The 66,530-nt window shown below is 37.1% G+C and overlaps 2 protein-coding genes and 1 long non-coding RNA gene across 4 annotated transcripts; all 3 read left to right on the plus strand.

Annotated features, from left to right (window-relative positions):
- Nucleotides 1-27,762: 27,762 nt before the first annotated feature.
- Nucleotides 27,763-51,227, plus strand: LOC311278183 (adhesion G-protein coupled receptor F1-like). Its single transcript, XM_084388822.1, has 44 exons — nt 27,763-27,884; nt 29,188-29,271; nt 29,734-29,829; nt 29,985-30,077; nt 30,217-30,309; nt 30,509-30,598; nt 30,743-30,832; nt 30,983-31,072; nt 31,274-31,363; nt 31,669-31,758; nt 31,951-32,043; nt 32,174-32,266; nt 32,466-32,555; nt 32,700-32,789; nt 32,940-33,029; nt 33,230-33,319; nt 33,524-33,613; nt 33,909-33,998; nt 34,199-34,291; nt 34,491-34,580; nt 34,725-34,814; nt 34,965-35,054; nt 35,255-35,344; nt 35,708-35,797; nt 35,998-36,090; nt 36,290-36,334; nt 36,479-36,568; nt 36,719-36,799; nt 37,006-37,095; nt 39,022-39,108; nt 43,859-44,101; nt 44,727-44,830; nt 45,089-45,147; nt 45,237-45,373; nt 45,569-45,760; nt 46,167-46,367; nt 46,517-46,687; nt 46,922-47,103; nt 47,748-47,918; nt 48,163-49,548; nt 50,442-50,483; nt 50,573-50,629; nt 50,716-50,800; nt 50,887-51,227. Exons 30-44 carry the CDS (start codon nt 39,084-39,086, stop codon nt 50,940-50,942), a joined length of 3,111 nt encoding a protein of 1,036 aa, XP_084244948.1. The 5' UTR covers nt 27,763-27,884; nt 29,188-29,271; nt 29,734-29,829; nt 29,985-30,077; nt 30,217-30,309; nt 30,509-30,598; nt 30,743-30,832; nt 30,983-31,072; nt 31,274-31,363; nt 31,669-31,758; nt 31,951-32,043; nt 32,174-32,266; nt 32,466-32,555; nt 32,700-32,789; nt 32,940-33,029; nt 33,230-33,319; nt 33,524-33,613; nt 33,909-33,998; nt 34,199-34,291; nt 34,491-34,580; nt 34,725-34,814; nt 34,965-35,054; nt 35,255-35,344; nt 35,708-35,797; nt 35,998-36,090; nt 36,290-36,334; nt 36,479-36,568; nt 36,719-36,799; nt 37,006-37,095; nt 39,022-39,083; the 3' UTR covers nt 50,943-51,227.
- Nucleotides 51,228-52,681: 1,454 nt separating this feature from the next.
- Nucleotides 52,682-58,754, plus strand: LOC311279047 (RWD domain-containing protein 2B-like; the record flags this gene model as incomplete). The annotated part of the gene is given in 6 exon segments (XM_084390277.1): nt 52,682-52,689; nt 53,631-53,830; nt 53,833-53,995; nt 58,515-58,546; nt 58,549-58,724; nt 58,728-58,754. Coding segments are annotated over 6 exon segments (606 nt in total).
- Nucleotides 54,829-57,653, plus strand: LOC311278929. 2 transcript variants are annotated; one of them, XR_014625501.1, is made up of 5 exons: nt 54,829-54,867; nt 57,001-57,094; nt 57,193-57,283; nt 57,391-57,481; nt 57,590-57,653. It is a non-coding gene; the product is annotated as an uncharacterized lncRNA (long non-coding RNA). The 2 variants fall into 2 exon arrangements; XR_014625502.1 differs by lacking the exon at nt 54,829-54,867 and adding an exon at nt 55,357-55,741 and having other exon boundaries at nt 55,971-57,094.
- Nucleotides 58,755-66,530: the final 7,776 nt, after the last annotated feature.

Genomic DNA, 66,530 nt, shown 5'->3' on the forward strand with positions numbered 1-66,530 from the left:
CTAGTAGAATACTAACACTAAATACAGTTACTCTAAAAATGACATACATTGTACAAATATACCATATACTGTACAGTATACCAGAAAAAAAAACAAAAACAAAAACAGACGTTTAAATGTGTGCTATTCCATAATACTGGATAATAAATACTGATCTATATTTCACAGCTCCTCCTCTAAAACTGTTCAAATACACAACTGACATAAAAATCAATGCTTCAAGAGAAGGAGTGATAGAACAATTGAGGGACCTGATGCGTGAACAGAAATTCCCTATGTGCATCAAGAAAAGCATGAAAATCTCCAGTGCAAATATCTCTACAGGTAAGTCAATAATATGTGGACTGATACCGTTCTCTCTACATTAATCTGATACGGTATACCTACATATACCTAATTCATTTTCAGTGTGTCTCTCAAAATCTCTCTAACCGTTTTGTCCACATTAATCAGTTATTCAACATTAATCAACATTAATAAATTATTCAATTATTATTATTATTAATTATTCATATGGGTGTACTCCAAAATCTTAAGTATTTCTTTAATTTTCAGTGTGTATGTCAAATTCGAGCAAAACCGAGTGCAAGTGTGAGAATCAATACGCTTGGCCCTCTGAACAATGTTCTAAACATGGCGTTTGCGGCCACAGTCAAAATGGTACGTGTGGATGCATCGCTTCTCTTCCAGCTGAAGGAGCGTTCTGCCGGCCACCACCTGGTAAAGAGTCTCTCTTTATTTCAAATCCAAGTTGACAATTGGTGTGATTGTAAAGTCTAATGCAGTTTATGACTGGTCAAATATTTTCGTCTTTTCTTAATGTTTGCAGCTCCACTAAAGTCGTTCAAATACACCATTGACATTAAAATCAATGCTTCAGAAGAAGCTGTGATAGAGCGCTTGAGAGCGTTTATTCGTGGACAGAAATTCCCCATGTGTGTCAAGAAAGGCATGAAAATCTCCATTGCCAACATCACTACAGGTAAGAGAAGTATAAGCCGAATAATGCTGTTCTGTCCACATTCACCAGAAAAATTCTTTATTAAAATCATTCACCAGAAAAATAATTTATATTTTAATTATTTGTTTAATTTTCAGTGTGTCTCTCAAATTCGAGCAAAACTGAGTGCAAGTGTGAGAATCAATACGCTTGGCCCTCTGAACAATGTTCTAAACATGGCGTTTGCGGCCACAGTCAAAATGGTACGTGTGGATGCATCGCTTCTCTTCCAACTGACGGGGCGTTCTGCCGGCCACCACCTGGTAAAGAGTCTCCCTATATTTTGAAATCCAAGTTGACGATTAGTGTGATCTTAAATTCTGATGCAGTTTATGACCAGTATATCATTTTTGTCTTCTCTTAATGTTTGCAGCTCCACTAAAGTCATTCAAATACACCATTGACATTAAAATCAATGCTTCAGAAGAAGCCGTGATAGAGCGCTTGAGGACGTTGATTCGTGGACAGGAATTCCCCATGTGTGTCAAGAGAGGCATGAAAATCTCCAGTGCAAACATCACTACAGGTAAGAGAAGTATAAGCAGAGTAATGCTGTTCTGTCCACATTCACCAGAAAAATATTTGTTTACGTGTCTCCTCTAAAATCTTAATTATTTGTTAAATTTTCAGTGTGTCTGTCAAATTCGAGCAAAACTGAATGCAAGTGTGAGAATCAATATGCTTGGCCCTCTGAACAATGCTCTAAACATGGCGTTTGCGGCCACAGTCAAAATGGTACGTGTGGATGCATCACTTCTCTTCCAACTGACGGGGCGTTCTGCCGGCCACCATTTGGTAAAGAGTCTCTTTTTATTTCAAAGCTAAGTTGGAGAATGGTGTGATCATAAAGTCTGATTTAGTTTATGACCGATGTATTATTTTCGTCTTTTCTTAATGTTTGCAGCTCCACTAAAGTCATTCAAATACACCATTGACATTAAAATCAATGCTTCAGAAGAAGCCGTGATAGAGCGCTTGAGGGCGTTGATTCGTGGACAGAAATTCCCCATGTGTGTCAAGAAAGGCATGAAAATCTCCAGTGCAAACATCACTACAGGTAAGAGAAGTATAAATGGAGTAATACCGTTTTGTCCACATTAATCAGTTATTCAACATTAATCAACATTAATAAATTATTCAATTATTATTATAAATTATTCCTATTTGTGTACTCCAAAATCTTAATTATTTCTTTAATTTTCAGTGTGTATGTCAAATTCGAGCAAAACCGAGTGCAAGTGTGAGAATCAATACGCTTGGCCCTCTGAACAATGCTCTAAACATGGCGTTTGTGGCCACAGTCAAAATGGTACGTATGGATGCATCACTTCTCTTCCAACTGACGGGGCGTTCTGCCGGCCACCATTTGGTAAAGAGTCTCTCTTTATTTCAAATCTAAGTTGGAGATTGGTGTGATCGTAAAGTCTGATTTAGTTTATGACCGATGTATTATTTTCATCTTTTCTTAATGTTTGCAGCTCCACTAAAGTCATTCAAATACACCATTGACATAAAAATCAATGCTTCAGAAGAAGCCGTGATAGAGCGCTTGAGGGCGTTGATTCGTGGACAGGAATTCCCCATATGTGTCAAGAAAGGCATGAAAATCTCCAGTACAAACATCACTACAGGTAAGAGAAGTATAAGCTGAGTAATACCTTTTTGTTCACATTAATCCTATCAATTTTTCCTCTGTGTTTCCTCCAAAATTTTAATAATTTGTTCAATTTTCAGTGTGTCTCTCAAATTCGAGCATAACTGAGTGCAAGTGTGAGAATCAATACTCTTGGCCCTCTGAACAATGCTCTAAACATGGCGTTTGCGGCCACAGTCAAAATGGTACGTGTGGATGCATCACTTCTCTTCCAACTGACGGGGCGTTCTGCCGACCACCACCTGGTAAAGAGTCTCCCTTTATTTTGAAATCCAAGTTGACGATTAGTGTGATCTTAAAGTCTGATGCAGTTTATGACTAGTATATAATTTTTGTCTTTTCTTAATGTTTGCAGCTCTACTAAAGTCATTCAAATACACCATTGACATAAAAATTAATGCTTCAGAAGAAGCCGTGATAGAGCGCTTGAGGGCGTTGATTCGTGGACAGAAATTCCCCATGTGTGTCAAGAGAGGCATGAAAATCTCCAGTGCAAACATCACTACAGGTAAGAGAAGTATAAATGAAGTAATTCCATTCTGTCTACATTAATCTGATGAATTATACAAAATCGTAATTATTTGTTTAATTTTCAGTGTGTTTGTCAAATTTGAGCAAAACTGAGTGCAAGTGTGAGAATCAATACGCTTGGCCCTCTGAACAATGCTCTAAACATGGCGTTTGCGGCCACAGTCAAAATGGTACGTGTGGATGCATCACTTCTCTTCCAATAGACGGGGCGTTCTGCCGGCCACCATTTGGTAAAGAGTCTCTCTTTATTTCAAAGCTAAGTTGGAGAATGGTGTGATGATCATAAAGTCTGATTTAGTTTATGACCGATGTATTATTTTCGTCTTTTCTTAATGTTTGCAGCTCCACTAAAGCCGTTCAAATACACCATTGACATTAAAATCAATGCTTCAGAAGAAGCCGTGATAGAGCGCTTGAGGGCATTGATTCGTGGACAGGAATTCCCCATGTGTGTCAAGAAAGGCATGAAAATCTCCAGTGCAAACATCACTACAGGTAAGAGAAGTATAAGCCGAATAATGCCGTTCTGTCCACATTCACCAGAAAAATTCTTTATTAAATCATTCACCAGAAAAATAAATTATATTTTAATTATTTTTTTAATTTTCAGTGTGTCTCTCAAATTCGAACAAAACTGAATGCAAGTGTGAGAATCAATACGCTTGGCCCTCTGAACAATGCTCTAAACATGGCGTTTGCGGCCACAGTCAAAATGGTACGTGTGGATGCATCACTTCTCTTCCAACTGACGGGTCATTCTGCCGGCCACCACCTGGTAAAGAGTCTCTCTTTATTTTGAAATCCAAGTTGACGATTAGTGTGATCTTAAATTCTGATGCAGTTTATGACCAGTATATAATTTTTGTCTTTTCTTAATGTTTGCAGCTCCACTAAAGTCATTCAAATACACCATTGACATAAAAATCAATGCTTCAAGAGAAGCCGTGATAGAGCGCTTGAGGGCGTTGATTCGTGGACAGAAATTCCCCATGTGTGTCAAGAAAGGCATGAAAATCTCCAGTACAAACATCACTACAGGTAAGAGAAGTATAAGCGGAATAATGCTGTTCTGTCCACATTCACCAGAAAAATTCTTTATTAAAATCATTCACCAGAAAAATAATTTATATTTTAATTATTTGTTTAATTTTCAGTGTGTCTCTCAAATTCGAGTAAAACTGAATGCAAGTGTGAGAATCAATATGCTTGGCCCTCTGAACAATGCTCTAAACATGGCGTTTGCGGCCACAGTCAAAATGGTACGTGTGGATGCATCACTTCTCTTCCAACTGACGGGGCGTTCTGCCGGCCACCATTTGGTAAAGAGTCTCTCTTTATTTCAAATCTAAGTTGGAGATTGGTGTGATCGTAAAGTCTGATTTAGTTTATGACCGATGTATTATTTTTGTCTTTTCTTAATGTTTGCAGCTCCACTAAAGTCATTCAAATACACCATTGACATAAAAATCAATGCTTCAGAAGAAGCCGTGATAGAGCGCTTGAGGGCGTTGATTCGTGGACAGGAATTCCCCATGTGTGTCAAGAAAGGCATGAAAATCTCCAGTGCAAACATCACTACAGGTAAGAGAAGTATAAGCTGAGTAATACCTTTGTGTTCACATTAATCCTATCAATTTTTCCTCTGTGTTTTCTCCAAAATTGTAATAATTTGTTCAATTTTCAGTGTGTCTCTCAAATTCGAGCAAAACTGAATGCAAGTGTGAGAATCAATACTCTTGGCCCTTTAACCAATGCTCTAAACATGGCATTTGCGGCCACAGTCAAAATGGTACGTGTGGATGCATCACTTCTCTTCCAACTGACGGGTCATTCTGCCGGCCACCACCTGGTAAAGAGTCTCCCTTTATTTTGAAATCCAAGTTGACGATCAGTGTGATCTTAAAGTCTGATGCAGTTTATGACTAGTATATAATTTTTGTCTTTTCTTAATGTTTGCAGCTCTACTAAAGTCATTCAAATACACCATTGACATAAAAATCAATGCTTCAGAAGAAGCCGTGATAGAGCGCTTGAGGGCGTTGATTCGTGGACAGGAATTCCCCATGTGTGTCAAGAAAGGCATGAAAATCTCCAGTGCAAACGTCACTACAGGTAAGAGAAGTATAAATGAAGTAATTCCATTCTGTCCACATTAATCTGATGAATAATACAAAATCTTAATTATTTGTTTAATTTTCAGTGTGTCTGTCAAATTTGAGCAAAACCGAGTGCAAGTGTGAGAATCGATACGCTTGGTCCTCTGAACAATGCTCTAAACATGGCGTTTGCGGCCACAGTCAAAATGGTACGTGTGGATGCATCACTTCTCTTCCAACTGACGGGGCGTTCTGCCGGCCACCATTTGGTAAAGAGTCTCTCTTTATTTCAAAGCTAAGTTGGAGAATGGTGTGATCATAAAGTCTGATTTAGTTTATGACCGATGTATTATTTTCGTCTTTTCTTAATGTTTGCAGCTCCACTAAAGCCGTTCAAATACACCATTGACATAAAAATCAATGCTTCAAGAGAAGCCGTGACAGAGCGCTTGAGGGCGTTGATTCGTGGACAGGAATTCCCCATGTGTGTCAAGAAAGGCATGAAAATCTCCACTGCAAACATCACTACAGGTAAGAGAAGTATAAGCGGAATAATGCTGTTCTGTCCACATTCACCAGAAAAATATTTGTTTACGTGTCTCCTCTAAAATCGTAATTATTTGTTTAATTTTCAGTGTGTCTGTCAAATTCGAGCAAAACTGAATGCAAGTGTGAGAATCAATACGCTTGGCCCTCTGAACAATGCTCTAAACATGGCGTTTGCGGCCACAGTCAAAATGGTACGTGTGGATGCATCACTTCTCTTCCAACTGACGGGGCGTTCTGCCGGCCACCATTTGGTAAAGAGTCTCTCTTTATTTCAAATCTAAGTTGGAGATTGGTGTGATCGTAAAGTCTGATTTAGTTTATGACCGATGTATTATTTTCGTCTTTTCTTAATGTTTGCAGCTCCACTAAAGTCATTCAAATACACCATTGACATAAAAATCAATGCTTCAAGAGAAGCCGTGATAGAGCGCTTGAGGGCGTTGATTCGTGGACAGAAATTCCCCATATGTGTCAAGAAAGGCATAAAAATCTCCAGTGCAAACATCACTACAGGTAAGAGAAGTATAAGCTGAGTAATACCTTTGTGTTCACATTAATCCTATCAATTTTTCCTCTGTGTTTTCTCCAAAATTGTAATAATTTGTTCAATTTTCAGTGTGTCTCTCAAATTCGAGCAAAACTGAATGCAAGTGTGAGAATCAATACTCTTGGCCCTTTAACCAATGCTCTAAACATGGCATTTGCGGCCACAGTCAAAATAGTACGTGTGGATGCATCACTTCTCTTCCAACTGACGGGTCATTCTGCCGGCCACCACCTGGTAAAGAGTCTCCCTTTATTTTGAAATCCAAGTTGACGATCAGTGTGATCTTAAAGTCTGATGCAGTTTATGACTAGTATATAATTTTTGTCTTTTCTTAATGTTTGCAGCTCTACTAAAGTCATTCAAATACACCATTGACATAAAAATCAATGCTTCAGAAGAAGCCGTGATAGAGCGCTTGAGGGCGTTGATTCGTGGACAGGAATTCCCCATGTGTGTCAAGAAAGGCATGAAAATCTCCAGTGCAAACGTCACTACAGGTAAGAGAAGTATAAATGAAGTAATTCCATTCTGTCCACATTAATCTGATGAATAATACAAAATCTTAATTATTTGTTTAATTTTCAGTGTGTCTGTCAAATTTGAGCAAAACCGAGTGCAAGTGTGAGAATCGATACGCTTGGTCCTCTGAACAATGCTCTAAACATGGCGTTTGCGGCCACAGTCAAAATGGTACGTGTGGATGCATCACTTCTCTTCCAACTGACGGGGCGTTCTGCCGGCCACCATTTGGTAAAGAGTCTCTCTTTATTTCAAAGCTAAGTTGGAGAATGGTGTGATCATAAAGTCTGATTTAGTTTATGACCGATGTATTATTTTCGTCTTTTCTTAATGTTTGCAGCTCCACTAAAGCCGTTCAAATACACCATTGACATAAAAATCAATGCTTCAAGAGAAGCCGTGATAGAGCGCTTGAGGGCGTTGATTCGTGGACAGGAATTCCCCATGTGTGTCAAGAAAGGCATGAAAATCTCCACTGCAAACATCACTACAGGTAAGAGAAGTATAAGCGGAATAATGCTGTTCTGTCCACATTCACCAGAAAAATATTTGTTTACGTGTCTCCTCTAAAATCGTAATTATTTGTTTAATTTTCAGTGTGTCTGTCAAATTCGAGCAAAACTGAATGCAAGTGTGAGAATCAATACGCTTGGCCCTCTGAACAATGCTCTAAACATGGCGTTTGTGGCCACAGTCAAAATGGTACGTGTGGATGCATCACTTCTCTTCCAACTGACGCGGCGTTCTGCCGACCACCACCTGGTAAAGAGTCTCTCTTTATTTCAAATCCAAGTTGACGATTAGTGTGATCTTAAAGTCTGATTCAGTTTATGACTAGTATATAATTTTTGTCTTTTCTTAATGTTTGCAGCTCCACTAAAGTCATTCAAATACACCATTGACATTAAAATCAATGCTTCTAAAGAAGCCGTGATAGAGCGCTTGAGGGCGTTGATTCGTGGACAGAAATTCCCCATATGTGTCAAGAAAGGCATGAAAATCTCCAGTGCAAACATCACTACAGGTAAGAGAAGAATAAACAGAGTAATACCGTTTTGTCCACATTAATCAGTTATTCAACATTAATCAACATTAATAAATTATTCAATTATTATTATAAATTATTCCTATTTGTGTACTCCAAAATCGTAATTATTTGTTTAATTTTCAGTGTGTCTGTCAAATTCGAGCAAAACCGAGTGCAAGTGTGAGAATCAATACGCTTGGTCCTCTGAACAATGCTCTAAACATGGCGTTTGCGGCCACAGTCAAAATGGTACGTGTGGATGCATCGCTTCTCTTCCAACTGACGGGTCATTCTGCCGGCCACCACCTGGTAAAGAGTCTCTCTTTATTTCAAATCTAAGTTGGAGATTGGTGTGATCTTAAAGTCTGATTTAGTTTATGACCGATGTATTATTTTCGTCTTTTCTTAATGTTTGCAGCTCCACTAAAGCCGTTCAAATACACCATTGACATTAAAATCAATGCTTCAGAAGAAGCCGTGATAGAGCGCTTGAGGGCGTTGATTCGTGGACAGGAATTCCCCATGTGTGTCAAGAAAGGCATGAAAATCTCCAGTGCCAACATCACTACAGGTAAGAGAAGTATAAGCCGAATAATGCCGTTCTTTCCACATTCACCAGAAAAATTCTTTATTAAATCATTCACCAGAAAAATAATTTATATTTTAATTATTTGTTTAATTTTCAGTGTGTCTCTCAAATTCGAGCAAAACTGAGTGCAAGTGTGAGAATCAATATGCTTGGTCCTCTGAACAATGCTCTAAACATGGCGTTTGCGGCCACAGTGAAAATGGTACGTGTGGATGCATCGCTTCTCTTCCAACTGACGGGGCGTTCTGCCGACCACCACCTGGTAAAGAGTCTCTCTTTATTTCAAATCCAAGTTGACGATTAGTGTGATCTTAAAGTCTGATTCAGTTTATGACTGTTCGGATATTTTTGTATTTTCTTAATGTTTGCAGCTCCACTAAAGTCATTCAAATACACCATTGACATTAAAATCAATGCTTCAAGAGAAGCCGTGATAGAGCGCTTGAGGGCGTTGATTCGTGGACAGAAATTCCCCATGTGTGTCAAGAAAGGCATGAAAATCTCCAATGCAAACGTCACTACAGGTAAGAGAAGTATAAATGAAGTAATTCCATTCTGTCCACATTAATCTGATGAATTATACAAAATCGTAATTATTTGTTTAATTTTCAGTGTGTCTATCAAATTTGAGCAAAACTGAGTGCAAGTGTGAGAATCAATACGCTTGGCCCTCTGACCAATGCTCTAAACATGGCGTTTGTGGCCACAGTCAAAATGGTACGTGTGGATGCATCGCTTCTCTTCCAACTGAAGGAGCGTTCTGCCGACCACCACCTGGTAAAGAGTCTCTCTTTATTTGAATTCCAAGTTGACGATTAGTGTGATCTTAAATTCTGATGCAGTTTATGACCCGTATATAATTTTTGTCTTTTCTTAATGTTTGCAGCTCCACTAAAGTCATTCAAATACACCATTGACATAAAAATCAATGCTTCAGAAGAAGCCGTGATAGAGCGCTTGAGGGCGTTGATTCGTGGACAGGAATTCCCCATATGTGTCAAGAAAGGCATGAAAATCTCCAGTGCCAACATCACTACAGGTAAGAGAAGTATAAGCTGAGTAATACCTTTGTGTTCACATTAATCCTATCAATTTTTCCTCTGTGTTTCCTCCAAAATTGTAATAATTTGTTCAATTTTCAGTGTGTCTCTCAAATTCGAGCAAAACTGAGTGCAAGTGTGAGAATCAATACTCTTGGCCCTTTAACCAATGCTCTAAACATGGCGTTTGCGGCCACAGTCAAAATGGTACGTGTGGATGCATCGCTTCTCTTCCAACTGACGGGTCATTCTGCCGGCCACCATCTGGTAAAGAGTCTCCCTTTATTTTGAAATCCAAGTTGACGATTAGTGTGATCTTAAAGTCTGATGCAGTTTATGACTAGTATATAATTTTTGTCTTTTCTTAATGTTTGCAGCTCTACTAAAGTCATTCAAATACACCATTGACATAAAAATCAATGCTTCAGAAGAAGCCGTGATAGAGCGCTTGAGGGCGTTGGTTCGTGGACAGAAATTCCCCATGTGTGTCAAGAAAGGCATGAAAATCTCCAATGCAAACGTCACTACAGGTAAGAGAAGTATAAATGAAGTAATTCCATTCTGTCTACATTAATCTGATGAATTATACAAAATCTTAAATATTTCTAATTTTCAGTGTGTCTGTCAAATTTGAGCAAAACCGAGTGCAAGTGTGAGAATCAATATGCTTGGCCCTCTGAACAATGCTCTAAACATGGCGTTTGTGGTCACAGTCAAAATGGTACGTGTGGATGCATCACTTCTCTTCCAACTGACGGGGCGTTCTGTCGGCCACCATTTGGTAAAGAGTCTCTCTTTATTTCAAAGCTAAGTTGGAGAATGGTGTGATCATAAAGTCTGATTTAGTTTATGACCGATGTATTATTTTCGTCTTTTCTTAATGTTTGCAGCTCCACTAAAGTCGTTCAAATACACCATTGACATTAAAATCAATGCTTCAGAAGAAGCAGTGATAGAGCGCTTGAGAGCGTTGATTCGTGGACAGGAATTCCCCATGTGTGTCAAGAAAGGCATGAAAATCTCCAGTACAAACATCACTACAGGTAAGAGAAGTATAAGCGGAATAATGCTGTTCTGTCCACATTCACCAGAAAAATTCTTTATTAAAATCATTCACCAGAAAAATAATTGATATTTTAATTATTTGTTTAATTTTCAGTGTGTCTCTCAAATTCGAGCAAAACTGAATGCAAGTGTGAGAATCAATATGCTTGGCACTCTGAACAATGCTCTAAACATGGCGTTTGCGGCCACAGTCAAAATGGTACGTGTGGATGCATCGCTTCTCTTCCAACTGACGGGTCATTCTGCCGGCCACCACCTGGTAAAGAGTCTCTCTTTATTTTGAAATCCAAGTTGACGATAAGTGTGATCTTAAATTCTGATGCAGTTTATGACCAGTATATAATTTTTGTCTTTTCTTAATGTTTGCAGCTCCACTAAAGTCATTCAAATACACCATTGACATTAAAATCAATGCTTCAGAAGAAGCCGTGATAGAGCGCTTGAGAGCGTTGATTCGTGGACAGAAATTCCCCATGTGTGTCAAGAAAGGCATGAAAATCTCCAGTGCAGACCTCACTACAGGTAAGAGAAGTATAAATGAAGTAATTCCATTCTGTCCACATTAATCTGATGAATTATACAAAATCGTAATTATTTGTTTAATTTTCAGTGTGTCTATCAAATTTGAGCAAAACTGAGTGCAAGTGTGAGAATCAATACACTTGGCCCTCTGAACAATGCTCTAAACATGGCGTTTGCGGCCACAGTCAAAATGGTACGTGTGGATGCATCACTTCTCTTCCAACTGACGGGTCATTCTGCCGGCCACCACCTGGTAAAGAGTCTCTCTTTATTTTGAAATCCAAGTTGACGATTAGTGTGATCTTAAATTCTGATGCAGTTTATGACCAGTATATAATTTTTGTCTTTTCTTAATGTTTGCAGCTCCACTAAAGTCATTCAAATACACCATTGACATAAAAATCAATGCTTCAGAAGAAGCCGTGATAGAGCGCTTGAGGGCGTTGATTCGTGGACAGAAATTCCCCATGTGTGTCAAGAAAGGCATGAAAATCTCCAGTGCAAACATCACTACAGGTAAGAGAAGTATAAATGGAGTAATACCGTTTTGTCCACATTAATCAGTTATTCAACATTAATCAACATTAATAAATTATTCAATTATTATTATAAATTATTCCTATTTGTGTACTCCAAAATCTTAATTATTTCTTTAATTTTCAGTGTGTATGTCAAATTCGAGCAAAACCGAATGCAAGTGTGAGAATCAATACGCTTGGCCCTCTGAACAATGCTCTAAACATGGCGTTTGTGGCCACAGTCAAAATGGTACGTGTGGATGCATCACTTCTCTTCCAACTGACGGGGCGTTCTGCCGACCACCACCTGGTAAAGAGTCTCTCTTTATTTTAAATCCAAGTTGACGATCAGTGTGATCTTAAAGTCTGATTCAGTTTATGACTGTTCGGATATTTTTGTATTTTCTTAATGTTTGCAGCTCCACTAAAGTCATTCAAATACACCATTGACATTAAAATCAATGCTTCAGAAGAAGCCGTGATAGAGCGCTTGAGAGCGTTGATTCGTGGACAGAAATTCCCCATATGTGTCAAGAAAGGCATGAAAATCTCCAGTGCAAACGTCACTACAGGTAAGAGAAGTAAAAGCAGAGTAATACCTTTGTGTTCACATTAATCCTATCAGTTATTCCTCTGTGTTTCCTCCTAAATTTTAATAATTTGTTTAATTTTCAGTGTGTCTGTCAAATTTGAGCAAAACTGAATGCAAGTGTGAGAATCAATATGCTTGGCCCTCTGACCAATGCTCTAAACATGGCGTTTGCGGCCACAGTCAAAATGGTACGTGTGGATGCATCACTTCTCTTCCAACTGACGGGGCGTTCTGCCGGCCACCATTTGGTAAAGAGTCTCTCTTTATTTCAAATCTAAGTTGGAGAATGGTGTGATGATCATAAAGTCTGATTTAGTTTATGACCGATGTATTATTTTCGTCTTTTCTTAATGTTTGCAGCTCCACTAAAGTCATTCAAATACACCATTGACATAAAAATCAATGCTTCAGAAGAAGCCGTGATAGGGCGCTTGAGGGCGTTGATTCGTGGACAGAAATTCCCCATGTGTGTCAAGAGAGGCATGAAAATCTCCAGTGCAAACATCACTACAGGTAAGAGAAGTATAAACCGAATAATGCTGTTCTGTCCACATTCACCAGAAAAATTCTTTATTAAATCATTCACCAGAAAAATAATTTATATTTTAATTATTTGTTTAATTTTCAGTGTGTCTCTCAAATTCGAGCAAAACTGAGTGCAAGTGTGAGAATCAATATGCTTGGCCCTCTAACCAATGCTCTAAACATGGCGTTTGCGGCCACAGTCAAAATGGTACGTGTGGATGCATCGCTTCTCTTCCAACTGACGGGTCATTCTGCCGGCCACCACCTGGTAAGGAGTCTCTCTTTATTTTGAAATCCAAGTTGACGATTAGTGTGATCTTAAATTCTGATGCAGTTTATGACCAGTATATAATTTTTGTCTTTTCTTAATGTTTGCAGCTCCACTAAAGTCATTCAAATACACCATTGACATAAAAATCAATGCTTCAAGAGAAGCCGTGATAGAGCGCTTGAGGGCGTTGATTCGTGGACAGAAATTCCCCATGTGTGTCAAGAAAGGCATGAAAATCTCCAGTGCAAACATCACTACAGGTAAGAGAAGTATAAATGGAGTAATACCGTTTTGTCCACATTAATCAGTTATTCAACATTAATCAACATTAATAAATTATTCAATGATTATTATAAATTATTCCTATTTGTGTACTCCAAAATCTTAATTATTTCTTTCATTGTCAGTGTGTATGTCAAATTCGAGCAAAACCGAGTGCAAGTGTGAGAATCAATACGCTTGGTCCTCTGAACAATGCTCTAAACATGGCGTTTGCGGCCACAGTCAAAATGGTACGTGTGGATGCATCGCTTCTCTTCCAACTGAAGGAGCGTTCTGCCGACCACCACCTGGTAAAGAGTCTCTCTTTATTTCAAATCCAAGTTGACAATCAATGTGATCTTAAAGTCTGATTCAGTTTATGACAAGTATATAATTTTTGTCTTTTCTTAATGTTTGCAGCTCCACTAAAGTCATTCAAATACACCATTGACATAAAAATCAATGCTTCAGGAGAAGCCGTGATAGAGCGCTTGAGGGCGTTGATTCGTGGACAGAAATTCCCCATATGTGTCAAGAAAGGCATGAAAATCTCCAGTACAAACATCACTACAGGTAAGAGAAGTAAAAGCAGAGTAATACCTTCGTTTTCACATTAATCCTATCAATTATTCCTCTGTGTTTCCTCCTAAATTTTAATAATTTGTTTAATTTTCAGTGTGTCTGTCAAATTTGAGCAAAACTGAGTGCAAGTGTGAGAATCAATATGCTTGGTCCTCTGAACAATGCTCTAAACATGGCGTTTGCGGCCACAGTCAAAATGGTACGTGTGGATGCATCACTTCTCTTCCAACTGAAGGAGCGTTCTGCCGGCCACCACCTGGTAAAGAGTCTCTCTTTATTTCAAATCCAAGTTGACGATTAGTGTGGTCTTAAAGTCTGATTCAGTTTATGACTGTTCTGATATTTTTGTCTTTTCTTAATGTTTGCAGCTCTACTAAAGTCATTCAAATACACCATTGACATAAAAATCAATGCTTCAAAAGAAGCCGTGATAGAGCGCTTGAGGACGTTGATTCGTGGACAGAAATTCCCCATGTGTGTCAAGAAAGGCATGAAAATCTCCAGTGCAAACGTCACTACAGGTAAGAGAAGTATTAGCAGAGTAATACCTTTGTGTTCACATTAATCCTATCAGTTATTCCTCTGTTTCCTCCTAAATTTTAATAATTTGTTTAATTTTCAGTGTGTCTGTCAAATTTGAGCAAAACTGAATGCAAGTGTGAGAATCAATATGCTTGGCCCTCTGAACAATGCTCTAAACATGGCGTTTGCGGCCACAGTCAAAATGGTACGTGTGGATGCATCGCTTCTCTTCCAACTGACGGGGCGTTCTGCCGGCCACCATTTGGTAAAGAGTCTCTCTTTATTTCAAATCTAAGTTGGAGAATGGTGTGATCATAAAGTCTGATTTAGTTTATGACCGATGTATTATTTTCGTCTTTTCTTAATGTTTGCAGCTCCACTAAAGTCATTCAAATACACCATTGACATAAAAATCAATGCTTCAAAAGAAGCCGTGATAGAGCGCTTGAGGGCGTTGATTCGTGGACAGAAATTCCCCATGTGTGTCAAGAAAGGCATGAAAATCTCCAGTGCAAACATCACTACAGGTAAGAGAAGTATAAATGGAGTAATACCGTTTTGTCCACATTAATCAGTTATTCAACATTAATCAACATTAATAAATTATTCAATTATTATTATAAATTATTCCTATTTGTGTACTCCAAAATCTTAATTATTTCTTTCATTTTCAGTGTGTCTCTCAAATTCGAGCAAAACTGAGTGCAAGTGTGAGAATCAATATGCTTGGTCCTCTGAACAATGCTCTAAACATGGCGTTTGCGGCCACAGTCAAAATGGTACGTGTGGATGCATCGCTTCTCTTCCAACTGACGGGTCATTCTGCCGGCCACCACCTGGTAAAGAGTCTCTCTTTATTTTGAAATCCAAGTTGACGATTAGTGTGATCTTAAATTCTGATGCAGTTTATGACAAGTATATAATTTTTGTCTTTTCTTAATGTTTGCAGCTCCACTAAAGTCATTCAAATACACCATTGACATAAAAATCAATGCTTCAAGAGAAGCCGTGATAGAGCGCTTGAGAGCGTTGATTCGTGGACAGAAATTCCCCATGTGTGTCAAGAAAGGCATGAAAATCTCCAGTGCAAACATCACTACAGGTAAGAGAAGTATAAATGGAGTAACACCGTTTTGTCCACATTAATCAGTTATTCAACATTAATCAACATTAATAAATGATTCAATTATTATTATAAATTATTCCTATTTGTGTACTCCAAAATCTTAATTATTTCTTTAATTTTCAGTGTGTATGTCAAATTCGAGCAAAACCGAGTGCAAGTGTGAGAATCAATACGCTTGGTCCTCTGAACAATGCTCTAAACATGGCGTTTGTGGCCACAGTCAAAATGGTACGTGTGGATGCATCGCTTCTCTTCCAACTGAAGGAGCGTTCTGCCGACCACCACCTGGTAAAGAGTCTCTCTTTATTTCAAATCCAAGTTGACGATTACTGTGGTCTTAAAGTCTGATTCAGTTTATGACTGTTCTGATATTTTTGTCTTTTCTTAATGTTTGCAGCTCTACTAAAGTCATTCAAATACACCATTGACATAAAAATCAATGCTTCAGAAGAAGCCGTGATAGAGCGCTTGAGAGCGTTGATTCGTGGACAGAAATTCCCCATATGTGTCAAGAAAGGCATGAAAATCTCCAGTGCAAACGTCACTACAGGTAAGAGAAGTAAAAGCAGAGTAATACCTTTGTGTTCACATTAATCCTATCAGTTATTCCTCTGTGTTTCCTCCTAAATTTTAATAATTTGTTTAATTTTCAGTGTGTCTGTCAAATTTGAGCAAAACTGAATGCAAGTGTGAGAATCAATATGCTTGGCCCTCTGACCAATGCTCTAAACATGGCGTTTGTGGCCACAGTCAAAATGGTACGTGTGGATGCATCGCTTCTCTTCCAACTGACGGGGCGTTCTGCCGGCCACCATTTGGTAAAGAGTCTCTCTTTATTTCAAATCTAAGTTGGAGAATGGTGTGATGATCATAAAGTCTGATTTAGTTTATGACCGATGTATTATTTTCGTCTTTTCTTAATGTTTGCAGCTCCACTAAAGTCATTCAAATACACCATTGACATAAAAATCAATGCTTCAAAAGAAGCCGTGATAGAGCGCTTGAGAGCGTTGATTCGTGGACAGGAATTCCCCATGTGTGTAAAGAAAGGCATGAAAATCTCCAGTGCAAACATCACTACAGGTAAGAGAAGTATAAACCGAATAATGCTGTTCTGTCCACATTCACCAGAAAAATGCTTTATTATATCATTCACCAGAAAAATAATTTATATTTTAATTATTTGTTTAATTTTCAGTGTGTCTCTCAAATTCGAGCAAAACTGAGTGCAAGTGTGAGAATCAATATGCTTGGCCCTCTGAACAATGCTCTAAACATGGCGTTTGCGGCCACAGTCAAAATGGTACGTGTGGATGCATCACTTCTCTTCCAACTGACGGGTCATTCTGCCGGCCACCACCTGGTAAAGAGTCTCTCTTTATTTTGAAATCCAAGTTGACGATTAGTGTGATCTTAAATTCTGATGCAGTTTATGACCAGTATATAATTTTTGTCTTTTCTTAATGTTTGCAGCTCCACTAAAGTCATTCAAATACACCATTGACATAAAAATCAATGCTTCAAGAGAAGCCGTGATAGAGCGCTTGAGGGCGTTGATTCGTGGACAGAAATTCCCCATGTGTGTCAAGAGAGGCATGAAAATCTCCAGTGCAAACATCACTACAGGTAAGAGAAGTATAAATGGAGTAATACCGTTTTGTCCACATTAATCAGTTATTCAACATTAATCAACATTAATAAATTATTCAATTATTATTATAAATTATTCCTATTTGTGTACTCCAAAATCTTAATTATTTCTTTCATTTTCAGTGTGTCTCTCAAATTCGAGCAAAACTGAGTGCAAGTGTGAGAATCAATATGCTTGGTCCTCTGAACAATGCTCTAAACATGGCGTTTGCGGCCACAGTCAAAATGGTACGTGTGGATGCATCGCTTCTCTTCCAACTGAAGGAGCGTTCTGCCGACCACCACCTGGTAAAGAGTCTCTCTTTATTTCAAATCCAAGTTGACGATTACTGTGGTCTTAAAGTCTGATTCAGTTTATGACTCTTCTGATATTTTTGTCTTTTCTTAATGTTTGCAGCTCTACTAAAGTCATTCAAATACACCATTGACATAAAAATCAATGCTTCAGAAGAAGCCGTGATAGAGCGCTTGAGAGCGTTGATTCGTGGACAGAAATTCCCCATATGTGTCAAGAAAGGCATGAAAATCTCCAGTGCAAACGTCACTACAGGTAAGAGAAGTAAAAGCAGAGTAATACCTTTGTGTTCACATTAATCCTATCAGTTATTCCTCTGTGTTTCCTCCTAAATTTTAATAATTTGTTTAATTTTCAGTGTGTCTGTCAAATTTGAGCAAAACTGAATGCAAGTGTGAGAATCAATATGCTTGGCCCTCTGAACAATGCTCTAAACATGGCGTTTGCGGCCACAGTCAAAATGGTACGTGTGGATGCATCACTTCTCTTCCAACTGACGGGGCGTTCTGTCGGCCACCATTTGGTAAAGAGTCTCTCTTTATTTCAAATCTAAGTTGGAGAATGGTGTGATGATCATAAAGTCTGATTTAGTTTATGACCGATGTATTATTTTCGTCTTTTCTTAATGTTTGCAGCTCCACTAAAGTCATTCAAATACACCATTGACATAAAAATCAATGCTTCAAAAGAAGCCGTGATAGAGCGCTTGAGAGCGTTGATTCGTGGACAGAAATTCCCCATGTGTGTCAAGAGAGGCATGAAAATCTCCAGTGCAAACATCACTACAGGTAAGAGAAGTATAAGCCGAATAATGCTGTTCTGTCCACATTCACCAGAAAAATTCTTTATTAAATCATTCACCAGAAAAATAATTTATATTTTAATTATTTGTTTAATTTTCAGTGTGTCTCTCAAATTCGAGCAAAACTGAGTGCAAGTGTGAGAATCAATATGCTTGGCCCTCTGAACAATGCTCTAAACATGGCGTTTGCGGCCACAGTCAAAATAGTACGTGTGGATGCATCACTTCTCTTCCAACTGACGGGTCATTCTGCCGGCCACCACCTGGTAAAGAGTCTCTCTTTATTTTGAAATCCAAGTTGACGATTAGTGTGATCTTAAATTCTGATGCAGTTTATGACCAGTATATAATTTTTGTCTTTTCTTAATGTTTGCAGCTCCACTAAAGTCATTCAAATACACCATTGACATAAAAATCAATGCTTCAAGAGAAGCCGTGATAGAGCGCTTGAGGGCGTTGATTCGTGGACAGAAATTCCCCATGTGTGTCAAGAAAGGCATGAAAATCTCCAGTGCAAACATCACTACAGGTAAGAGAAGTATAAATGGAGTAATACCGTTTTGTCCACATTAATCAGTTATTCAACATTAATCAACATTAATAAATTATTCAATTATTATTATAAATTATTCCTATTTGTGTACTCCAAAATCTTAATTATTTCTTTCATTGTCAGTGTGTATGTCAAATTCGAGCAAAACTGAGTGCAAGTGTGAGAATCAATACGCTTGGTCCTCTGAACAATGCTCTAAACATGGCGTTTGCGGCCACAGTCAAAATGGTACGTGTGGATGCATCGCTTCTCTTCCAACTGAAGGAGCGTTCTGCCGGCCACCACCTGGTAAAGAGTCTATCTTTATTTCAAATCCAAGTTGACGATCAATGTGATCTTAAAGTCTGATTCAGTTTATGACAAGTATATAATTTTTGTCTTTTCTTAATGTTTGCAGCTCCACTAAAGTCATTCAAATACACCATTGACATAAAAATCAATGCTTCAAAAGAAGCCGTGATAGAGCGCTTGAGGGCGTTGATTCGTGGACAGAAATTCCCCATATGTGTCAAGAAAGGCATGAAAATCTCCAGTACAAACATCACTACAGGTAAGAGAAGTAAAAGCAGAGTAATACCTTTGTTTTCACATTAATCCTATCAATTATTCCTCTGTGTTTCCTCCTAAATTTTAATAATTTGTTTAATTTTCAGTGTGTCTGTCAAATTTGAGCAAAACTGAATGCAAGTGTGAGAATCAATACACTTGGCCCTCTGACCAATGCTCTAAACATGGCGTTTGTGGCCACAGTCAAAATGGTACGTGTGGATGCATCGCTTCTCTTCCAACTGACGGGGCGTTCTGCCGGCCACCATTTGGTAAAGAGTCTCTCTTTATTTCAAATCTAAGTTGGAGAATGGTGTGATGATCATAAAGTCTGATTTAGTTTATGACCGATGTATTATTTTCGTCTTTTCTTAATGTTTGCAGCTCCACTAAAGTCATTCAAATACACCATTGACATAAAAATCAATGCTTCAAAAGAAGCCGTGATAGAGCGCTTGAGAGCGTTGATTCGTGGACAGGAATTCCCCATGTGTGTCAAGAAAGGCATGAAAATCTCCAGTGCAAACATCACTACAGGTAAGAGAAGTATAAACCGAATAATGCTGTTCTGTCCACATTCACCAGAAAAATGCTTTATTATATCATTCACCAGAAAAATAATTTATATTTTAATTATTTGTTTAATTTTCAGTGTGTCTCTCAAATTCGAGCAAAACTGAGTGCAAGTGTGAGAATCAATATGCTTGGCCCTCTGAACAATGCTCTAAACATGGCGTTTGCGGCCACAGTCAAAATGGTACGTGTGGATGCATCACTTCTCTTCCAACTGACGGGTCATTCTGCCGGCCACCACCTGGTAAAGAGTCTCTCTTTATTTTGAAATCCAAGTTGACGATTAGTGTGATCTTAAATTCTGATGCAGTTTATGACCAGTATATAATTTTTGTCTTTTCTTAATGTTTGCAGCTCCACTAAAGTCATTCAAATACACCATTGACATAAAAATCAATGCTTCAAGAGAAGCCGTGATAGAGCGCTTGAGGGCGTTGATTCGTGGACAGAAATTCCCCATGTGTGTCAAGAAAGGCATGAAAATCTCCAGTGCAAACATCACTACAGGTAAGAGAAGTATAAATGGAGTAACACCGTTTTGTCCACATTAATCAGTTATTCAACATTAATCAACATTAATAAATGATTCAATTATTATTATAAATTATTCCTATTTGTGTACTCCAAAATCTTAATTATTTCTTTAATTTTCAGTGTGTATGTCAAATTCGAGCAAAACCGAGTGCAAGTGTGAGAATCAATACGCTTGGTCCTCTGAACAATGCTCTAAACATGGCGTTTGCGGCCACAGTCAAAATGGTACGTGTGGATGCATCGCTTCTCTTCCAACTGAAGGAGCGTTCTGCCGGCCACCACCTGGTAAAGAGTCTCTCTTTATTTCAAATCCAAGTTGACGATTACTGTGGTCTTAAAGTCTGATTCAGTTTATGACTGTTCTGATATTTTTGTCTTTTCTTAATGTTTGCAGCTCCACTAAAGTCATTCAAATACACCATTGACATAAAAATCAATGCTTCAAAAGAAGCCGTGATAGAGCGCTTGAGAGCGTTGATTCGTGGACAGGAATTCCCCATGTGTGTCAAGAAAGGCATGAAAATCTCCAGTGCAAACATCACTACAGGTAAGAGAAGTATAAACCGAATAATGCTGTTCTGTCCACATTCACCAGAAAAATGCTTTATTATATCATTCACCAGAAAAATAATTTATATTTTAATTATTTGTTTAATTTTCAGTGTGTCTCTCAAATTCGAGCAAAACTGAGTGCAAGTGTGAGAATCAATATGCTTGGCCCTCTGAACAATGCTCTAAACATGGCGTTTGCGGCCACAGTCAAAATGGTACGTGTGGATGCATCACTTCTCTTCCAACTGACGGGTCATTCTGCCGGCCACCACCTGGTAAAGAGTCTCTCTTTATTTTGAAATCCAAGTTGACGATTAGTGTGATCTTAAATTCTGATGCAGTTTATGACCAGTATATAATTTTTGTCTTTTCTTAATGTTTGCAGCTCCACTAAAGTCATTCAAATACACCATTGACATAAAAATCAATGCTTCAAGAGAAGCCGTGATAGAGCGCTTGAGGGCGTTGATTCGTGGACAGAAATTCCCCATGTGTGTCAAGAAAGGCATGAAAATCTCCAGTGCAAACATCACTACAGGTAAGAGAAGTATAAATGGAGTAATACCGTTTTGTCCACATTAATCAGTTATTCAACATTAATCAACATTAATAAATTATTCAATTATTATTATAAATTATTCCTATTGTGTACTCCAAAATCTTAATTATTTCTTTCATTGTCAGTGTGTATGTCAAATTCGAGCAAAACTGAGTGCAAGTGTGAGAATCAATACGCTTGGTCCTCTGAACAATGCTCTAAACATGGCGTTTGCGGCCACAGTCAAAATGGTACGTGTGGATGCATCGCTTCTCTTCCAACTGAAGGAGCGTTCTGCCGACCACCACCTGGTAAAGAGTCTCTCTTTATTTCAAATCCAAGTTGACGATCAATGTGATCTTAAAGTCTGATTCAGTTTATGACAAGTATATAATTTTTGTCTTTTCTTAATGTTTGCAGCTCCACTAAAGTCATTCAAATACACCATTGACATAAAAATCAATGCTTCAAAAGAAGCCGTGATAGAGCGCTTGAGGGCGTTGATTCGTGGACAGAAATTCCCCATGTGTGTCAAGAAAGGCATGAAAATCTCCAGTGCAAACGTCACTACAGGTAAGAGAAGTATAAGCAGAGTAATACCTTTGTGTTCACATTAATCCTATCAGTTATTCCTCTGTTTCCTCCTAAATTTTAATAATTTGTTTAATTTTCAGTGTGTCTGTCAAATTTGAGCAAAACTGAATGCAAGTGTGAGAATCAATACGCTTGGTCCTCTGAACAATGCTCTAAACATGGCGTTTGCGGCCACAGTCAAAATGGTACGTGTGGATGCATCACTTCTCTTCCAACTGAAGGAGCGTTCTGCCGACCACCACCTGGTAAAGAGTCTCTCTTTATTTGAATTCCAAGTTGACGATTAGTGTGATCTTAAATTCTGATGCAGTTTATGACCCGTATATAATTTTTGTCTTTTCTTAATGTTTGCAGCTCCACTAAAGTCATTCAAATACACCATTGACATTAAAATCAATGCTTCAGAAGAAGCCGTGATAGAGCGCTTGAGAGCGTTGATTCGTGGACAGAAATTCCCCATATGTGTCAAGAAAGGCATGAAAATCTCCAGTGCAAACGTCACTACAGGTAAGAGAAGTAAAAGCAGAGTAATACCTTTGTGTTCACATTAATCCTATCAGTTATTCCTCTGTGTTTCCTCCTAAATTTTAATAATTTGTTTAATTTTCAGTGTGTCTGTCAAATTTGAGCAAAACTGAATGCAAGTGTGAGAATCAATATGCTTGGCCCTCTGACCAATGCTCTAAACATGGCGTTTGCGGCCACAGTCAAAATGGTACGTGTGGATGCATCACTTCTCTTCCAACTGACGGGGCGTTCTGTCGGCCACCATTTGGTAAAGAGTCTCTCTTTATTTCAAATCTAAGTTGGAGAATGGTGTGATGATCATAAAGTCTGATTTAGTTTATGACCGATGTATTATTTTCGTCTTTTCTTAATGTTTGCAGCTCCACTAAAGTCATTCAAATATACCATTGACATAAAAATCAATGCTTCAAAAGAAGCCGTGATAGAGCGCTTGAGGGCGTTGATTCGTGGACAGAAATTCCCCATGTGTGTCAAGAAAGGCATGAAAATCTCCAGTGCAAACATCACTACAGGTAAGAGAAGTATAAATGGAGTAATACCGTTTTGTCCACATTAATCAGTTATTCAACATTAATCAACATTAATAAATTATTCAATTATTATTATAAATTATTCCTATTTGTGTACTCCAAAATCTTAATTATTTCTTTCATTTTCAGTGTGTCTCTCAAATTCGAGCAAAACTGAGTGCAAGTGTGAGAATCAATATGCTTGGCCCTCTGAACAATGCTCTAAACATGGCGTTTGCGGCCACAGTCAAAATGGTACGTGTGGATGCATCACTTCTCTTCCAACTGACGGGTCATTCTGCCGGCCACCACCTGGTAAAGAGTCTCTCTTTATTTTGAAATCCAAGTTGACGATTAGTGTGATCTTAAATTCTGATGCAGTTTATGACCAGTATATAATTTTTGTCTTTTCTTAATGTTTGCAGCTCCACTAAAGTCATTCAAATACACCATTGACATAAAAATCAATGCTTCAAGAGAAGCCGTGATAGAGCGCTTGAGGGCGTTGATTCGTGGACAGAAATTCCCCATGTGTGTCAAGAAAGGCATGAAAATCTCCAGTGCAAACATCACTACAGGTAAGAGAAGTATAAATGGAGTAATACCGTTTTGTCCACATTAATCAGTTATTCAACATTAATCAACATTAATAAATTATTCAATTATTATTATAAATTATTCCTATTTGTGTACTCCAAAATCTTAATTATTTCTTTCATTGTCAGTGTGTATGTCAAATTCGAGCAAAACTGAGTGCAAGTGTGAGAATCAATACGCTTGGTCCTCTGAACAATGCTCTAAACATGGCGTTTGCGGCCACAGTCAAAATGGTACGTGTGGATGCATCGCTTCTCTTCCAACTGAAGGAGCGTTCTGCCGGCCACCACCTGGTAAAGAGTCTATCTTTATTTCAAATCCAAGTTGACGATCAATGTGATCTTAAAGTCTGATTCAGTTTATGACAAGTATATAATTTTTGTCTTTTCTTAATGTTTGCAGCTCCACTAAAGTCATTCAAATACACCATTGACATAAAAATCAATGCTTCAGGAGAAGCCGTGATAGAGCGCTTGAGGGCGTTGATTCGTGGACAGAAATTCCCCATATGTGTCAAGAAAGGCATGAAAATCTCCAGTACAAACATCACTACAGGTAAGAGAAGTAAAAGCAGAGTAATACCTTTGTTTTCACATTAATCCTATCAATTATTCCTCTGTGTTTCCTCCTAAATTTTAATAATTTGTTTAATTTTCAGTGTGTCTGTCAAATTTGAGCAAAACTGAATGCAAGTGTGAGAATCAATACACTTGGCCCTCTGAACAATGCTCTAAACCTGGCGTTTGCGGCCACAGTCAAAATAGTACGTGTGGATGCATCACTTCTCTTCCAACTGACGGGTCATTCTGCCGGCCACCACCTGGTAAAGAGTCTCTCTTTATTTTGAAATCCAAGTTGACGATTAGTGTGATCTTAAATTCTGATGCAGTTTATGACCAGTATATAATTTTTGTCTTTTCTTAATGTTTGCAGCTCCACTAAAGTCATTCAAATACACCATTGACATAAAAATCAATGCTTCAGAAGAAGCCGTGATAGAGCGCTTGAGGGCGTTGATTCGTGGACAGGAATTCCCCATGTGTGTCAAGAAAGGCATGAAAATCTCCAGTGCAAACATCACTACAGGTAAGAGAAGTATAAATGGAGTAACACCGTTTTGTCCACATTAATCAGTTATTCAACATTAATCAACATTAATAAATGATTCAATTATTATTATAAATTATTCCTATTTGTGTACTCCAAAATCTTAATTATTTCTTTAATTTTCAGTGTGTATGTCAAATTCGAGCAAAACCGAGTGCAAGTGTGAGAATCAATACGCTTGGTCCTCTGAACAATGCTCTAAACATGGCGTTTGTGGCCACAGTCAAAATGGTACGTGTGGATGCATCGCTTCTCTTCCAACTGAAGGAGCGTTCTGCCGACCACCACCTGGTAAAGAGTCTCTCTTTATTTCAAATCCAAGTTGACGATTACTGTGGTCTTAAAGTCTGATTCAGTTTATGACTGTTCTGATATTTTTGTCTTTTCTTAATGTTTGCAGCTCCACTAAAGTCATTCAAATACACCATTGACATAAAAATCAATGCTTCAGAAGAAGCCGTGATAGAGCGCTTGAGAGCGTTGATTCGTGGACAGAAATTCCCCATATGTGTCAAGAAAGGCATGAAAATCTCCACTGCAAACATCACTACAGGTAAGAGAAGTAAAAGCAGAGTAATACCTTTGTGTTCACATTAATCCTATCAGTTATTCCTCTGTGTTTCCTCCTAAATTTTAATAATTTGTTTAATTTTCAGTGTGTCTGTCAAATTTGAGCAAAACTGAATGCAAGTGTGAGAATCAATATGCTTGGCCCTCTGAACAATGCTCTAAACATGGCGTTTGCGGCCACAGTCAAAATGGTACGTGTGGATGCATCACTTCTCTTCCAACTGACGGGGCGTTCTGTCGGCCACCATTTGGTAAAGAGTCTCTCTTTATTTCAAATCTAAGTTGGAGAATGGTGTGATGATCATAAAGTCTGATTTAGTTTATGACCGATGTATTATTTTCGTCTTTTCTTAATGTTTGCAGCTCCACTAAAGTCATTCAAATACACCATTGACATAAAAATCAATGCTTCAAAAGAAGCCGTGATAGAGCGCTTGAGAGCGTTGATTCGTGGACAGAAATTCCCCATGTGTGTCAAGAGAGGCATGAAAATCTCCAGTGCAAACATCACTACAGGTAAGAGAAGTATAAGCCGAATAATGCTGTTCTGTCCACATTCACCAGAAAAATTCTTTATTAAATCATTCACCAGAAAAATAATTTATATTTTAATTATTTGTTTAATTTTCAGTGTGTCTCTCAAATTCGAGCAAAACTGAGTGCAAGTGTGAGAATCAATACGCTTGGCCCTCTGAACAATGCTCTAAACATGGCGTTTGCGGCCACAGTCAAAATGGTACGTGTGGATGCATCACTTCTCTTCCAACTGACGGGGCGTTCTGCCGGCCACCACCTGGTAAAGAGTCTCCCTTTATTTTGAAATCCAAGTTGACGATTAGTGTGATCTTAAAGTCTGATTCAGTTTATGACTGTTCGGATATTTTTGTCTTTTCTTAATGTTTGCAGCTCCACTAAAGTCATTCAAATACACCATTGACATTAAAATCAATGCTTCAGAAGAAGCCGTAATAGAGCGCTTGAGAGCGTTGATTCGTGGACAGAAATTCCCCATATGTGTCAAGAAAGGCATGAAAATCTCCAGTGCAAACATCACTACAGGTAAGAGAAGTATAAGCTGAGTAATACCTTTGTGTTCACATTAATCTTATCAATTATTCCTGTGTTTCCTCCAAAATGTTTATAATTTGATCCATTTTCAGTGTGTCTCTCAAATTTGAGCAAAATTGAATGCAAGTGTGAGAATCAATACTCTTGGTCCTCTGAACAATGCTCTAAACATGGCGTTTGCGGCCACAGTCAAAATGGTACGTGTGGATGCATCGCTTCTCTTCCAACTGAAGGAGCGTTCTGCCGGCCACCACCTGGTAAAGAGTCTCTCTTTATTTGAATTCCAAGTTGACGATTAGTGTGATCTTAAATTCTGATGCAGTTTATGACCCGTATATAATTTTTGTCTTTTCTTAATGTTTGCAGCTCCACTAAAGTCATTCAAATACACCATTGACATTAAAATCAATGCTTCAGAAGAAGCCGTGATAGAGCGCTTGAGAGCGTTGATTCGTGGACAGAAATTCCCCATATGTGTCAAGAAAGGCATGAAAATCTCCAGTGCAAACGTCACTACAGGTAAGAGAAGTAAAAGCAGAGTAATACCTTTGTGTTCACATTAATCCTATCAGTTATTCCTCTGTGTTTCCTCCTAAATTTTAATAATTTGTTTAATTTTCAGTGTGTCTGTCAAATTTGAGCAAAACTGAATGCAAGTGTGAGAATCAATATGCTTGGCCCTCTGACCAATGCTCTAAACATGGCGTTTGCGGCCACAGTCAAAATGGTACGTGTGGATGCATCACTTCTCTTCCAACTGACGGGGCGTTCTGTCGGCCACCATTTGGTAAAGAGTCTCTCTTTATTTCAAATCTAAGTTGGAGAATGGTGTGATGATCATAAAGTCTGATTTAGTTTATGACCGATGTATTATTTTCGTCTTTTCTTAATGTTTGCAGCTCCACTAAAGTCATTCAAATATACCATTGACATAAAAATCAATGCTTCAAAAGAAGCCGTGATAGAGCGCTTGAGGGCGTTGATTCGTGGACAGAAATTCCCCATGTGTGTCAAGAGAGGCATGAAAATCTCCAGTGCAAACATCACTACAGGTAAGAGAAGTATAAGCCGAATAATGCTGTTCTGTCCACATTCACCAGAAAAATTCTTTATTAAATCATTCACCAGAAAAATAATTTATATTTTAATTATTTGTTTAATTTTCAGTGTGTCTCTCAAATTCGAGCAAAACTGAGTGCAAGTGTGAGAATCAATATGCTTGGCCCTCTGAACAATGCTCTAAACATGGCGTTTGCGGCCACAGTCAAAATGGTACGTGTGGATGCATCACTTCTCTTCCAACTGACGGGGCGTTTTGCCGGCCACCACCTGGTAAAGAGTCTCTCTTTATTTTGAAATCTAAGTTGACAAAATCTTAATCTTTTGTTTCAATTTCAGTGTGTCTCTCAAAATTGAGCCAAAAAAAGTCTGTTAACACTTTAGTTTAGGTCCAGTTCTCACAATTAACTAGTTGCTTATTAAAGGTGTTCTAAGCGAAGTTGGGTGACGTCACTTCTTGCTGACGTTCGAATTATTGTCAAACAAAATGGAGGCTAGCTGAACCCTCCCTCCTCCTCATCCCGTCCCCCCACCCCCTCCCTTCCATGCTTCCTTTTCCCTCTTCTTTGCTATTTGTTCATCGGAACATCGTCTCTTTGGTCGTTGTTGTTGTCGTTGTCTCTAGGACATCTATCCTCTAGCTAACTTCCCTCTTCATGCTTCGCTCTCCTCCACTCCCCACACCCCCCTTCATGTGCACGCGCACTAACCCCCCAACCCCCACCCCCAAATCATTCTTGTCGAATGTCGGTTATTGGCTGGAACACTGTTCGTTATGTTTCGTGGTGCAGGTTGGCCCAGTTTGTTTTTGTTGCCGTTTGTGGAGCCAGGGCTGTCTACTGTTTTTTTACAGTGTGTTCAGGGGACAGGCAGCTAGCGGATAGTGAGGAGATGTTTGCTGTATGTGACAAAAAAAATGTTTAGCCTAAAAAACATGTGACATCGCTTAGAGCACCTTTAACATGCATATTACTAGGATATTGGATTTTTATTAGTACTTATAGAGCACATATTAATGACTTATTCTGCATGACCATATTCTACATCCCTTCGTCAACCAATACCTAAACTTAAAAACTACCTTACTAACGATTAATAAAGCAGTAATTAGGAGGTTAATGAGGCAAAAGTCAAAGTTAATAGTTAGTTAATAGTGAATTGTACCCTATTGTGGGACTGAAAGTCTGTTTAAAAAAATCTATACTGACAATTAGTGTGATCGTAGAGTTTTTGACCAGTCGATTATTTTTGTCACCCCCTAGTAAAGAAGCCTCTCTATATTACTATTCAAAACTGACAAATAATGTGATCGCAAAGTGTTGTGCAGTTTGTAGCTTTTACATCCAATTACATGAAAGCCATCTAGTATTTTTTCACCTGGTTCCTATCATAGGACTTCTCTTTAATTTCTATGTTATTTTTCACTGTTTAGTGGAACACTAATTCAGCTTTTACTATTACTTCTGTTAATATTACTTGTATTTATTTTTGATAGACAGCAGTGTTTACATTGATGAATAGCATTTGACAATCAAAGTAAAGTAATCAGATTAATTTATATATTTGCTTATCATAGGCTGTCCCATACCTTCAACCACAATCCCAAACACAAGTGTATCTTCAACATCTACACCATCAGTGCCAACAGCAAATAATACAGGTATTACTTTTGGCAACGAGCTTGCAACATACACAATATGTTAATTTGACTTAATTATAAAAAAAAATTTAGTCATGTGTAATATTTACTAAAATGTACCATTTCAGAAGTGTTTTAAGTAGGGTGGCCACAATGGTTACTTTGTTCCCTAGCTGTCACGCGTTAATTGTGTTTCTTAGAAAACTGATAATTAGTGAAGAATTACAAGTGGTCTGCTAGTGCATACATTTTTTCTTAATAAAATGTAAAAAAAAATCACATTATATATGTAAATGTAAAAAACACATCAGAGCTTATTAACATTTTATAACATTAGCTTATTAACTTATTAACACTCCTATCAACGTTTTCTATTACAATTTTAGGTATCGTTCTTAGACAGTGATGTATTTTTTTTTTTAAAGAAAGAAAAAAAAGTTCAAATGAATTGAATCCGATTAATCAGTCCTTGGTTTTTTGCAGATGTTACCACCCTTACAACACTGATCCCAAACACAACTCGTGAAGTAACATCAATAACAAGTCTTCCATCATCCACTCCAGTTGCAGAAACGACAAGTGATCATACAATTCTATTTACCTGGCATATTCACCAACAAATAAAATCTTTTAAGATGTCTTTAGCACTTACCATGTTTACATATTTTTTAGTAGTTGCCTGACAATATGAATTCCTTCTTATCTCAGTTTAAATTTGATTTTTGCTTTTGTAGATGTCACAAGCCTTTTAACCCTTATCCCAAACACAACTGACAGTACAACAATACCAAGCGCTCCAGCGTCTACTCCAACAGTCGAAACAACGAGTAAGTGATCATAAAATGTTATTTACATGGCATTATCACCAACAACTCAAATCTTCAGAGATGTGTTTAGCACATACCATGTTTCATTTTTGTCCAGTAGTTGCCAGAAGATATTCATTACATCTTTTTGATTTTGTAGATGTTACAAGCCGTTCAACCCTGATCACAAACACAACTGACAGTACAACGATAACAAGTACTCCAGCATCTACTCCAACAGTACAAACAACAAGTAATCATATGATTTTATTTAAATGGCATCATCACCAACAACTAAAGCCTTCAGAGATGTTTAGCACATACCATGTTTACTTATTGTTCAGTAGTTGCCTGACAATATTAATTACTTCTCATGTCTGTTTGAATTAGATTTTTGATTTTGTAGATCTTACAACATGCAAGATATTCATTACTTCTTTTTGATTTTGTAGATGTTACAAGCCTTTCAACCCTGATCCCAAACACAACTGACAGTACAACAATAACAAGTGCGTCAGCATCTACTCCAACAGTACAAACAAGTAAGTGATCATATCATTTTATTTACATGGCATCATCACCAACAACTAAAATCTTCAGAGATGTTTAGCACCTACAGTACCATGTTTCATTTTTAATCAGTAGTTCCAGAAGAAGATATTCATTACCTGTTTTGGATTTTGTAGATATTACAAGACTTTCAACCCTTATCCCGAACACAACTGACGGTACAACAATAACTAGCACTCCAGCATCTACTCCAACAGTACAAACAAGTAAGTGATCATAAAATGTTATTTACATGGTACGTCACCAAAAACCAAAACCTTCAGAGATGCGTTTATCACGATTCACTTACCATGTTAACTTATTGTTCAGTAGTTGCCAGAAGAAATTCATAACCTTTCTGATTTTTGATTTTGTAGATGTTACAAGCCGTTCAACCCTGATCACAAACACAACTGACAGTACAACAATAACTAGCACTCCAGCATTTACTCCAACAGTAGAAACAAGTAATCATATGATTTTATTTAAATGGCATCATCACCAACAACTAAAGCCTTCAGAGATGTGTTTAGCACATACCATGTTTACTTATTGTTCAGTATTTGCTAGACAATATTAATTACTTCTCATGTCAGTTTGAATTAGATTTTTGATTTTTTTTTTAGACTTTACAACATGCACAATATTCATTCTTTTTGATTTTGTAGATGTTACAAGCCTTTCAACCCTGATCCCGAACACAACTGACAGTACAACAATAACTAGTGCTCCAGCATCTACTCCAACAGTACAAACAAGTAAGTGATCATATAATTTTATTTAAATGGCATCGTCACCAACATCTAAAGCCTTCAGAGATGTGTTTAGCACATACCATGATTCATTTTTGTTCAGTAGTTGCCAGAAGATATTCATTAGCTCTTTGATTTTGTACAAACAGTACAAACAAGTAAGTGATCATAAAATGTTATTTACGTGGTACGTCACCAAAAACCAAAACCTTCAGAGATGCGTTTATCACGACGATTCACTTACCATGTTTACTTATTGTTCAGTAGTTGCCAGAAGAAATTCATGACCTTTTTGATTTTTGATTTTGTAGATGTTACAAGCCGTTCAACCCTGATCACAAATACAACTGACAGTACAGCAATAACTAGTGCTCCAGCATCTACTCCAACAGTAGAAACAAGTAATCATATGATTTTATTTAAATGGCATCATCACCAACAACTAAAGCCTTCAGAGATGTGTTTAGCACATACCATATTTACTTACTGTTCAGTATAAATATTGATTACTTCTCATGTCTGTTTGAATTATATTTTTTAGATTTTGTTAGATCTTACAACATGCACAATATTCATTCTTTCTGATTTTGTAGATGTTACAAGCCTTTCAACCCTGATCCCGAACACAACTGACAGTACAACAGTAACAAGTCCGTCAGCATCTACTCCAACAGTTGAAACAACAAGTAATCATATAATTGTATTTAAATGGCATCATCAACATCTAAAGCCTTTAGAGATGTGTTTAGCACATACCATGTTTACTTATTGTTCTGTAGTTGCCAGAAGAAATTCATTAGCTCTTTGATTTTGTAGATGTTACAAGCCGTTCAACCCTGATCCCGAACACAACTGACAGTACAACGATAACAAGTACTCCAGCATCTACTCCAACAGTACAAACAACAAGTAATCATATGATTTTATTTAAATGGCATCATCAACAACTAAAGCCTTCAGAGATGTGTTTAGCACATACCATATTTACTTACTGTTTAGTAGTTGCCAGAAAATATTGATTACTTCTCATGTCTGTTTGAATTAGATTATTTATTTTTTTAGATCTTACAACATGCACAATATTCATTACTTCTTTTTGATTTTGTAGATGTTACAAGCCTTTCGACCCTGATCCCGAACACAACTGACAGTACAACAGTAACAAGTGCGTCAGCATCTACTCCAACAGTACAAACAAGTAAGTGATCATAACATTTTATTTACATGGCATCATCACCAACAACTAAAATCTTCAGAGATGTTTAGCACCTACAGTACCATGTTTCATTTTTAATCAGTAGTTCCAGAAGAAGATATTCATTACCTGTTTTGGATTTTGTAGATATTACAAGCCTTTCAACCCTTATCCCGAACACAACTGACGGTACAACAATAACTAGCACTCCAGCATCTACTCCAACAGTACAAACAAGTAAGTGATCATAAAATGTTATTTACATGGTACGTCACCAAAAACCAAAACCTTCAGAGATGCGTTTATCACGATTCACTTACCATGTTTACTTATTGTTCAGTAGTTGCCAGAAGAAATTCATAACCTTTTTGATTTTTGATTTTGTAGATGTTACAAGCCGTTCAACCCTGATCACAAACACAACTGACAGTACAACAATAACAAGTCCGTCAGCATCTACTCCAACAGTAGAAACAAGTAATCATATGATTTTATTTAAATGGCATCATCACCAACAACTAAAGCCTTCAGAGATGTGTTTAGCACATACCATGTTTACTTATTGTTCAGTATTTGCTAGACAATATTAATTACTTCTCATGTCAGTTTGAATTAGATTTTTGATATTTTTTTAGACTTTACAACATGCACAATATTCATTCTTTTTGATTTTGTAGATGTTACAAGCCTTTCAACCCTGATCCCGAACACAACTGACAGTACAACAATAACTAGTGCTCCAGCATCTACTCCAACAGTACAAACAAGTAAGCAATCATATAATTTTATTTAAATTGCATCGTCACCAACATCTAAAGCCTTCAGAGATGTGTTTAGCACATACCATGTTTACTTATTGTTCAGTATTTGCTAGACAATATTAATTACTTCTCATGTCAGTTTGAATTAGATTTTTGATATTTTTTTAGACTTTACAACATGCACAATATTCATTCTTTTTGATTTTGTAGATGTTACAAGCCTTTCAACCCTGATCCCGAACACAACTGACAGTACAACAATAACTAGTGCTCCAGCATCTACTCCAACAGTACAAACAAGTAAGCAATCATATAATTTTATTTAAATTGCATCGTCACCAACATCTAAAGCCTTCAGAGATGTGTTTAGCACATACCATGATTCATTTTTGTTCAGTAGTTGCCAGAAGATATTCATTAGCTCTTTGATTTTGTACAAACAGTACAAACAAGTAAGTGATCATAAAATGTTATTTACATGGTACGTCACCAAAAACCAAAACCTTCAGAGATGCGTTTATCACGATTCACTTACCATGTTTACTTATTGTTATGTAGTTGCCAGAAGAAATTCATTACCTTTTTGATTTTGTAGATGTTACAAGCCGTTCAACCCTGATCACAAATACAACTGACAGTACAACAATAACTAGTGCTCCAGCATCTACTCCAACAGTAGAAACAAGTAATCATATGATTTTATTTAAATGGCATCATCACCAACAACTAAAGCCTTCAGAGATGTGTTTAGCACATACCATATTTACTTACTGTTCAGTAGTTGCCAGAAAATATTGATTACTTCTCATGTCTGTTTGAATTATATTTTTTAGATTTTGTTAGATCTTACAACATGCACAATATTCATTCTTTCTGATTTTGTAGATGTTACAAGCCTTTCAACCCTGATCCCGAACACAACTGACAGTACAACAATAACAAGTCCGTCAGCATCTACTCCAACAGTTGAAACAACAAGTAATCATATAATTGTATTTAAATGGCATCATCAACAACTAAAGCCTTCAGAGATGTGTTTAGCACATACCATATTTACTTACTGTTTAGTAGTTGCCAGAAAATATTGATTACTTCTCATGTCTGTTTGAATTAGATTATTTATTTTTTTAGATCTTACAACATGCACAATATTCATTACTTCTTTTTGATTTTGTAGATGTTACAAGCCTTTCGACCCTGATTCCAAACACAACTGACAGTACAACAGTAACAAGTGCGTCAGCATCTACTCCAACAGTACAAACAAGTAAGTGATCATAACATTTTATTTACATGGCATCATCACCAACAACTAAAATCTTCAGAGATGTTTAGCACCTACAGTACCATGTTTCATTTTTAATCAGTAGTTCCAGAAGAAGATATTCATTACCTGTTTTGGATTTTGTAGATATTACAAGCCTTTCAACCCTTATCCCGAACACAACTGACGGTACAACAATAACTACTGCTCCAGCATCTACTCCAACAGTACAAACAAGTAAGTGATCATAAAATGTTATTTACATGGTACGTCACCAAAAACCAAAACCTTCAGAGATGCGTTTATCACGATTCACTTACCATGTTTACTTATTGTTCAGTAGTTGCCAGAAGAAATTCATAACCTTTTTGATTTTTGATTTTGTAGATGTTACAAGCCGTTCAACCCTGATCACAAACACAACTGACAGTACAACAATAACAAGTCCGTCAGCATCTACTCCAACAGTAGAAACAAGTAATCATATGATTTTATTTAAATGGCATCATCACCAACAACTAAAGCCTTCAGAGATGTGTTTAGCACATACCATGTTTACTTATTGTTCAGTATTTGCTAGACAATATTAATTACTTCTCATGTCAGTTTGAATTAGATTTTTGACATTTTTTTAGACTTTACAACATGCACAATATTCATTCTTTTTGATTTTGTAGATGTTACAAGCCTTTCAACCCTGATCCCGAACACAACTGACAGTACAACAATAACTAGTGCTCCAGCATCTACTCCAACAGTACAAACAAGTAAGCAATCATATAATTTTATTTAAATTGCATCGTCACCAACATCTAAAGCCTTCAGAGATGTGTTTAGCACATACCATGTTTACTTATTGTTCAGTATTTGCTAGACAATATTAATTACTTCTCATGTCAGTTTAGCACATACCATGATTCATTTTTGTTCAGTAGTTGCCAGAAGATATTCATTAGCTCTTTGATTTTGTACAAACAGTACAAACAAGTAAGTGATCATAAAATGTTATTTACATGGTACGTCACCAAAAACCAAAACCTTCAGAGATGCGTTTATCACGATTCACTTACCATGTTTACTTATTGTTATGTAGTTGCCAGAAGAAATTCATTACCTTTTTGATTTTGTAGATGTTACAAGCCGTTCAACCCTGATCACAAATACAACTGACAGTACAACAATAACTAGTGCTCCAGCATCTACTCCAACAGTAGAAACAAGTAATCATATGATTTTATTTAAATGGCATCATCACCAACAACTAAAGCCTTCAGAGATGTGTTTAGCACATACCATATTTACTTACTCTTCAGTAGTTGCCAGAAAATATTGATTACTTCTCATGTCTGTTTGAATTATATTTTTTAGATTTTGTTAGATCTTACAACATGCACAATATTCATTCTTTCTGATTTTGTAGATGTTACAAGCCTTTCAACCCTGATCCCGAACACAACTGACAGTACAACAATAACAAGTCCGTCAGCATCTACTCCAACAGTTGAAACAACAAGTAATCATATAATTGTATTTAAATGGCATCATCAACAACTAAAGCCTTCAGAGATGTGTTTAGCACATGCCATATTTACTTACTGTTTAGTAGTTGCCAGAAAATATTGATTACTTCTCATGTCTGTTTGAATTAGATTATTTATTTTTTTAGATCTTACAACATGCACAATGTTCATTACTTCTTTTTGATTTTGTAGATGTTACAAGCCTTTCGTCAGCATCTACTCCAACAGTACAAACAAGTAAGTGATCATAACATTTTATTTACATGGCATCATCACCAACAACTAAAATCTTCAGAGATGTTTAGCACCTACAGTACCATGTTTCATTTTTAATCAGTAGTTCCAGAAGAAGATATTCATTACCTGTTTTGGATTTTGTAGATATTACAAGCCTTTCAACCCTTATCCCGAACACAACTGACGGTACAACAATAACTAGCACTCCAGCATCTACTCCAACAGTACAAACAAGTAAGTGATCATAAAATGTTATTTACATGGTACGTCACCAAAAACCAAAACCTTCAGAGATGCGTTTATCACGATTCACTTACCATGTTTACTTATTGTTCAGTAGTTGCCAGAAGAAATTCATTACCTTTTTGTTTTTTGATTTTGTAGATGTTACAAGCCGTTCAACCGTGATCACAAACACAACAATAACAAGCGCTCCAGCATCTACTCTAACAGTAGAAACAACAAGTAATCATATGATTTTATTTTAATGGCATCATCACCAACAACTAAAGCCTTCAGAGATGTGTTTAGCACATACCATGTTTACTTACTGATCAGTAGTTGCTTGACAATATTAATTACTTCTCATGTCTGTTTGAATTAGATTTTTGATTATTATTATTTTTTTATCTTACAACATGCACAATATCCATTCTTTTTTGATTTTGTAGATGTTACAAGCCTTTCAACCCTGATCCCGAACACAACTGACAGTACAACAGTAACAAGTCCGTCAGCATCTACTCCAACAGTACAAACAAGTAAGTGATCATATAATTTTATTTAAATTGCATCGTCACCAACATCTAAAGCCTTTAGAGATGTGTTTAGCACATACCATGATTCATTTTTGTTCAGTAGTTGCCAGAAGATATTCATTCCCTCTTTTTGAATTGTAATTTTGTAGATGTTACAAGCCGTTCCCTGATCCCAAACACAACTGACTTATATGTATGACAAGTTTGCTTTGGTTTTAGTATAGGTTTGACTTTATTGAACTCTACCACAATTGTATCAACAGCAATTATTAGTGCTACAACAAAATTCGTGTGAAAATACTGGAGTTCTGATTTAATATACTGTAATACATACATATTACATATTACATACTCACACAACTAAAATCAGCTGCAGTGTGTTTAGCAGTGCTCCACATTTAAAGATTAGATTAGTGTTAGAAGCCTAGATTCTTAAACACTATGTTTCCATTTAAACAAAAGTCTTGTTTTCACAAATATCAAGTGACCTACAATCCTAATTAAACAGGCAGCAACAAAACTTGAAAGAACACTTTGGTATCAGCTTGTTAGTGTTGCTAGACAAAGGTGTAAGAAGCAGCCGTTGGGCGGGGCTGTTTAGCTCAACAACTAAAACCTTCAGAGATGTGTTTAGCACTTACCATGTTTATATATTGTTTAGTAGTTGTTGGATGATTATTAATTACTTCTCATCTCAGTTTAAATTAGATTTTTGATTTTGTAGATGTTACAAGCCTTTCAACCCTGATCACAGACACATTTGCATGTGCCACTCTCCCAAACATACGGGTATAAAAGGAGATGCCGTGCATCAACTCATTCAGACTTGTTCTTCTGAGCAATGTGTTTGTGTTTACAACCATCGTTCATTTCATTCACATCTATACAAGGGAATCTTCTACCAAAGCTGGTGTACATGGCGCATTGCAGCAGTCTCTCTCCCCCCTCTCTAAGGCACAGATAAGTGCAGAGAGCTCCCCTGGGCGCTTCAGCAATAAAAGAGCAGATTTCCCTAAAAGAGCAAATGCAGACAGAAAAAGTCTTTCTAAAGTTGCCTTCAAGCCTGTGTGTTTCTGGATGCGGTCCGTACCTCTCATCCTCGAACGGCCATGATTGCTGTCTTAAGTGTTTGGGCCGTACCCACACTGAGACAGCGTTTGTTGATGGTTCATGTCCTCACTGAGAGAACATGACCATGGAAACGTTGCGCTCACAATTCTATTTTCTGGTTTGAGAGAGTCACCTCAGTTGCTCCTCTTCCCGGGCTTTCTGCTATGCACAACAATAGGCAGCAACAATGGAAGCCTTTCCGCCGGGTCAATCCCCACGGACCTCCAATTATTTGTCACGCACGCTCCGCCCAGTCGAGGCCGCCTCCACCCTGCATGCCATGTCCATCCTGCATGTCCAAAGCTCTAAAAGAGCCGGGATTGAGGCAGGAACTTCCCTTGGTGACCAACTTTGCTCTCCGAGCGACGAAGGTCACGGCGTGGGCTCCCGGCCAGGCAACGTCCACCATGGTGATCCAGGAACACCATCTCTTCCGCTTCCTCATTCCCTGGGTCTGCAGCTCAGGCATACTGGATGCGAGATTGTCGCCTCCTCATCTTCGGCCTCGACTCACACAAAACCCCACACAGGTCAGTGCAAGGCCTGGTTAGCGCTTCCCAACCCATCATGCTGGCACAACAGGACAGCCAGATTCGGCTATGCGATTCAGTTCGCCAGGCACCCGCCCAGGTTCAACCGTGTCCTTTTTACTTTGGTGTCAGGCAAAGATGCCCCTGTCTCGACACAACGTCTTGTTCCCTCTATCAGGGAACGGAAGTTACAGTAGTAACCGCGACTTTCAATAGTTACCAGACTCTGGTTAATTCTTGACCATCAAGCTTGTACTTGTCTGATCATCAAAACCTTTGCTTTTCATAGAGTTTACTATCCCTTCAACCCCAAACACAACTGAGAGCACAACAGCCGTGACAAGTGCTCTGATGTCTACCTCAACAACAGTAACAAGTAGGTGATCCTGCAAACCTCTTCATGTAGGACAAATGTTTCTTTGTGTGCTAAATCAGACTCCAGTTTATATTATTTGTTTTATTTTTTGTTTATTTCACATTATTGTTCTTATTCGTATTGCTTGTAAATGTGTTTTTAAAATGGTAATTCCCCACAACAAATGCACTTACATTTCCAAATGATTTTATGATGTGAAATTAATGTAAACACAGTCAATTATGTGTTGGACGGCACAAAAACATCTGATATGTTAAAATAGATCTGTGCATAAATGCGAATGCAACTTATTAGACCTGCTGCTATCTATTATGTTATCAGTAATACTCAAATGGCAATAATGGCAATAATGCTGAGAAAAGTGAAAATCGGATCAGATCGTGAGATGTGCCTTCGTAAGTGGCTGGAAACAAACTTGAGCTGACATACTCTCTAGTTACCTCGGGCATCCTGAGATAAAGCAAATGGAAAATAATTAGCGTAGCTGCTATTCATAACATTAAGTAAAGATAATCATGTGCATTTGATATGATATAACTGGAGTACAAGGTTATGCATTATGTGAATGCTTAGCTAAAGAGATGTGTCTTTAATCTAGATTTAAACTGTGAGTCTGAGCCCCAAACATTATCAGGAAGGCTATTCCGGAGTTTAGGAGCCAAATGCAAAAACGCTCTCCCTCCTTTAGTGGACCTAGGTACTACCAAAAGCCCTGAGGTTTGTCACCTTACACAGCATGATGGATTGTAGGGACATAGAAGATTGGTTAAATACACAGAACCTAACCGTTTAGGGCCTTATAGGCCAGTAGCAATATTTTGTAATTGATAAGGATTTCTCTACTAAGCATACCATAATATGTTTGCAGATATTTAGGAAACATGCTAAGTTCACATACTCGTTTCTCTGAAAAACACTTCTACAGCCAGTTATTAGGGCCCGAGCACCGATGGTGAGAGGACCCTCTTGGAATTGCTCCGTTTCTTATTATTATTCTCCGAAGTGAAACGCATTTTTGAGGGCCTAAACATGATCGAAAACTCACGAAACTTTGCACACGCATCAGAACTGGCGAATATTTACATCTGATATGGGTTTCAGAATTGGGCGGGGCAAAATGGCTCAATAGCGCCACCTATAAAAGTTCAACGGAGTGCGCCTCCTGCTATGTTCCACATACGTGTACGAAATTCGGTACATACATGTAATGACCTAATACCTACAAAAAAGTATATTGGAGCGTAGGCCTAAACACAACAGGAAGTCAGCCATTTTAAACTTCCTCTCAGATTTTTGTGCAGTTTTTGCCATTTTCAGGCCTCGTACATTAACGAACTCCTCCTACAGTTTTAATCTGATCATCTTCAAATTTGGTGAGTGTAATCTTAAGGCCTTTGCGACATTAAGGCGAGACACGGCAGGCAAAAACAGTTTGCCTGCTGATCACTTTTTTTTACTGATCAATTTTGAGATTTTTGGATATTTGTCTTCAATAACATGTCTTCTTTCAGACTTGTGGTGAAAAAAAGTCCGAAATACACATTTAGGTCTTTATTTTATTACACTTTGTCTGTTTGTGTCTGTAGATTTCTCATAAATTCAACAAAAGTTTGCGTTCTTAATCCTCCCGCTGCTCCGCGATCTCTGCCGTCAACCTGTCATCAGAAGCACCGTTAGGAAGCTCTCTCTCTTCTGTACAATCCTGTCGGATCCAAATATGGTCATTTCCTTTTTATCAGCAACCAATCGTGAAAGTAAAAGGGCTGAATGCGTAATCTCATTGGCTGATGATAAATCTTTAAAGCCCGTTTTCTCAAAATGACTTTTCTCTCATACTCCAAGTCCGAAATCTCCACTTCAGTAGCACCTATATACACCAAACTTTCCAGTCTTGTACCTAGTTATATTATGAAGACATTTACTGAGGGATTTGTAAATATATTATTCCTAGCCTGATTTATATGAAAAAAGAATTTTTAACCTAGCTTTATCCAATACGCAAATTAGCGCATATTTAATTAGATAGTGCCTAATTTGCATATTTAATTACAGAAAACTTGTAATACATTTTTTTCTCATCTTAATGTAGGTAATCAACTGGAAAAGTTTCATGGTGATATCTACTAGTTAAAAATGTTACCCTATTCACCTGTAGTGTCTCGCCTTAAATTGCGAAGAACTTGAGTTTTCGTCGAAGGGCGTGTCCTCGACAGCCTGACAAATTTCGATGTTTCGCCATGACACAGGAAGTTGCTGTAACTCAGGCAAACAATGTCTAATCTACCCCAAACTTCACACGTTTGATAACAGTTCTGTCCTGAACACATGACCATGCTCATATTCAGTTATAGTCATAGCGCCACCTGCTGGCAACAGGATGTGACATGTTGTGGACTCATAACATATAAAAAAAAGGCAGCAAGACTAGCACCCAAAGACTAGAAAATGCTAGCAACAAACTAGAAACATGCTAAAACATGCTAGCAAACACTTAGCTAAGTGCTAAAGCATGCTATTACTGCAATTAAATAGGAATTTGCTGTAACTCAGGCATGGAATGACCAATCTGCCCCAAACTTACTATGTAACATGCTAGAAACAAGCTAAAACATGATAGCAACACTTAGCTAAGTGCTAAAGCATGCTAGAAGTGATAAAGTTGTTGTAATTTAAGCATACAATGTCCAATCTGCCCCAAACTAAGAGTCCTGCCCTGAACACATCTACATGGCAATATTCAGTTATAGTCATAGCGCCACCTACTGGCAACAGGAAGTGACATGGTTACCCTGTAATGCAGTACTAGCCACATACTAAAATATGCCATTTTGTTCTAAACATGCTAGAAACATACTAAACATGCTAGCAATACTTAGCTGATTGATAAAGTATGCTATTATCACCATAATAAAGGACATTTTTGTAACTGACTTTGACATACTCCTCCTATATTTACCTACTTAAATGCAAATTGCCCACCGTGCTGTCTTTCTAAAGCCACTGGGTGGCGGTGGCACGGGTGCGAGGGCCCTTTCATCGCTGCTTGCAGCTTTAATTTGACTTATTATTGTTTTCAGTCGGTTTTTGTTTTGGTCTGTGTGATCTCGCCCACTGCCAGTTCACCCAATAGTATTTCGACAACCCGGGATGCCAGTTGGCAGGAAACACAGTGTATTGCAGCTTTGGAAACGAACAAACAAACTGGGTCAGAGATTACAGATTTCACACAACCTAAAAAGCCTTCCATCTAAAAAAGATATCCATCTAAAAAACTCTTTGAATGAGAGCATATTAAAACACGGATAAATCAACTCATCAACTTACAGTGTGTAGGTCTCCTCGGCTTTCGTTGTCAATTGCGCTCGTTCCTGTTGCGTGTCCTCAAAATGGCAACCCACGTGAGCATGGAGTCTGAGGAGGAGAGGGCGGGGAAAACAACGATCTCAGATATTTTGAATTTGGACTGCAGTACCTATTTCGCTCACTAGCTGTCATTCTTACAGACAGCACCTTTAATAGGTAATCAGTGTAGCGATGATAAAATTGGAGTTATATGATCATATTTTCTTGACCTAGTAAGAACTCTAGCAGCTGCATTTTGGTTTAATTGTAGCTTGTTTATTGAGGATGCGGAGCAACCACATACGTTGTAATGCATTACACTAATCTAGTCTTGAGGTCATGAATGCATGAACTAACTTTTCTGCATCAGAAACAGATAGCATGTTCTGTAGCTTAGCGATGTTTCTGAGGTGGAAGAAGGCTGTTTTTGTAACATATGACATGATTTTCGAAAGACGATCATATGCTGTCTAATATAACCCAGGTCTTTAACTGTAGAGGATGAAGTAACAGTACATCCTTCTAAAGGCAAATTGTATTCTAAGAGATTCTGTGTACAGGTTTTTGGTCCAGTAAGTAAAACCTCAGTCTTATCTGAATTTAACAGAAGAAAATTACAGGTCATCCAATATTTTATATCTTTAACACACTCTGCAAACTTGGATAATTTAGAGATTTCATCTGGTCTGAATTATAAGTATCATCGGCACAACAGTGGAAGCTAATTGCATGTTTTCTTATAATATTACCAAGTGGCAGTAAATATATTGAAAATAGCAAAGGGCCTAACACAGATCCTTGTGGCACTACATCATTTACTGGTGTTATCTTATATTTTCCCCTGTTTAAATAGACAAATTGAGCGGACACAACTTTTTCTAGTATTTTGGACATAAATGGAAGATTTGAAATGGGTCTGTAATTTGCTAAATCATTTGGATCTAATTGTGGTGTCTTGGACCTGTTTACACCTGGTCATTTCATGCGTTTTTAATGATCGGATAGCTATGATTTGTTAAAACGTTCCATTTACATTTTCCCACATAAAACAAATATAAATCTGATCTTCAATTCCCGCGCTATATGCGGAGTTCACGTCAGCAAAAGCAACAGATAAGCTGCATTTTATTTATCATCAGCTAATTTCAAGATTAATTATTATTTTCTATGAATGATGTCAACATTGTTGATTCTTATTAGTGGTAGAGAGAGACTTTACATTTTAAATGCATATATCCTCTAAATGCAGATTTTGTCTTTGTTCTGGAGCACAAACATATTCATACTAACAGCTAGAAAACTTCAATTTTAATTTCAGGGGGACAAAATTTTACTTTAAGTTTGTAATTACATATTTAATATATGGAATGTACTTATTTTAATGGAAAAATAAACCCTCTATTCTTAGGTCAATCTACCACAACAAAACCACCAACAACTGTACTAACAACAAAAGCAACAACAGCTCTACTAACAACAAATCCACCAACGGCTCCACCACCAACAACAAAACCAATAACAACAAAGCCACCAACAGCTCCGCCACCAACAACAAAACCAATAACAACAAAGCCACCAACAGCTCCGCCACCAATAACAAAACCAATAACAACAAAGCCACCAATAGCAACACCGGCAACAACACCGTTTGGTAAGTACTGATTACACCAAAGGAAATCTAAAGACAAAGAAGTTTACTCCATTATGAATGTCATGAAAACATAATGCCTGAAATTAAAAAGATTTCTGAAATGAAAATTGGGGGCTTGTGGTTTGCTGGTGCAGAGATTTTTTTAATTGAATATTAATTTGATATCAATTTTCACACTCAGTTGTCTGACTGTGAGAGGTAAATCTGGTAGTCTCAGGAAATATCATATTTTAAGACAACCATTTTGTGTCACTTTTGACAATGTTAAAGATTTGTCATTGAGCAACATACAGAAGCATCACATAAGTCACTTTCTCTAGCAGAAACCTAAGTGTAGTAAACCTGAAAATTACTTTAACAATTAGAATTAAATTTTGTATGCAACATCTTTCACCATAATCCTGAGTGAGTATAAGGGCAATATATTGGAAAAAAAATGTCTGCCATCGTTCAATCAGTTTCAACAGCTATATCAATATGGTAAAGATCAATATTACATTTAGTAATACTTGTTTGCAAATCTCAGTTATAATTTATGGCCTAATGGGGTTATGGTCTTTTCATGCTTATAAAATCTGCTTGTATCAACATTTTGTTATTGCTTTTTCTTTTTCTTTTACTCCAGTAAAACGTCAGATATCACTGTCAATAGACGAGATTTTTGATGCAGGCCTGAATAATCCGAACAGTGGCAAATTCAAGAAATACAAATCAGATATTGAGAAAGCAGTAAGTGTTAAATAAAAACATCTTGTACCAAATGCAATTTGAATGAAATATAATCAATGTCCTTGTGTTAGGGTATTAATTCAGCCATTTAGTAAAATTATCATGTGTTGTCAAGAGACTGTAATTAAATGAATGTAAAGAGAAAAGTGCTTGACATTTTAACATTTATAAACAAAAACTGTAAGAACATCATTGTAATAACACAATATTAAAATCAATTCTTTTTTTTAAATTCTGACACGGCTTTGTCTCATGTAGCTCGACAGCAGCTACAAGGGTGTAAAAGGTTTCATTTCTGCTACTGTCACTGGTTTTAGGTAAGATTTTTGCTTTGAAATGGTTATTGTACTTTTGTTAGTTCAAATGCATAATAGACATTTTCTCGTATCTTTTTGTGTTTGATCAGGCCTGGAAGTGTGATAGTAGACTTCTTTACTACGTCAACTGAGGTGATACAGATTACTGGGGCGATAAACCAAGCAATTTACACCAACATGAAAGAGGCCAAATTCAATGTTGATCCAACTTCAGTCGCTGAAACTGGTAAAAGATTATGCTGTACTTTTCTAAAGAACAAATATGCAAAATTATGTCAGATATGCTAGAGACAAAAGACATGTTGTTCAATAATCAGTATATTTCAAAATAATATTTTTTAAACATGTAAACACAGCAGTGTTTGTAGTATATGCTTTCTTGGAGCTCTAACATGTCCATATCTGTCCTTGTATGTTCCAGATAACATAAACCTGCGATCAAGAGATCCTGTTTTTCCTGAACAAGATATAAAACTCTCCTGCCCTGCCACCAACGTCCTTGGAAATGTAGAATGGAAATTTCAAGGAGAAATCGTACAGCAAATCGGTCGTTATGAGGTTTCACCAGATCGTCTCTCCCTCAATGTCAAGAGTGTTACCATCGGAGATAACGGTGAATCTTTGCTCCCATGGCAGATCAAAGCTGCTGAAATATATAGTGTATTATCTCAATCACAAAAGAAACAGCAACATAAATGTAGCTCCCTCTATCTTCCTCCACTGTTGGCGCTCCTCTGGTGTGCTTCGCAGGTGTCAATCATTTGCACTCATTCCTCTGGTCTCTCTCTCACAGCTCTCGGCCCCGCTCTGCTTGGCACAATTCAAATAATTTTTTTTTTTTTTATTAAAAATTAGTAATTATTGATTTTTTTCCCATCTGAATATCCAATTAATCCCAAAACAAATCGACAGATTAATCGATTTTCAAAATCATTTTTAAATGTAGATCTACTAGAAACTCTGTTTTAACCATTCTCATGTCTTTGAAACTGAAATTAAATGTTTTTCTGTTTTTGCAGGTCGTTACGAATGTGTGTACAATACAACCACAGGGCTGCATATTACTTGGGACAGGATTGACTACATTAAGCCATATCCTAGTATGCAAGTACCTACTAATAAGACATACAAATGTGAAAATCAGTTGGTTGAGCTCGTCTGCTGTGTGCATTCTGATTACTCTATTCAGTGGGTGCAGGACAAAAAAATGCTGAGCAGCAGTAAGTATCAGAAATGGAAACAGTCCTTTTGTAATTTTACAAATTCAGTCTTAAAACCGCAATGTGACAATTTGATTTATTTATTTTAATTGAAGTATGTTAGTAGCCACATCTGTGATGTCACATCTGTTATGATCTTGTATTTCCAGAAACTGATTCACTGAAATGTATTACACAACAGTTTAAAATCTTGAGTGAAAGTTCATGTGGGAAAAATAGCATATTCACCTGCAAATTGGACAATAGAGATCTACTTGGATTCTCATACAGCTCAAGGGCTGTGGAACTATTTGTTTACAGCCCTCTACCCTCAGACAGCAGTAAGTTCAAATTCTGTTTCCACCAATTCTGGGCCGTCACTGAAATTCACAGGGTCCAGAGTACCATAGATGTGGTGCCTTAGTGGTGCTCGCTTTCATTCACCCACAATGACGACTCTGGAACAACATGTTATCACATTATTAACTCTTTCATAATAGTATCACAATAATATTATGTTTTATAAATCAGTTATTAGTATAGGCCTACACATAATTTTCTGCCTCTTTTCATAGCTGTCACATGCTTTGATAACGTATATGGTTTTGGAAAATTTGGTGATCCGCCTGCAGTGGGAGACTGTGAGAAAAATAAAGTTGGCTTCAGAGAAGGAGTGTGTCAATCCAACGGCTTTTGGACAACTGTAAAGGACAACTGTGTTCTTCGTATCATTGATTCACTGGAACAGGAATCAAAGGTTTGCTTTTCAGTTTTACTGCCTGCCATGTTGCTTATGTAACACCTCTGGTCCAACTCGACCCGCTCCAAACGGGACTCGAACTGGCGGGTGCGCTAACGCTAACAAATTCACTAAAAACTGCAGTCTCTAGTGTCAGTCGCTAGTGTGCCTCTTGAGATCAGGGGAGTGAGGTTTACACCCACAGCTCTCACTTGCTGGCCTCTGTTACACTTATAAAGCACAAAAAGTATATTACCCATGCATCACAATACCAGTTATTTGGTGTAAAATATTAGAGAAATACATATAGTTTCACTGAGAAAAAAAAATGTGTTGTGACAGTGTCAGAAATTGCTAGTACATTTTACAAATAATTACAAATAATTGGCAAGTAACACATTGCATTAAATGTGATATTCTGAAGTAGAAAGACAAATAGTGTTCTTTTGTAAACCTCCAATAATCTTTTTTAAGTGTAGCCTATCCAATTTTTGTAAATACTTGTATGTTGAGTAGATCTGAAAGACGAAATAGGGAAAGTTATATTTGTTAATGACAATTATCGCTCAATCCAGGAATTCAGATTCCACTTGCAAAATACAGCAAACCCTTTTTTTGTTGTTGCTTAAACCTTTTTTTTTTTTTTTTTTTTTTTTTTTAAGGTTGTTGATCCTGCAACTTTACCAGATTTTGTGATTAAAGTGCAAGATGCCACCACAGTCAATAGCGGAGACGTAGTTCAATCTCAAGCTACAGTTTCGACAATTGTGGGAATACTAAACAATATTGCAGACGTCTCCCAAACTTTTACACTGGATGAAGTTGTATTAACGGTAAGCTCAAATTTATTGCTGTTATACTTTGTTACTTGCATGACTTGTATTGCTGCAGTTCTATTTAGGCCACATGAATCACATGTGTCTATGAATCTAGTATTTTTCATTTCATGCAGCTGTCTTGTTTTTAGAAGAGAAACTGCAAAAGCTAAAAATAAGCCTCTAATAGCCTATGTATATTTAGGTTATCTAAATGTGATGCCTTTTAACATTTTCCAATCTTACATCATTTATCTTCCAGAGTTTCCTCAATATCGTGGATGTCATTTCATCAGAGTCAGCGAAACTTGTATGGGTAGAGTTAAATTCAAATGCCGCAAGCCAAGGCAGCAGCTCTCAACTCCTGAATTCCATTGAAAATGTTATAAAAGCGACATCAGACACAAATTTCAACATGACGAGTCCATCCAACTCATTCCTGGTCAAAAAAGTAACAACATCCGTAGACTTTAGGGATGAATTGAGGCTCAACTCAACCGCTGAAATATTCATCCCAGATATTACATCCACTCGTCAAAATGTTACCATCACAGCTGTGGCCTTCTCTTCCTTGGGCAATGTTATGCCTGCAAGAAATTATACAGATAACCTAAATGAGACTGAAAATGTCATCAATGGACTCATTGTTGTAGTGAATACAAGCAAACCTATCAACAACATAGAGCTGAGCTTTGAAAAACTTAGTAATACGGTAGTTCGAAACAATAATTCAGTAAAATTAGGGAACCCTCAATGTGCTTTCTGGGAATTTAACCTTTTTAATAGGACTGGAGGATGGGACTCAACAGGATGTGAGGTCAAACAGATAAACGACATTGTCACTTGTCATTGTAATCACACCACTTCATTTTCAATATTGATGTCCCCTTCTGCTCCTGAAGATCTTGCCTTGTCTGTCATTACGTACGTTGGTGTTGCTATTTCGATAGCCAGCTTGGTTGTGTGCCTGATCATCGAAATGATGATCTGGAAGGAAGTATCCAGAAACTCTACGTCATATATCCGGCATGTATGCTTAGTCAATATTGCTCTTTCTCTCCTGATCGCTGACATATGCTTCATTATCGCGGCTGCTATCGCAAAGCCCGGGGAGGACTATATTAACTCGTGTAGCGCTGCAGTGTTTTTCACCCACTTCTTCTACCTGGCCCTCTTCTTCTGGATGATGGTCTCAGCCCTTCTGCTCCTCTACCGCACCATCACGGTTTTCTCTCAGATTTCCACATCGGTAATGATGGCGGTTGCCTTCGTCGTGGGCTATGGCGCACCTCTCCTCATCGCAGTCATTACCGTCGCCTCCACCGCCGGAAGCAAAAAATATGTCACACAGAATGGGACATGCTGGCTGAACTGGGACATTTCCAGGACCCTTCTGGCTTTTGTCATACCAGCTCTGGTCATTGTGGTTATCAATATTATTGTCGTGATTATAGTCATGGTGAAAATGCTCAGGGAAAGAGTGGGAGAGAGCAGCAGAGATGAAAAGAACATCTTGGTGGTCATTCTCAGAAGCGTGGCCATTTTGACGCCCCTCTTCGGCATCACATGGGGTCTCGGATTGGGCATTATGATACAGCCTAAAGCTTTGGCCCTCCACTACTTGTTTACAATCTTCAACTCCTTGCAGGTATAAATGATCACTTAGATATAAATCTTAAGATATTCTTGGTTCAGTAGTGAAGCTCAATTATCTATCTATTGTTGATTACCACAAAAATACATTTCAAGCTTACTGTGAGGCATGTACTGTGGAAGCGAATGGACCAATCCATAAAGGTACAAATATTCACAGTTTCAATAGTATAGCTACAAGATGTAAACAATATGAGTGTTAAAGGTATAGTTTGCCCAAAAATGAACATTTTGTCATCACTTACTCACCCTCAAGTTGTTCCAAACTTGTTTGTGTTTCTTTCTTCTGTTGAACACAAAAGAAGATATTTTAAAGAATGTTGGTAATCAAAGAGTTGACGGTAGCTATTGACTTTCACAGTAGTTAAAAAAATACTATGGAAGTCAATAGGGCCCAGTAACTGTCTGGTTACCAATTGTTTTTAAATATAATCTTTTGTGTTCAACAGAAGAAAGAAATTCATGCAGGTTTGGAACAACTTGAGGGTGAGTAAGTGATGACAATTACAATTTTTGGGTGAACTAACCCTTTAACATGATAGTGTGAAAAAATCTTTTGTGTGAATTTATATAATGGTTTACACCTTTGTTGGCATGATAACATGGCAGTGCTGTAAACCCTAAAACAAATGCTAAAATGATTTAAACAACTTCCAATCAACAACCGATAGATTGAGTCCCCATCCTAAATTTTTTTTCTATTTTCATAATTCATTACACTCAGATGTCGCTTCATCGCAACTTTAAAGAATTCAACATTATGCCACAAATGCTTGTACTGAACCCGGAATATTCCTTCAAAGATTCATACATTTCACATTCAAACATTATTACAGTTTATTAGATAAAAACAACAACTAACTCGTATGGCCTGTTCACTAATTTCAGGGCTTCTTAATATTGGTCCTTGGATTACTGGTGGAAAAGAAGGTAAGAGCTGAGTTTCTTGCTTTATGAGCTGTTCTTGACATTACGTTCTAATTATTTGTTGCCTGAGACGCTTAATTTTTTCCCAAAAGGTTCGGCAGACACTTAAAGCGAGATTCACTAGACTCACTGGACCCCGTGCCTCACATGTAAACACATTTTCCTAATTTGTTTCCTTCAAGTTTTTCATGCAAAAATGTTTATTGAAAACACAATGCCATCTTTCCTATCATAGAGCTATGATGTCTCTACACACAGCAGTTCTTCCAACAGAACGACTCTCACAGATGTTTTAAACACCATTCTGAGAAGAGGGAGGAGTAAGTTGAATGTCAATGTTCTGCACTCTGTTGATTTCTGGTGCATATTGCCTGAACTTTTATTGTAATGATCTTATGTTTTACAGATGCTGGGGCAAATATAAACTCCTCACACAGCTCCCATAGGTTTCTGAACACTTAGCCGGACAGAGAGACAGACGGCTTAATTTCCTGTTCGAATGCTTCTCTATCGCAGTGCCGCAGGCACAACTTCTTACTGAGAGTGTTTGATTTCTGTATTCTGTATAACTTGAATATTCAGTACTTTACTGTTTTCTATTGGTCAACCTGATTGGCCAAGTTAAATTAAAAACATCTATTTTTGATCTGTACACACTGTTTTATGAAAATGGAAATTCAATTCTGGTTTCTGTTTGAACACTGTTTAGTTTATCCTTCCTCTCTATTAAATGCATCAATGAATAACACTTGTTTCAAATGTCATTATTAGGGGTGCTTGCCAAATCAAGCATCCTGATTATTTTGAGGGAAATCTTTTTAGAAGAGAGAAAAACATTAATACTACATAATGATTTTTTATTAAAACAATAAGGCATGCTTTTCATTTTTTTTTTCATTTTTTTTTTTTCTCATGGAACTCACGGCTTGAAACTTCTCTTTAATCCCAATTTGGTAACACTTTATAATAACGGCATGCTATGAATCATTAGTAAAGCATTAGTAAATAGTTAATTCATTGTTTATAAAGCATTAACAGAAATTAATAAGCAGTTTATGAATACAGCTATTAATGCTTTATTTTTGTTATATTTATAAGTATAATGTGTTTAATAATTGTATTTTCATACTTTATTAATTATCAATTTATCATTTTTAAATGATTACATTATTTACGAACCTGTTATTTAGGAGTTGTCATTGGCTCATAAAATAATTTAGAAAGTGCAAGTAAATGATTAATAAACTATTTAAATGTACATTTATACATCTTATTATTTAGACATATAGTAATAGTTGCTCAGTGTGTTAATAAATGCTTTATTAACAAGTATTCCTACTGTAATTCAGGATTAATTCAGGTTATAAAACATTTAGTAGGGGTCGCTGTTTGAGAAAAACGGAAACTGCATAGTGTGCCTTTAATAACCAATGATCTTTGCAATGGAAGTGTATCAATCAAAAACTAACTTTAGCTGGACTAACTTTTTTCAAGAGCTGCTGTAAAGCCAAAACAATCTGTTACTTTAATTTCATATTATCTCTGTAAAGCTGCTTTGAAACTATCTATATTGTTAAAAGCACTATATAAATGAAGGTGACTTGACTGACACCGCAAAATCTTTAGTACACTCATTTACTTTGCACAACTATTTGCAATGCATTCTGAAATGGGTTGATGAATATGTATGTGTGTGATTTTCTTTTGCTGTCATATCGTACTTTTTATTAAAGAAAAATATCCAAAAGAATAAATAATAGCAATAGCCTTTGTTTTACTGTAGCTAATGCAGTAATGCATAGTTAATTTTATTTTAGAATAAGAACAAATCTGTATGGGTTCGTGGAAAGATTGGTTTGAATTATATTCACAGCAAAATGTATGTGTATGCTGCTTAAATATAGTAACAACAGATGCTGTTTTCTGCAAGTGTTTTCTTCTCACTCACCAAACAGATTCAGTATTCCTAAAAATTAACCTTAAAAAAGTATTCCTTAAAAAATGCACAATAGAATACAATTACAGAATTGTATGCAAACATGCAATGATTTAATACATGATTATACACTGTAAAAAATGATTTTTGGTGAAGTAAATACTACTGAAAAAAAACAATGTAATTTACATGAAAAAGTTAGTTCAGGCAAGAATTAAAAAAACTAAGTAAATTCCATATCAGTACTTAATTCAAGTGAGTAGAAATGAAAGCGTAAATATCAACTCAATAAAATTAAGTAAAAATTACTCAACTTTTCTGATACTGGGGTTCCCATCATGCACTGGACCTTGAATAATTAATGAGGTTCATTTTTCACTGTTTTCCAGCTGTATTTACACTGTTTTATCATTGCTTTTGTTGTCAGGATTAGTAACTTGCCATTTTGTGACATTTCGAGTAAATTTTCTGCTCAAAATGACACATTCAAACACAAAAATGATCCATCAAATGTTACCGTCATTGTGTATTGTCTACCAAGTATTGAGGTATTTGCATTCACATGGCACTTAACATCTGACATGAAGTAGTATAAATTACTTAGATAATCTAAGTAAAGCACATACTATAAATGACTGGTATAATTCAATATTATTGTTTGAGTGAAATGTAATGCAAAGTAAATTTCAACTAAATCGATATTAATCAACCTTTTACTAGCCAAGTTAAAATTACTTATTTTCTTTGTTACTTTCACTTAACTAGGTTAAGTAAAGTTTACTTAATTCCATATTCCAAGTAAATTTAACTTAGAGATTTCTAATTAAAGCTACTGATAAATATGTTTAGGTTTTTACTTGGCAAACTTTGTAAATTTACTAGCATTTTCTGAGTGAAAAAACTTAGCAAGCTTTTTTCAAGTAAATCCTACTCCAAATTTTTTTCAGTGTAGATTTATCACTTAATCTACCAATGTCTTTGCTGCTGACCTACGATGATTTAATCAGACAAATCACCACAAATGACTTTACTTTAGTGCTTGAATTTCACTCAAAAATCTGTACGAACCCTAAGTCCCTCCAGGGCCAGATCTGAGGAACCCTAAAATGTATCTGAATTCCCATTAGGATCCAAGTTATTATAAATATTTCAAATGGATTCCTTTTGGATTTTTACTAGGATAATTTTTTTTTTTTTTTTTTTGCCATTTTCAGATGTTCTGAGCTCACTAGATCCCAGCAGATGCTGCTTCACTCCAACCTCAACACCCACCTGTATGAAAACTGCAGTGGTGATGTGTGTATTCTGTCTGCTGTGCAGTGGATCAATGAAAATGCACAGGGATATATCAGTAAAAGGGCTCCTGTCCGCGATCCCAAGAAGGAAAATGTTTCAATGCAGTCAAAAGAGCCCTTCATAGACTCTGGATCTACAGCCATCATATCTACAATAAGATGAAGAGGAAGAATATTTTTGAATGGGCAAAGGAGCTGAACCTTTCTGGGTTCAGTATGCCGGGAAAGCCTGGTATTGTGGGTGTGGAGGGTCTGCAGTCTGCTTGTGATGAGTTCTGGGCCAGGTATGAATTGAAATCTAAACCAAATCAATAGGGTCTACTCTTACTCTTTTGTGAACACGCCTTTTGAGTGCAAACTCAAAATACCAAAGATGAGTTTAATACCTAATTTAAAATAGGTTTTGTTTGTGTGCCTGTGTGTGTTTGACTACTTGTTAGGTCCAAAATAAGGATCTCATTTATTATGTTAGGGCCTGTGTGTGTGTGTGTGTGTGTGTGTGTGTGTGTGTGTGTGTGTGTGTGTGTGTGTGTGTGTGTGTGTGTGTGTGTGTGTGTTTCATGGCTGTTTAGATTACTATAAAACATTTCTTGAACTTGGACATATGTTTAAGTGCTTAAATTAAAACCTAACACTGAAAGTAACTAAATGAGTACATTTAACTTATTTTCTTTTTTAAAGTTCATTTAACTTAATAAAATATGTGATATTAACTCAAAAACTGCAATGTATTAAGCAGAACTTAAACCGAATAAGTTATGAATAACCTATTTGTTATTTTAGCTCAAAACATTTAAGTTGAATTTAATTAATTTAATCTAGCTTATGTTTATGGTTGAAAATAAAATTAATATTAAAAGTAAATTAGAAACCAGTGGGTGAGTTTACAATTTCTAATTTCTTTTAAATTTTATTTTTCAATAAATTACTTTTGTATAAGGCCTACTTTTATAGTTTCCATAGCGCATGAAATAAACACATAAATAAATACATTTAAAGTTTTCAGCTTCATTCGAAGCATTTGGGTCTCTTTACGGCGTTCTCCCTCACACACCGGAAAACCCCGCGTATTTATTTCAATCTGCCCATCCCCCACAGCTCACACACAGGAGTAACTAACTCGGAACAGGATGGCGGCCATGAAGAGATTTAACAGGTTAGCACGGCAAACTGCTTCGTCCTCTTTAGAGCACTTTTATACGTTTAACGTTGTATTGTCGTGACTCTTCATCTTAAGAAGACCGACTAGCTAAAGTACTTACTACTGTAGTAAGTTATGTCATTTGTGTCACGTCATAGAAACGACAAGCCAACGCGACATTGCATTTACTCAGAGATTATTTTTTTTAATCAGGGGCAGTAGTTGTGCTGTGAGTGCACGCCAAACTTGTCAGTGGAAAAGTAATTTATATTTGTGTGTGTAACCCAGGTTAAAAAACCAGTATTAACAAAGAATTAGACAATTCTAATCCTATATATATCCTATATAAATTCTCTTTTCATTTCATAAATTATTTTCATGCGTTTTAAAATAGCCAATTAAAATTAGTTTTATTTGGGAGGATTGACCAATGAGAGTGCATTTCTGTTTTCCATATTTCGCACGCAGTTAGAGACCGCGTTCTTTTTGATTGGTATTGCAGACGAGAGCAGACGTCAGTTGAATCTCTCCAAGGAAATTTGAGAGATAAGTTATCTTCTTTGAGAAACTTGATGAGAATTACATGTATATTGTTCCAGAGACGATGTAGTGGAAGAGAAGTAAATTTGATATGAAAGAGACCGAGAAAAAGAGTTAAATTGATTTTATACTGTGTGACGCAGTTACGGAGAAACCGCATATGTGACGCAGTTACGGAGAAGCAGCCGTTGTAACACAGCGCGTTCACAAATTGAGGTTTATTTATTGAGAAACAGAGACTTATAATACGAATATATTTTTGAGTGAGGAAGAGAAAAGGATTTTTCTGAGTTGTAACCGTTCTTCAAACCTGAAAAAAAGGGTTTATATTCAAGCTCATCTGGTCTTGGTGAGTTACACTTTTATTCCATTTGGGTTAAATGTTCATGAAATGCTTATATTAGAGAAATCTGTTTATTTTATAAGTAATGTATTTTCTTCATAACCACATTTGGTGAACGAAATGATTGCACGTTGTATGTGAAACGCAATCGCCATTTTGATGCCGTGTTAAACATGTGATGTGTAACGTTATGTTATGGAAAACTAACAAGGTTTTTTCTGATCATGTATTCAAGGTCAGGTTTTTTGTTTTGTTTTGTATTCTCTCTGTTTTCTTCTTGTCTTTTCCTGAGTTTAATTTTTAATCGTCGTCGAGTGTGTGCTGAATTGAGTTGATGCTGCTGTGAGATCGAATCTTTCCGGATTGGAGTTCCTGGATTTTGTCTTAACTCTCATGTTCGCGGAGGGAGTCGGGACTGGCGAGCCGCACGAGTCTAACAACGAGTATTGATCGATTGCCTGAAACTGACATTATCGTTGCCGAACTGGATGGTAGGAAATTGAACTAACAGCTCTCACACTTTTCACTGTTACTGGGAGGAATTTCATTCACGAGGAGAAACGGACAAAATCATTGTCATTACCCATTTCAGCCATAACTTAAGAGACTGCACTCAACTCATGTTGAAATTGAAAGGTTAAATTCCTGAAAAAAAGAATTTAAATGTGAATTTATTAATTATTTGTTTTATTTTGTGTTGCTTGATCAAAAGTAATTGTTTTTTTTTTTTGTCCATTCTTTTATTTTGTTTTGAAAAATTAGAAGATAAGAGAAGAATTTCAAAAGGAATCAGATTAGGAGTTTAGCTTGAATTGATTATATTCTAAATTAAAATTTAATTATAAGGTGAAGTGAGTGTTACAGGTGGTGACTAAATTGAATTCTAATTTTTATTTTGTTTCTTTTATTTTCCAAAAGAACCACTGAAATATGAGTGAAACCTAAGAAGTTTTAAACAAAGGTGTTTAAAGAAATTAATTGGTTTGAGACGCACACTTCATTGTATTTTATTTACTTTTCTATTTCCTGTATTTTATTTTATCTATCTCTGTTTTTCTTGAATATCTTGAAATTCTTAAATACAAATTTTTTCATTATACTAAATCAGTTACAACTTAAACCTTGTGTGAGTGACTCATTATTGTTGGGACATCCTATTCTCTACAGGCGAATTCTAGGCTTCTGATTTGACTGGTCCATACGCAGACATTGTCTGTATCAAATTTAGTGAAGGGTTACATGTGCGTTTTGTCACATTTTTACAGACAAGCGTGTCCCGCGCAATTTTGGATATTTATCAGTGAGGAGACTGACTGACTCCACTAACCGTCATTCACATGGCAAAAACTAAAGAAATAGGTAATACAACCTGACATACTCTTTTATTTATTATGCTGTGAGTAAATCTCAGATTCGTCAGTGGAAAATTTATATTTTTCTGTGTTTTCTCATTTTAGCGTAGACAAGCGTGTCCTGCGCAATTTTATATCCGTGAGGAGACTATCAGCCACAGACCGACATTCACCCGGCAAAAACTAAATAAAAAAGGTAATACAAGCTGACCTATTTCTTCATTTATAATGCTGTGAGTAAACTTAATTTTTTTCAGTGGAATATTAATTCATTTCTGTGTGTTTTCTCACATTTTTGCTTAGACAAAAGTGTCCCGAGCAATTTTGGATCATTATCAGTGATGAGACTACCATCCACCGACCGTCATTCACATGGCAACAACTACAGAAAAAGGTAATACAAGCTGACCTATTCCTTTATTTATTATGCTGTTAGTAAACCAATTTTTTTGACAGTGAAAACGAATTAATATTTAGTGTATTTTCTCACATTTTGGCATAGACAAACGTGTCCCTTGGGCAATTTTGGATATATATCAGTGAGAAGACTATCAACCACCGACCGTTGACAGTGAGGAGACTGACTGTCCATCTTTCACAACATTCATGCCTGAGAACCTTTTAATAAATGATTTTTCAATGATTGCATCCTTTTCTTTCACCATTGCTTTATACCAATGTTTTTCCTTTGTCTTATATAACTTTATTAATTTGAGTTTAATCAACTTAAATAATTTATGGCAATCGGTTTCCTAAAACCATTTGAGTAGCTATTTAGTTGTTAAGACTTGATTAGATTTATTAAATGAACTCAAACCAGTTAGTTTAAATGGTTTAAATTACTTTAAAAGTTTAATGGAATGAACTTAAAATATTCAAGTTACATATACTCAAAATGATTGACTAAACCCAACACTAAATGAGTGAATATGACTCAATATATATAAGTTCACAATACTCATATGTATTTATTTTTAAACTTAAATGGTTTGCCGCAATCAGTTTCCTCAATCGGTTTGAGTTGAGTTAACTTGTTGGGTTTTACAGGTGATCTCCCAAATTCATCAAATGGAGCAGATTAACTTTTAATTTTGATGGTTTTATGTTCTCTGCAACTAATAATTGACTGTACTTTATGGTTGACACAAACAATCTTAATTTAATTTTCAAATTGTTTTTAATTATATTATATTATATTAAACTACCGGTCAAAGTCCGAAGGAGATTTTTTTTAATGTTTTGAAAGTCCCTTATGTTCACCAAGGCTGCATTTATTTGATAAAAAAAAATATATATATATTTGTGAATGAAATATTACAATTTAAAATAACTTTTATATTTAAATATATTTTAATATATATATATATATTCCTGTGATGGCAAAGTGGATTTTTATTATTGGTGCATTTTTTTAAATATATTTTCAGGGTGAAAGTTTTAACATGGAAAAGAATTATGATTCTCACAGAGAGGATGTCCCTTTGGAAAACAGCTTGATAGAGGAGAGAACTGACTCCCTTCGCAAGTTAACTGGATTTCATGAAGCCATTTTTGACCCTCACGGGACCAGAGGAAACCATATGGACTTTGGACAGCTTTATCAGATCCTTAATGAAAAAGGATGTTCTGATATCTTTTAAATGTACTTTGGGATTGAGGGGAGATAATAGTTTGTTTGTGTCTGTTTGTGTGCACATCATTTCTATTTATACCTTATTTTTAGGCTAAATATTGAAAACATTACAAATTTTAAAACAGGAAACTAATTTTATAGTAAAGGCAATGAAATGTGCAATCAAACATATTAGAAGGGTTGTAGTTCTCTATCACTGTTGTGTCTAAAGGATGCACCTGTGTTATCAATTCTCAAATTTCTTATTTTCATAAAGATGGTTTATTTCACTATGCTGTCTTTGGAATTTTTTCTTTTAGCAACTCACTTCAAATGTAGTTTATCTTCCTTTTATGGAACACAATGTTGTTCCGACAGTTGTTTTCTCTCTTTTTCAGTGGCGTTGGTCCATTCATTTTTCCCTTTGGGATTTTTAAAAAGTTTCTGTTCAAGTATTATAAGCAATGAACAAAACCAACCAGCTATGAGGTGAATCATAACATCACAAACTTTGATTTAAAGCAAAAAAGTATTTGAAAATTAGACGAAAATGCAAAGGTACAAGACCATGTACTTAACGGCTTTAGTGAGGAAAAGAACTACAATCCCACGAAGCATTATGAACAAATATTTAAGTATTTTGAGGGCATAGGGAGACTGACTTGGTTACATCATTCATAGTGCTTCATGGGAGTGAGCAGAGCTAAAGAGCTCTTTAGGCGTGTTTTGCTTATCGCAAATGAAGTTTTTATAAATTCGGGAGGAGCACGTTCAGATAATTAACACGAGTGGATAGCACCAAAGTCCTTTTAGTGTGTGCGAGCGTGAGAAATAAGTATTAATGGTTGTGAGTTTGCGTGATCTTAAATGCATCCTGTGTGTATGTGTGTGTGTGTGTGTGTGTATTGTTAATGGACAAAGTGTAATGTGATTTGCATCTGTTATTTTTTTGCTTTGTATTTTGTTGATCAACTTGTATTTTTCTTTTCTCGTTTATTGATTTGATTTGACAATTTTGATTATTGTTCTTTTTTTCTTGTTTATTGATTTGTGACAATTTTTTTTTTTTTTTTTTTTTGAACTTTTATTGACAACAGTCAACGTAAATACAAACAATAACAACAGTCCTGAGATTGGGCCCGAGCTCTCAAATAAAGATATATATGATTACAATAAAGATCTGAGGAAAAAATAAAAATAAATAGACAAACTTCAAGCAAAAATACAAACTTAAAAGAGACATAAGTGGCCTATCCAACAAGGCTTTGAACAGGTCCCCATATTCTTTCAAAGATGTGAGTCTTCAGCTGTAGTTGTGCTGTCAACTGTTCCATTGAATATAACTGTCTGATTTTTTGCATCCACTGTGAGACCGTGGGTGGTTCAGGTTTCAGCCAATAAATTGTTATCATTTTTCTTGCAGCCATTAGTAGGAGATGTAGCAAAGTTTTCTGATCATGGGACAGATAATCCGGGAATTTATCCAGTAGAAACGTTAAAGGGTCCCAGGAAAGATTCACTTTAAGGAGCTTTTCTACGAGCACCTTAACTTCAGTCCAAAAGTGTTGAACAATGGGACAGTCCCAAAATATGTGCGTTTGATCACCCACAAGTCCACATTTTCTCCAGCACTTATTGCTACCCCAACTCCCAGAGCGGAGAGACTTTAGTGGTGTCCTGAAGAATCGGATTTTAGACTTCCAGTCAAACTCCTTCCACATTTGACTCCCCACCCCCTTATGGCAACCAGAACAAACATCTACCCAAGTATCATCATCCAATGTCACATTGAGTTCCATTTCCCATTGCTGTTTTATATGTTGTGTATTGTCCGACATATCCATCATCAGTTTACAATAAATTAAGGACACTTGTTTTTTCATTACACCATTGTTTTCAATCAGATGAATCAAATGTTTTTCTATATTTGTTGGTTCTCTTCTGAGCTGAACCCAGTCCTTATGTTTTGTTAAATAGTCCCTTATTTGTAAATATCTGTAATGGTCCCCTGAGGGTAGATTAAAGTTGTTTCTTAGTTGGGCGAAGGTTTTCATTACATTTCCCTCAAAGAGTTGGTTTATAGTGATAAGCTTTTTCTCCGCCCACTTATCAAAGCCCCTGTCTGTTAGAGATGGAAGAAATTCAATATTCCTGCTTATGGACATGGCTCGCGAGAGGGCCACCAATCCTCTTGATTGTTTTTGTACCTGGTTCCAGATTTTTAGAGTATTTTTAACCCATAAATTTTCGATCTTCATTTTCTTCTGTGTCTCTAGACCAATAAATGGGAGCCTCGATAGAGATATTCCAGGCATTGACTCCTTGGAGACCCATATTGTTTCTGGATCACGAATGATCCAGGCCACGATTGCTCTTATTTGGGCAGCCCAATAATACATTTTTATGTTAGGCAACCTCAGGCCACCATTCTCCTTATCTGACATCAGAATTTTAAGGCGCACTCTTGGCCTTTTGTTCTGCCAAATAAATTTTGAAATGCATTTTTCTAATGATTTGAATGCAGATTGTGGTACAAAAACAGGGAGGCTTTGAAATATGAACAGTAATCTAGGTAGAACATTCATTCTAATACATTCAATTCTTCCTAGGAGAGAAAGTGGAAGTACATCCCATCTATTCAAATCGGTTTTGATTTCCCTAAATAACTTTTCATGATTAGATAAAAACAACTGAGTGGTCTTAGGGGTAATTGTTACTCCCAGATATTTAAACCCCTGCGTGGAGTGTCTGAATGAGACCAAATTATCTAACTGAGATGGCCAGTTCCCAACAATCATTAATGCTTCAGATTTGTTTGTATTAACCTTATATCCCGATACGGTACTATATTTGTGACAATTTGACATTGATTTTGTTAACTTTGTTGGACCGGCTGAGGAGTGCTGACCACTCTAGGTCCAAGTTAATGGGTACCCTTGTTCACTGAGTGATTTGAGTCTTTTGAATTCCCTGTCACTTGAATGCACGTGTGCTTGTGGTGAAGTGAGTACATTACTGTACGTTTGAAGTGCTTGTAGTGAAATGGAATTGGGTAGGTTTGTTATTTCTCCTTGCCATCCGACATGTTATCTTTGATTTTTGTTATTTTCCTTTAGTTTTGATTTTGAAGCCACCTTAACCCCTGGTGTATTGAAGTGTGTGTGTGTGTGTGTGTGTGTTGAGCTTTTAGTCTAGTTATTATAATAAAGTATTATTGTTGTTTTCTATATTCACGTCTCTGCTGTGTCTTTGTGGGAACGAACCTGTGTGTCCTTATTGGACCATTATTTCCCTGGGTGAAATTCCCAGGGTGGCGTAGTCGGTGTTGTAATTATAATTGAGTCCAGAATAACGAAACCCACCCCTTCGGTGCTACATTCTGGCAAATTCAAATTCACACTAAGTCCCGAGTCGTGCCACTCGGCCGCCATCTTGGCAACGCCTCCGGGCAGCTATTTCGGACTAACAAGACCAGGCTCCTATCTAAATGAATGGGCAGAGAGTCAGAACTGCACTTTCACTGGTCACTGGGACATAAAAACTGCATGTATAGAAACAGCAGTAAAATACGATAAAAATCGCTGAAAAAGTTTGATGACTTTGCCCCAAAATAAGGTTTAAAACGCCTTTTCCCCCCACAGGTCATACTTTTACTACGCATGCGCAAGGGTTCACGACACCAACTTCATTTACGTCTCTATCCAGAATGCCGGTGTTGTGCATATTCAATGTCAATATTGTTCTCCTTTATTTAAATATAAGCAGGTTTGCACTTTATCAGTAATAACAATGTATTGTATAGATCAGTTGTTTTAACTATTCATTAAAATGAATCGGTTCAAAGGGAGTCATTAGTTCGCAAATTGGACGTGGTTGTGTGATTATCCCAGCAGTTAGGACATGGACATCCCACAAGGTTAGTGTCAACACAGAAAACATTACATCACTGGATAGGTTTTTTCGTTTATTTAGAGAGTAATTTTATGTCAGCTGAATGTGCAGAACGCATTTCAGAGAAGATAAGGCAACGTATTTTAGCACTATTCACACCCAACGGTAATTCAGGGGAAAAAAATCTCCGAATGCTCCAACATGAAACTTTGGTCTTCCGACCTTTTACCATCATGTCGTTTTATTTTGATTAATATGCGTGCGGAACAGCGGAAGAGAGAGCAAGACAGCGCTTAATTTGGAGACGGTGAAGTCTTGTTTACACTTTCGCCTGCCTTCGGAGAGAGAGAGAGTGCGCGCGCGCGACCGGGGATCTCTCTCTGCTTGTCCTTTCCATATGGTTCTTTCAGTTAAATATGCGCCCTGTCACTGATCTTGCACACACAACAACTCGCTGTCCCCAAATCGTCTCCGCTGTCGCAAAACCTCAACTGTGCGCATGCGTCAGTGGAACCAGACGATAGGTTTAAATGTTTCCCGGCTTGACTGTTAAAAGCAGATGATTGGCTTTCCAGCGGGAGGGGTGGGACATGTGCATACAACCGCCATCTTTGCCATTACGGGTTTTCCTTATATAGTTCTATTGAGGAAGTGGCATGTCTCTTATATAAATTGTCTCTGATAGCACTCAGCAATCAATGATAAGAGGGTATATATAGACTCAGCAGTCTTACCTCGATCCATTGACAGTTTGCAGCATCCCCCCACCACCCCTTCTCCACACTTCTAGTTCTAAACACTTACATGCGGAGGGAGTACTCTGGGTTCGGGCTGAATTCCGAGCTCGGAGCCCTCCCTCCGGACAGCACGCCAAATACGCATTAATCTTACTCCCTCAAAATTATATGTAAGTGTGAACTCGTGAAATTCTGATTAGTGGAATTTTCTGTACAGAAATCACCCTGAAATGATTGGTAATGTAGTTTTTACACCACAAAATCCACTGTTATACACGGTCATTTTAGAAATAATTATTTTAGATACCAGTTGCAATATGTTATCGCCACAAAATCAATTTCCCTATGGAGAGTTTTACTTCCAAAACCTGACTGTTGCTCTCTATTGCAAGGATTCTGGAGATCACTTAAATTAACAATTGATAAAGTTTGGCTTGCCGAATATTAGATCCCTTTCTACTAAAGCACTTGTTAATTGTTAATGATATGATCACAGATCACAACCTAGATGTGCTCAGTTTGACAGCTAATGTGTACCTGAGTGCTGCCTAATTTACTGCTCCACCCATAAATGCGTCTCTCTGCACCTCCTGCTACCTTACAAGAAGGCACCCTACTGTCCTCACTCGAGGCACGCAGGCGTAGACACCCATTCATGAAGACATGCCAATTTCTATAAGCAGGCAGTCACAGACCCTGACCCATCAACATTTTACATACCAGAATGAGTTTTATGCGTATCGAACGCCCTTATGACACAATATGACACAGCAGTTTTGACTCTCCAGACCTTTATACTGTCTCTTAATCAAAAGATTCCTCAAGGAAATTAATTATAAAGAAACAAGCAACCACTGTATTCTGAAGGCATATTGTTATACTCTATTATTCAGCGAGTATTTGTTGTAAATAAGTTGTGTAAAAATGGTAGCTTGAAGGTTGGAGACAGGCTATTTCTGTCATTTAGAGATTTTTTTTTTTTATTGTATGTGTAATAAATTCAGACTCGGATTATGTAAAAATAAAGTTTATTTGAAAATACAGCAAAATATTAACAATATGTGTAAAACATTAAAAATTAGCAAATTAACAAAATGGTCAAAAGACTGATAGAGAAGTTAACAAGACTGACTTTGTTCTGCCTTAATTCATTCTTCATTTTCACAATGGCAATTTTACAAAAAGGCAACAGAGTTAAAATAATTATTTTTTTACATTATGACTGTCTGCCATCTCCTGGAAGGTTATAAAATGGAATACCACATCTTCTAATGGTAATTTCCCATTGAGGAAAGTTGTACCATGTGCAAGTTGAAACATTTTGTTTAGGGTTGTATGTCTTCCATTTGAATTTGTTATTCATAGAATTTCATGTATATCACTTTTTTATACTTATAGTTTCTTATAAAGGTATCTGCCACTTTTAGGTAACCCAGCTTTATTTCCTCCCCAAGGCCAAATTAGGCGTTTGGACCTTGTCTGCAGGTGAATCACATGCTGATTCTTTGGGCTTCAAATATTAAATGGAGGGCCTTATAGTGTAACTCTACTTTGAGATGTCACTTACCTGTTATTACTTACCTGGTGAAACTGGTAAAACGAGAGGCTTAATATCTCTAGAACTGAAGCATAATAGGAATGGTTAATGTTTCCAAATTATCACGTTTCCCTGATAAAACAACACATTGTGTTTATTTTCAGAAACATTTTGTTTTTAATGTGGCACACAAGTGTATATATAAATTGGCTGGAACTTCTTTGGCAACTGTGGCATGAATCTCGGCACCACTGGGAGGAAACTTTGTGGTCATGTCAGGAACCTCTGGAAAGCTTAGCAACCTGAGCTTCTTTGACACGGAGCTCTAGAACCGAAGCAGGGACTGGAGTTGCAGCAGAATTAACCTTCACAGTGATTTCTGTGGGGCCTCGGCAGGTTTTGGAGCAGCAGTGACAGGAAACTTTATGGCTGTCTTCACTGGGAATTCTGGAGCAGCCCTGACAGGATCTCTGGGCCCAAGGCAGCTGAGAAAGAGAGCTATGTGAAACCCCATCTCTGGGACCCAGATGCCAGTGGTAGAAACCTCTAGGGTGGCAGGGCGAGGAACTTGTGGGACGGGCTGAACAGAGAGCTCTGGGTGACTCCATTGTTAAAAATATGATTGGATGGAGCAGTACTTAACTAAAACTAAATGAACTATTTACAATATACATCCCTAGGCGAATAGTTCCGCAAGACGCTAAAACTACCACCTCAAGCCAAGGCGCCAGACGCAACCAAGGCCTGCCAGCCCCGCAAGACGCTGAGGCTGGAGAGATGGAGGGGCTAACTTAACTAAGTAAAACTAAACTAACTATTTACGATATGCACACATCCCTAGGCAAGTAGTTCTGCAAGACGCTAAAACTACGACCTCAAGCCAAGGCGCCAGACGCAACCAAGGCCTGCCAGCCCCGCAAGACGCCTAGGCTGGAGAGATGGAGGGGCTAACTTAACTAAGTAAAACTAAACTAACTATTTACGATATGCACACATCCCTAGGCAAGTAGTTCTGCAAGACGCTAAAACTACGACCTCAAGCCAAGGCGCCAGACGCAACCAAGGCCTGCCAGCCCCGCAAGACCCCTAGGCTGGAGAGATGGAGGGGTCATCTGTGTCAGCCCGCCAGACGCAAGGCTAAACCCTCTTCATGACCTGAAACACAATTAGAAAACATTTTTCATTAGGTATAAAAATACATCTGTGCCATGTATAAGGATTCAGTATATGACAGTTACAGCAGGTACTGAATGGTAATGTAAAGAAACTAATGTCCATAATCAAGCCAAATAGCCTTCAAAATCATTTTAGCTTGTTTTAGACTCAGTACCTTGAACCAGTCATGGGAGAGCATCTCATCCAGATGGAGTCTCCGCTTTGGGTTTCTCTTCAGGCAACCTCGAATAAAGCGGCTGCATTCTGTGCAGAAAGATTGAGAGTTGTCTAATTATTTCCTTCAACTTTACACTTGCTCTCTAAGCTGTAAAAATGGGAAAGATTCCTGCATTATCCATAAGAACATCTTTTTTGTTCTAACCATCTGAGAAGCCCGGCTGGAACCAGACATCAGGGTCCATCAAAGCTATATCTCTGCTGTCTGGGAAACGGCCGGTGATCATGGCAAACAGCAGCACACCGTTGCCTGCTTCCCATAGTACTTGCCCTT

The sequence above is a fragment of the Rutilus rutilus genome, assembly GCF_951802725.1.
Source record: "Rutilus rutilus genome assembly, chromosome: 19".
NCBI lineage: Eukaryota > Metazoa > Chordata > Actinopteri > Cypriniformes > Leuciscidae > Rutilus > Rutilus rutilus.

What these genes read in the sequence shown, in the direction of transcription:
- LOC311278183 (XM_084388822.1), top strand. Translation starts at nt 39,084, where the DNA reads ATGTCTACCTCAACAACAGTAACAA. An exon ending in AACTTCAGTCGCTGAAACTG is followed by an intron (nt 45,374 to 45,568) that starts GTAAAAGATTAT and finishes TGTATGTTCCAG; the next exon opens with ATAACATAAACCTGCGATCA. An exon ending in CACTGGAACAGGAATCAAAG is followed by an intron (nt 47,104 to 47,747) that starts GTTTGCTTTTCA and finishes TTTTTTTTTAAG; the next exon opens with GTTGTTGATCCTGCAACTTT.